The sequence below is a fragment of the Vulpes vulpes genome, chromosome 10, assembly GCF_048418805.1.
Source record: "Vulpes vulpes isolate BD-2025 chromosome 10, VulVul3, whole genome shotgun sequence".
Taxonomy (NCBI): domain Eukaryota; kingdom Metazoa; phylum Chordata; class Mammalia; order Carnivora; family Canidae; genus Vulpes; species Vulpes vulpes.
Genome location: NC_132789.1, coordinates 56,723,191 through 56,795,279, shown reverse-complemented (window position 1 = coordinate 56,795,279; position 72,089 = coordinate 56,723,191).

Here is a 72,089-nt window from a genome sequence, read left to right as displayed (position 1 = left end):
AGAACCCTGACTCAAAAAATCTGAATGTCTTTCATTTACTTACATAACAACCGCTTATGGATATTTGTTATCTACTAGGGACCAGGCATTCTTTTTTAAATATCAAGGACTCAGAGATAAATAAGGCAGTTACAGTCTCTGTTCTCAGGAAGCCAACAGTAATAAACAAGCAAAGATAAATGAGATAATTTAAAATATCAAATGCTCTCAGGGAAGTAAAACACAGTGGATCTGGGACTGGCTGATCATTGTGGGGCTTACAAGGTGATAGGTGGAGGGAAGAGCAGGTGCAAAGCACTGAGGCTTTGCTTAAAGCTTCGTGACTTTTCAAGGTCACCCAACTGGTGAGTGGCTCTGGGCTTGAACCGTTTCAGGCATAGTGAGCGGCAGCGGCATGCGTGGCAAGTTGTGCTTATTCAAGGTGAAGCCACGGGAGTTATCAGAGCATGTTATTTGCAGATATTTGCCGAGCTGGAAGGGGGCCAGGACACCTGGGCTGCGAGGTCCACCCCCTACCCTTGGAACCCTAGGGACCGCAGAGGAAGTATTTGTTTTAATCATTTCTGGAAATGGGATTGTTCTTTGATGTTTTCTCATTCTGTTTGCCTGATGACCACACCGGAATCTGACTTTTTTTAAAGGCCTCTCTTGCCTAATGATGCTTTGGAAAACTCGATGCTTTGGGAAAAATCTGCCAAATAATAGAAATATTTCTTTTTCAGCTTAACTGCTGACCCAGACTCGTCAGAGAAATGGCCTTTCAAAGGATAAATCTATGAAATTCCATTTCTGGGGGCAAGTGGCTTGATTTGCATTGAGCATTGTTATAAATGTCAACTGTCGGGCTCCCCCTGGCCGTCTGAATGGCCCCCAGTGTTTCTCCTCCCAAGAAAATGGCAGTGACTTGTTCAGTGCGTGGTGGGGGCTGTGAGGCCGCACTGTTTCTTGTTAACCTCAACCATACCCCCTCTTATCTGCCCTCCTTCCTTCTTCTTCTGTGAGTCACTGCCAAGTATTCCAAAGTCATGATGAAATGCTGACTTCTCCACTTTGCTGGGCTCTTGGTTTTCCTGGGCTGCTCTGCTGAGCTGGCATTCCCATGACTGATCCCATGGAAGTTGCTGGGAGGTCAGGAAAACGTGAGCTGGTAGGGGAATGGGAGCCGGTTGAAGAGACTGATCAAAGGGATGGCATGTGGCAGCTTCCCTCCCTGCAACTGGAAATGGATGTGAAGAGCCCAGGGCACAAATCATGCTAAATGGAAAACACCAGAATGTGCATGCTCCCTTGTTTACCACCGAATTCCCAAGACCCAGAGAACCCAGTAGGTGTTGGATAAATACTTAGGGAATGACCATCATGGCAAGTTACCTACCAGCTTGACCAGACTCTCCAGGGCCTCCTCCTTTCTCCCAGACACTGCCCGGCTTTTGCTAGTCTGCTCTTGGGCAAGGGGTTGAGACTACAAAGGGAGGGAAGCCTGGTCCTGTTGCTGGGCTGCATTGGCTGCAGCTACCATGACTCTTTTTCCAGCTGCAGAGCAATTTGTGTGTGATAAATGGTACAGAAGCAAGTCCCTGGCAGCCAACTGGCCCCTCACCAGTTCTTTGCAAATACCAGGCAGAGGCAGCTCTGGTCCTGTGCCAGCCTGGGGACAGCAAGAGCAAACCTCGCAGGTTCTTACTCCTCACAGGGGGCTTATCACACCTTGATGGCTGTTGTCTCAACTCCAGACCCCTGGTTGACAAATTCTTTGTAATTTTCCTTCGGAGAATCTATGAAGGAAATGTCATTGTCCCACTTCCCTCTGCCTGTGTGTGTCCACTTTGCTTTCTTTCCTTCTCTACTCTCGTCCCTTTGATTCAGAATGTCCTTTCCCACTGGTTCCTTCTTGTTCCTGAAGGTACAAAATACACGTTTGTTTTGATAGAAACCTCAGGAGGAGAGGATGTGTTCGGTCACATGAGGGGTCTAGGTTAATAAGGGGAGTGTCTTAAAATCTATTTTACCTGTCTTTCCATCAAGCTGCTGAGAGTCCAAGAAAGATAAATTGTATAAATGAAATGTGTAGTCCAATGACTGAGGGGCTGTGCTACCATGATTCATGCCTTTTGAGACTCAGACATCTTCACAATTTCATACCTCAGAATTTGAGAAGTATCTTTCTTATACTATGGGTCACACATGAATTTGCAGTATTAGTTTTCTTTCTTTCTTTCCTTTTTTTTTTTTTTTTTGGTGGTAGATAAAGTAATGGTGTCTCTTACAATAGATGGAGTCCTAGATTTGATTAAATAGGCACTTAATTTTGGCCAGAAATGTCTCAATTTTTTATAAGACTTTTTAAAAGAGAAGTTTTAGGTTTATAACAAATTGAGAGGGAGGTACAGAGATTTCCCATATACCTTCTGCCTCCACACATGCACAACTTTCTACACTATCTACATCACTCACCAGAATGGTACTTTTTTTTAACCAAGGATAAACCTACATTGACACGTCATAATCACTCAAAGTCCAGAGTTTACCTTAGGGTTCACTCTTGGTGTAGCACATTCTTTGGGTTTGGACAAATGGATAATGACTCTATCCATTATTATAATAATATACAGAGCATTTCCTTTATTACCTTATTCATCACCCCCCCCCTCTTACTGGTGCAACCAATGATCTCTTTATTGTCTCCATAGTTTTACCTTTTCCAGAAAGTCATATAGTTGGACTCATACAGTATGTAGCCTTTGGAATTGGCTTCTTTCACTTAGTAGTATGGATTTAAGTTTCCTCTGTGTCTTTTCACGGCTTGATAGCTCATTTCTTTACAGCACTGAATAAAATTCTATCGTCTGGATGTAGTACTGTTCATCCAATCACCTACTGAAGGACTTCTTGGTTGCTTTCAAGTTTTGGCAGTTATGAATAAAACTGCTATAAACATCCACAGGCAGGTTTTTGCATGGACATAAGTTTTCAACTCCTTTGGGTAAATACTAGCAGGCATGATTGCTGTATCCAATGGTAAGAGTATGTTTAGTTTTATAAGAAGCCACCAAACTGTCTTCCAAAGTAGTGTTACCATTTTGCATGCCCATCAGCAATGAATGAGAGTTCCTGTTGTTCCACAGACTCGCCAGTATTTGATGTTGTCAGTGTTCCAGATTTTGGCCATTCTAATAGGTGGGTACTGGTATCTCATTGTTGTTTTCATTTGCATTTCCCTGATGACAAATGATGTGGAGCATCTTTTCATATGCTTATTTGCCATCTGTTTATCTTCTTTGATGAGGTGTCTGTTAAGGTCTTTGGCCCATTTTTAAATTGGGTTTGTATTTTTATTGTTGAGTTTTTTTTTAATTTTTTAATTTTATTTTTATTGTTGAGTTTTAAGAGTTCTTTGTATATTTTGGATAACACCTCTTTATCAGATACCTCTTTTGCAGACATTTTCTCCCTGTCTGTGGCTTGTCTTTTAATTCTCTTGATAATGTCTTTCATGGAACAGAAGTTTTCATTTTAATGAAGTCCAGCTTATCAATGATTTCTTCTACGGTTTGTGTCTTTGGGGCTGTATCTAAAAAGGCATCATCACACCCAAGGTCATCTAGGTTTGCATCTATGTTTTCTCACGGTTTTATAGCTTTGCATTTTACATTTAGAAATAGAATGCATTTCCAGTGAATTTTTGTGAAGTGTGTAAGGTCTGTGTGTTTGTTAATTTTTTTTTTTTTTTTTGCATTTTTTCCATGCAGTTGTCCTAGCACTATTTGTTGAAGAGACTATCTTTGCTTCATTGTATTTCCTTTGCTCCTTTGCCAAAGATCAGTTGACTATATTTATGGATCAATTTGTTTTTCTGGTCAATTTTTTTTTTCTATCTGGTGTTAATCATTCAGACTAATCTAGAAGCAAAATATTCTACAATCAACCTATTTTTTAAAAATGTGTTTATTATCATAATTATTATTTTGAAAATATGTGGATAGATTTGTATGAAAAAGGAAAGGAGCCAGGAATGAGAAATTTGGGGTCCTGTTTTGGCTTTGGCTAACTGTAGGACCTCACATAAGTTTGTGCCTTTTGCCTCTCTTTTCTTGGCTATAAAATACCTTGTATGCAGTGATAGCAAAGGCATGGATTTTATAGCTGTCTTTCCTCCCCATGGGTCATTATTCAGAGTCAAAAGTATGAGGGGGCTTTAAGTCTGGTTAATATTTCCTCAGAGTGTAGTTATGGCACGGTGACTTCTGGAACCTCTCATGCTAGACCAGATTAGTCTTCTCTGTAAGATAATGATCCCATAACATGAACTTATAAGAAGAATTCATAGCTGTTGAGTGCCAGTAAAGTATTGGATATTGCGCTATTTATTCGGAGTCTCTCCAAAAACTATTGAAGTCCTAACCCCCAGTACTTATGGATGTAACCTTATTTAGAAATAGGATTTTTGCAGATGATCAAGTTAAGATGAGGTCATTGGAGTGGGCCCTAATCCAATATAATTGTATTCTTAAAAAGTGGGGAAATTTGGACACAGAATTTGACACACACAGAAGGAGAAGGCCATGTGACAAAAAAGGCTGAGACTGGGGTGATGTGTCTACAAGCCAAGGAACCCAAGGGATTGCCAGAGAACCCCTAGAACCTAGGAGAGAGGCATGCAATAGCCCTCGGGAGGAGCCAGTCCTGGCAATACCTTGGGCTTCTGGGCTCTAGAATTGTGAGACAGTGTCTGTTGTTTATGCCACCTGGTTTGTGGCACTTTGTTACAGCAGCCCTAGGAAACTAATACATTGCTATAGACACTGAATAATCTGACCCTTACCGTGACTCTATCTTCTATCTTCCAAGGCTCTAACTAACACAGAGAACAGAAGGAAAAAGTCCTGCTCTTATGGAGGTTGCATTCTAGTGAGAGAGGCCAGATGAAAAACAACTAAATATGTCGTGTATCAGATGATGAGATACCTGACTGACAAAAGTTAGATATGAAAGGGGAGGCAGAGTGTATGGAAGAGGACAGCACGAGATTACTGTTATAGAGAGGGGGATCTGCAACTTCCCCACAACCAACAAGATGGCGTAGTTCTGATGCTGTGTACTCACCAAGCCAGGGCCTTTACACATCTGCGAAGAGTGTGGTGAGGTTCAGACACATGGACACACTTGCCCAAGGTCATACAGACAGCAAGCAGGGGAGTTGGGATTTAAGCCCAGGATCCCTAACTGCAAGAGCTCACCCTCTTCATCTCTACAGGAGCCTTTAGGTCATTCTTATCTCTAGGACTTCAGTGTGATTTTGTGTTCTGGTCAGCCAGAGTCTAGTTCCAGAGTTACTACAATTAGACAGGTAGAAAATTTACTTGAGGATTGTCCCAGAAGCAGTTTCCAGTGAGCTGGTGTCAATGTAGGGGATGTGTGTCAAGGTATTTTATCACCCTGGAGTCATGGTATCTTGATGAAAGGTGATGCTGTGTCAAGCAGACCAATGTGATATTATTGAATAGGAAGCACAATCCTAGACAAGCAGACAACCACATAAGAGTGGGAGGAAACCAAAACCAGAAAAATCATTACAAGATTGGCTAGCTACAGTCAGGATTTTAAAAGACAGGTGGGCCAGAGCCAATCAGCGTATGAATCAGCAACATCATGTCGCTGTGGGAACAGAGCTAAGACCAGCCAGGATGGATGTAGCCCTTCCTCTATGCTCTGAACACCTCAAACACTTACTGGCGTATTACAAATAATATTGTCCCCTGAACTTAAAATGATTCAAACATTAGTATGTTAGTCTAGTCTAGCAAATACAATTGGAAAAGTTAAAAAAAAAAAAAATAAGATTCAATGTTATTGCTTGTTTGAAAAAGGGACATTTTCACATTTCCTGAAGGGATTTTGAAAGATACTACATTTCTAAAATACAATTTGACAGCATGTATTAAAAGTTTTCAACAGTGAATGTTCTTGGAGCAATTCTAATTTCAGAATTTCCTCCATCCTACAGAAATTGTTGTATCTGGATGAAAAGATGTGGTTACACAAGTGTTTATTGCAGTATAATCTAGAACAACATTGGTTTATGTGGTAGAGTGTGGCCTTTAAAAATCCTATTGCTAAAGGGGAATCTTTAACTGTTTTTGGGTCATGCACCCTTTTGGGAATATGTTGAAAACAATCAAGTACCTTCTTGGGAAGAAGACAAAAAATTTTGTTTATAATTTCACAGAATTCATGGACTATGTGAAGTCCATGCACAGACTTGAGTTGAAGACTACCACTCTGTAGTAAAAAGTAATAATTAGTGACAATGGAAAATAGTTGCCTGAGGCCTGGGTGGCTCAGGGGTTGAGTGTCTGCCTTTGACTCAGGGCGTGATCCTGGGGTCCTGGATCGAGTCCCGCCTTGGGCTCCCTGCATGGAGCCTGCTTCTCCCTCTACCTGCGTCTCTCTCTCTCTGTCTGTCTTTCATGAATAAATAAAGTCTTTAAAAAAGAAAAGAAAATAGTCGCAAAATCACGTTATGTGTATTGGCACATGAGACTCTCATCACATGAGATAAGATGATGGATTTCAAAAAATTTCTTCTTTGGGACTTCTCAATATTTCTTGAATTGTCTACCAGTAGAATGTATTGTCTCAATCTCATTTTTAAAATTCTTAATACGGGGATCCCTGGGTGGCGCAGTGGTTTGGTGCCTGCCTTTGGCCCAGGGCACGATCCTGAAGACCCAGGATCAAATCCCACGTTGGGCTCCCGGTGCATGAAGCCTGCTTCTCCCTCTGCCTGTGTCTCTGCCCCTCTCTCTCTCTCTCTCTTTCTCTCTCTCTCTCTGTGTGACTATCATAAATAAAAATAAAACATAAAAAATATTAAAAAAAATTCTTAATACAGAGTAAAAAATGCACAGGAGATTTAGAGAAGTCCCCAAGAAACTCAGCAAAAATGAAAACTGATGAAAAGTACAAAAGAATAATATTATGTTGCCTACAATAATAGGAATTCCTACGAAGAGGCACAAACAGTTCTCTGTGCTCATGGAACATTCAAAGGAATGGATTTAATTAATTTTTTTTTAAAAAAATTGTTTTAAAAAAGATTTTATGTATTTATTTGAGAGAGAGGGAGAGCACAGAGGGAGAAGCAGACTCCTCGCTGAGCACAGAGCCCAGTGCGGGGCTGCATCCCAGGACCCTGAGATCATGACCTGAGCTGAAGGCAAGTACTTAACTGACTGAGCCACCCAGGTGCCCTGGAAATGGATTTAATTTAAACTAAAGGTTATGCTTGGGCAGAAAATAGAATTTCTTGTATGCCAGTGCTGTGAAATATATCAGAGGACAGGTGGAAACTCTGCCCATGAAAATGTAAAAGATACAGCAAGAAATTATTGATCTTGTTGGTTTAAGCATCCTTCTCCCTGAAGGCATGAAACAGAATTGGTGATTTGTCTAGAACCCTTTTGCCCCGTTTTTCTGTGTTTTTGAAGCAGGGTACACTAGTACACAAGAGGGAGGAGCAGCGCCAATACTCAGCAATTGGCTCCAGGCCCACATATTTCATTGAGGCCCCTTCTCACACATCCATCAGTTGGAACTCTTCTTAGTAAATATTGACTACCAGGGAAATTGGTGATCTCATTTCAACAGAGCTGATATTCATTTTTATGCCTTACTTTAATCCACAGCCCTAAGTGAAATATGTAGTGGGAAGAGTCTGGTCAAGTCAAATTATCCTTCATGCTCCTGGCTATTAACATTAATGACTTCTCTAGAGGAAAGCATTCTGTTTTTTGGCCAGAATCTTGTGGAGGCCTGCTGAATCTGTGGGGGAGTTTCTCTAATCCACTCTAAAGGCTTGGCAATCCTTCGACCTTGTTATTTATTTCCTATCATGCTTACGATTCTTTTTATGACCCCAAAGTACTTCTGCCGAAAGCAGATATCTTAGAACAGTTTAGTATCTACAATGGAATGCACAAGGGTATCATTGTACCATACACACAGACGCACGTGCACGCATACAAACACATACACACATTTATACTACGTGTATAGATACAGAAATATGCAATATAGTGTTATGGATAAGACCATGGGATCTGTGGACAGGCTTTTTGAGTTGGGTTTCTGGTTCTACTGCAGCTCTATGAAATGGGCAATTGATTTAAAATTGGTAAACTTTATCAAAACGGATATAATCATGGTTATCTTCCTAACAGGGTAGTGATGATGATTAAAAATGTAAATATATTATAATAGTGCCTGTGCTACAGTGCATGTTTGCTAGCAGTATCAACACTTGCTAAGTGTCAGAAGGTTTGTAAGAAGTTCTCTGCTTTATTGTCCCTCCCAGCTCCAGGTCACAAAACTCTTGCTTGTTCCTAAGGCCACAGAAACCAAGATTTCCTTTGGGTATTAGACTCTTTCTAGCTCTAGCTTCTCCAGGGCAGATATGCTCCCAATTGCCTCTACTGGTGCTTGGTTATTATGTTGATGGGATGCCCCAAAGGAGATTCATGATGTAGCTAGAGTTCTCCTAACCCCGGGCACCCATGGAAATGGAGCCCTTCCACGTCTAAATTAGCTTACCTACCAAAGATGCCTGAAAAGGAGGTTGCATCTTGGTTCCAGTGTGAGTACCACAGATTGTCTTGGACGTAGAGAGCATCTTTTCTGGTCTATAACTTCACAGTCTAGTGAATCTAGTCTTGGTTATCTCTTTATGTACCCTTTGCCTTCCAATAGGCAACCTGAATTTCTCTTGGGTTTCTTGTTCCCTGGGATCCCAGACTTTCTTACTTTCCTGGATAAGCCAGAGGAACTGATGATACTGAGACGTTGACAAGGATAGTTCACAGAATCATGGATAGGTGTGTCTCCCTTCACACAAAAGCAAAATTTCTAAAGTTGTACATAAATAAAATTTTTGTAACTCAAATATAAACTTGTTGGAACAGTGTATTTTGTGGGGAGGGGTAAAGAGTCTGGTGTACTCTCAAATAATGCACCTATTATGTAAGGCATTACAAGAAATCTTGGAAGTTATCAAAGACATAGAAATTATGTTTATTTTCATAGGGTCTGCATTTTAATAAGTCAGGGAAAGACATATATTTTTTTCTGCAATATGTATGATCCTGTGTTGAGTACTGTATAGCTGTGGGGAGTAGAAATAGTCTACCAAAATTTACAGTTCGAACTTCAGAAAGGCAAATCTGAAATATTTTTACCATTTTGATTTCCTGAAGACGGTGTATCCTGAACTTACTGGGACAGCATCTACTTCGTGTTATTTCATTCTAGTCAATAAAAGTGATTAAATCCACAACCAGTGCAACTTATTTTGCCTTCTACAACTTTTCATGCAAGTCAAAACCAAAACAAGAGCACCTTTGATAGGCCTCAAATTCTGATATTTGGTTCCGAAAATATAATCTTTTGGACCTAGGGCCCATTTGGTTTCATTGGTTTCTCAAAAGTGTTAGAAAAAGAGGCCAGCATAGTTTAGGAGTCTGACAGTCTGCTCTGAGGTGGTGACAGTACTTTGCTACTCATGCAGGGTATCTTGGATTGAACAGTGCCTTTGGCACGGTCCGTCATGGTGCATTGTGACCTCTGTACCAAGATTGTTGGCTTTTCCATCTGTCAGATGATCACAAGCAAAGTTTGGGGGATCCTGCTGTAGTTTATCCTTTGCTCCTCCTTCCTTCTCTGCTTCCCACAGCTGCTCTACTGTCCTCCACTGGTTAGCTTATCACCTGGGGACACTAAGTCCTTAGTTAAAAAAAAAAAAAAACCTGGAGAAAAACCTCTGCTCTTTTTTTCTTCTAAAGCAGATTGGAGAAGTCATCGCTGTGTACTGTGTTACAGTGTAGGTTTGGCCTGTAGGGTTCCAACCGTCTAATCTGAGAAGTGGAGAGTTCATCATTCATGTTCTTTGTAACTTTGGGCTGACAGTTCTTTAGCTGGCTTTGTCCCTAGGCTAGAAAAGTAAATGTTACAAAGGATTTAATAGTGCAAATAATAACTTTAATGACGTACAGAAAGGACACCCTGATGGCTGAATGAAAACCTATAGGGCCAACTTGATCCCTGACGTTAGAGGGAGAAAGGAGATGGGGTGGCTCAAGTGTTTTTAATCTTTCTGGATCAGAGTTCTGGTTTCGCGAACCCTCTTATGGTTCATAAGCTGTATCTGCTCTAAAACAATTTAGAAAGTTTAGCACAAAACCTTCTCTAATAGGCTTCACAGTTGTCTCAGAATAATTTTCCTTAATTAGATATAATGGATTGTCTGATGAACTATATGACTCTATTTGGTCTGGCGGAGGTAATTAGCTATGAACAATTGTACTTAGCCTTTTTAAAATTATGCTAATGTAAGAATTATGCTTTTATTTTTTATAGCTGCCATTTGAAGAAACCTAAAGACTTTCCTGAAGTAAATATTGTATTTCCTTTCTTTGAAAACACCTGTTTAAATCAGAACACCTTCATTTGAGGCCTACCACACCCCCAACTTCCACCCCTAGCACTTGCTGGCTGTATGATCCTGACAAATAACTCATGCCAAGTCTGTTTTCTCAGCTATAAAATGGGGGCAAATGATACTCACAGGTTTGAATGAAATAGTATCACAATATTGCATTTAATAAATAATGCTATGTCATGTTCTTTATAAAAAAAAACAATGAGACTTGCCAGACTTGCACAAGTAATATTTTTTAAAAAAGATTTATTTATTCATGAGAGACCCAGAAAGAGAGAGAGAAAGAGATAATGAGAGTCAGAGACCCAGGCAGAGGGAGAAGCAGGCTCCATGCAGGGAGCCCAATGCAGGACTCGATCCCAGGTCTCCAGTGTCACGCCCCGGGGCAAAGGCGGTGCTAAACCGCTGAGCCACCCGGGCTGCCCTACAAGTAATATTTTTTAAACAGTGGGTTGCAAGTCATTACTGGGTCCAGAAATCTATTTACTAGGTTGAGATGACCAGTTAAAAAAAGGAGCAAAATAGAATGGGACAGAAAACATAAGTATGCTCACAGGTAGTAAGGGCAAGTGTTTCACTGAAGATCGTGAAGTGTGTATCTATGTATAAGGTTGTGATGTTTAGCGTCTTTTTTTTTTTTTTTTTTTTTTTTTTTTTTTTTACTACTGTGCATGAAGGGCACTGATGTTTGAGAACCACTGGAGAAGATGTACCTTATCAAACATCAAATTTTGAGCAATTTTATCCACTAGTTTTCTAGCTGCCTTCCTCTGAATTTGTATTAAAGAAAAAAAAATCAATATTTTGAAGGCTTAGGCCCACAGAATCTTAATCAGATATATTAACTAATAATTTTGAAAGCCCAGTATTTCCCCCATTAGCAGACACTGCTGTCTCCCTACTTGCCAGAGTCCTACATCTCTTCTTCCTCACTGCCATCTTGGGGCCTCTCTCATTAAACTCAGGGAAGACTGGCAAACAGCTTCAGTTCCAGGGATAAATCCTGACAGGTCTAAACCAATCATTAGGTTTTCATTTTCCTTGATGGTGATTAGCTTTGGAATGGACACGTGATATAGGTCCCGCCAGGAGATGGGAGGACTGTTCTGCTGGGTGCTTCTGAGAGTGGTTTCCTTGCAGATAAAAAAAGTCCTAGGAAAAGAGTCCCTCCTTTTCATCTTTACTAGGTGTGTCATCCAGTAGAGCTTGGGTGTGTGACAGACAACGAGGAACCGTTTGAGGACATCCCAGTGGATGGCAGAGCTAAAAGAATGAAATAACGGGTCTTTGATATGGTATCAAGTCCCAAATTCTACCCACTGTAAAGCTGCTCTGCATCTACCTTTTGTTGTGCCCAAGATTGCGAATCCGAGAAACCACCGAGGAGCCGACACGGATGCAAACACACGAGGGTTTATTTACAAGCTCGAGCTTGGGTCCAAGTGTACCCGACACAGCGGAGCAGGGACTTGGACCCCGAGGTGGGTTTCAGCTTAGTTTTTATAGGCTGGTCTAGGGGATCTTCAGAAGGGGTGGAGGAATTTCTCAAGTTCTGTTTACATTTTGATATGGGGCTTTCAAGGGCGTTGAGCTCTGTTCTTACTCTAATAGGGGCTTCCAGCCCTTGGCTTGGGCTCTGTTTTCATTCTAATAGGGGCTTTCTAGGATGTCGAGCTGCAAGCTGTTTTCTTCCTGTAACTGAAGTAAGGTAAAGTTCAGCTCTTATTCACAGGGGCCTGGGATGGCTGCCCTTGTGATAACGCTGAACTCAAAGTGGAATGGCCTTAATTTTTTTCGGCCTCCACACCTTTGACTTCTTTCTAATTGAGATAATACATATTTGTGGTTTAATCCATTTTATGTCCTAGTTTCCTGTTGCTTGCAGCTGGAAATACCATAGTTAATACACTCAGAATAGCATCTTGATTGTGTTTCTAGGAAGTGTAACCCCGTCACTGCATATCCTAGGAATATTTTGAGCTTTATCACATGGCCATTTACAACTTGAAAGCCAGGTGTGAGCCAGGAGGTTCCCTATCAACCTCTCCTAACTCATTATGCCTCAGTCTTTGGAGTCCTCTCTCTGCAGAGGTTATCGTTGTAGGTGTGTGATGGAAAGAGATTCTTAATTCTTCATGTAGGTATTGCGCGCTGTACTTTCTGAAATCATATCTATTTTTATTGAACATTAATTAAAACATCTATTGAACACCTACAAATGCTAGTGTTGGGCATTTGGGCATGCAGTGGTGTGATCAACATATTTTGTCTTCCCTGAGAACTTAAAATCAAGGTATTTTCAGTAACTTTGTAAAGTGGGGTAACTTTCATGAAATGTATTATTCTGTGCATTTATTCATTAATTCACTATGTTTTTGCTGAGATTCTGTGTGCATGGCAGGGTATCAAGGAACGCCGTGATGAGCAAAACGGACATGACTCTTGTCTACTCAGAGCTTAAAATCAAGCTCTTTTTTTTTTTTTAAAGATTTATTTATTTATTTTAGAGAGACAGAGAGACAGTGCTCATGGGATTGGGGGGAGGGGCAGAGGCAGAGGGGGAGAGAAGGAATCCTTAAGCAGACTCCCTGCTGGGTGCAGAGCCTGACACAGGGCTTGATCCCAGGGCTGAGCTCATGACCTGAGAGTGAAATCAAGAGCTGTCTGCCTAACGGAGCCACTGAAAATCTAATCTAATTCTTCACGATCATTTTACAAGGTAATATATATTACTAATTTATCCACTCAATAAATATTTATAAAATGCCTTCTGTGGGCAGAGAAAATTGAAGCCAGAGGTAAAATGACTGAATAAGCATAATACTAGTTACTAGTTACTGAGAAAGCTCAATCTGGAACACAGAAATCTGTGATCGCAGTGACCTTCTCACTTGATTGCATTGTCCTTTAAACAATGCAAAGTACAATGAAAATTACTTCCTAAGAACACCTTGCCCAGTTTGTAAAAGAATTAGCATCAACATTGTCTTCTCAAACAAGGCATAGAAAGTTAAGCTGGAAAGTTCCTCTGAACTTTAAATGTAACATTTACTTTTAAATCCCAGGGAACAAAACTAGCTCAAATGTTTTGAGTTCAAAGGACCCAGGTTCCATCAAACTGCAAGATTTGTAAATGAATAAATAGGAATATTATGGTCCTTAGAGAAGAGTAAAAATTCTAGAATTTCTGGAGGAAATAGCTGTTCACTTCCTGTGGGTATTTATATATATTATATATTCTCCAAGAATCCATGTTTTCTATCTGTCTGTGCTGTGGGAGTTCTGTGATTGTCTTGTTTGTGCCTTCTCTTTCAAATCTTTAGAGTCCTTACTTTTGCTAAAGGTATTCTTGACCTGGCTCTGTCTAAAATCTTTGACGCAGGTTCTGATTCAGAAGGACTGAAAGGATTCCTTATGGCCATCAAATATAGAGCATTTAATGCTCAAGGAGTGATAATTTTCTACATAACATGAATTGTCATACTTTGGAAACAAGGTTAGAAAACACCACTTTCTGAAATGGTAGCTAACAAGCATCAGTATACCATGCCATTGGTTACCAAGTGGAAATATTCCTAGGAAATAGTGTATGTTAAGAAGGACAATGATGGAAAAAAGAACTAAAAAGGTTGAATAAATCAAGGAAAAGAAGAAGCAAAGGAAAATGGGAGGGGATCATGGAATTAAGAAGGTCACTTTTAAACTCTGAGGTGAGTTGGTCATAGGAAGTAAAGGTGGTTCCCAGGAGGAGGTCTTGACTTTCTGATGTGCCTATGGACTCGAGGTGGCTCTGGGAGGGCTAGGAAGCCCTTCGGAGGGAGTTGACATGGAGGCTTCCTATCAGTTGACTGGTTCTCTTGGAATCATCTCTCCTTGCTCAGAATATGTGAAGAATTTTGTCCTCCAATAGTTTTGATAACATTCTACTTTACAGCATAGTTATGATTTGAATGAATGGCCTGCCTAGAATCTTTTTGACGGTATTCTAAAAGTATTGGTGCATTCTGAGTTCTATTTACAAATGTATAGCTCCAAACATAATTCCTGGTACATGGCAGAGAGTCAATGAATGTTCTTGAATGTTCAGTCAATGAAATGGAACAGAGGTGTGAGTGTGAATATAACTCAAGCATAGAGGTGAAAAGTTGAAATGCATCATTCTATTTTTATTTTGTTTAACTTCCTGAGTAGTAGTTGTCTGTTGTGCTTATTGTTACCTTTCAGTTTGGTAAATAATCAAATAGTGCAATATTGGAAAGCTAGTTTCCTAATGGAGGCAGAGAAATGTGAAAGATAGTGTCAAAATGATCATCAGAAGAAAAGCCATTATTGGAAACTCTTTCTGGTCCCTGTGACCTCCTTGGGCAGGAGCATATTGGGCAGCCAGGCAGTATTAAGTGTTTTTATTATTTCTTTTTGTATTTGAATTACTTTTTTTGAGTAAAATAGTTACCATAGATTTCTTGGATATGTCCCTGATCGAATATAAGCCAGAACATACACATTTCAGTTTTTTTGTTTTTGTTTTTTTTACACATTTCAGTTTGTATCCAGTGAGAAATATGCCCGTAAGCAGTAGCACCAGTGTGTTTTTGCATAGCTGAGTCCTGAACTGATTGTGAAAATGAAGTGCTTAGACCACAATGCCTGAGCTTGAGTATCTTCTCTGCCTCTTACTAGCTCTGTGACAAGATACTTTGCCTCTCTGTGCCTCAGTTTCCTAATATATACATCAGAAATAATAGTAGCTCTGCCTCACAGGGTTATTGTGAAGATTTAATGAGTTAATATATGTTGTTAGAACAGTGCCTGATGTACAAGTGTCACCACTACATTTTATAGTATTAGCAAATATTGACCAAGAAAATGCACAATAATAAAAGCTTTTATAAATTAAGTTATGATTTTAAATAAGCTCATATTTTATTAATAAATTGCATTTATATATTTGAAACATAATAATACTGGATATATATGTATATATATATATACATACATACATATATATGGCATTGTTTATTAAGTTTTCACATGAAACATAGTGAGTATATGAATTTGTGGCCCTTCAGATGTCCATGATATATGTATCCCTCAGTTTGGGAGCCACTGGCTTCCAAAACCTAAATGCTCACTGTATGTATCAGTCATCTAAATTAGTATTGTTCCTTTTCCTAAAGGAAACCAAGCTGAAGTTGGTTAGGAATCGAGTACACTTAAATGTAGTTAAAAATAACCGACAGAGGGGCACCTGGGTGGCTCAGTCAATTAAACGTTTGCCTTTGGCTCAGGTCATGGTCTCTGGGTCCTGAGATCAAGCCCCACATCGGGCTCCCAGCTCGGGAGAGAGTCTGCTTGTCTCTCTGTCTCTGCCTCTCCCTCCTGCTCATGCTCTCTCTCTGTGTCTCAAATGAATAAATAAAATCTTAAAAAAAAATAGCCAACAGAATTGGAACAGTGTCTCCCTTTGGCTAGTGGAGTTCAATCCATGATACCAGGGATTTCATGGATCTAACGGAGATTAGTGAAGGAAGAACCAAGGGCAATTTTGTGATTGGAGGTAATGTAGACAGCAGAGTGATTAAAAGCCTACAGCAACTCTGTGAGGAAGGTGGTATTATTGTTTCCTTTTGTAGGTAAGAAAACTGAGACTCAGAAGTTCAGTAACTTGCTGAAAGTCTTACAATAGAGCTGAGATTCAAATCTAAGACTGGCTGTCACCAGGGCACTATATTTTTATGCTATAGTCCTCCCAATAGTGGCTCTCATTTTAAGATAGCCTCAGGAATGTGCGGGGTTTTGTTATATTTTTAATTTGCCTGACCCCCAGAACATACCACATCAATGACAGAGACAACAAAAGAATAAACCTAGCCATTCATCATGGCAGCCAGCAGCAGGGAAATGTCTGGGATCTTCCATGAAATTCCTTATAGTTCAGAGGTGAAAATGTAGGCTATTTGAATAGGTTACTTGGGCATTGCTAGTCGGTAAAGATTAGGTCTAAAGATTGGGCCTACTTAAATACCTGAGGGCAGGGAGGTAAAACATGCAGCATGAATCGAAGTCTCCACTGCAGAGGTGGGGGTGGTAGGGCTGATGAAGGGAGTGGTAAGAAAGAGGCCATTCCAAATGGTTTATCTTTCCTTTGAAAGTGAGTGGAGGTAAAGAGAGGAAAACCCTATCAAGATCAAGTAGTGCATGTCCAAAGGTTTATAAGGGCAGGGCAGGGAAGCACACTCACTCAGACACAAGGAAAATGGAGCCCATAGCTGATATGTTCAATCCTAGTGGCAGGGGGGCTTTGATGGCAGATGGGAATATGGGAAGGGCAGGTGACCCCTAATGATCAAATCTCTTTTTACCTTTTTTAGCTGCTCCATGTTCTAGGATGACTTTTGGGTGTCTAGTCTTGTCTTAGACCAGTTTTTGTTTTGTTTTTTAAAGATACTTACTCCTGATTGCTGGCACCTGGCTCTCTGCTTCTCTTCTACTATACCTCCTACTCCCCAGCTTGTTTCTGGATTTTCTTTGATGATTCCAGAGGACACTCTCCTGTGAGTGAGGTTTATTAAGCTTTTTCCCTTTGTTTCAAGTCCTCTTGCTGAGTTCCTGATGATTCTGTAACAATAAGTGAAAATAAACCACTATTTATTGAACACCTACTATGTGTAAGGCACTGGGAAAACCATGCTCAGTGGAACAGAGTCCTTCCCTTAAAGAGGTGATATCTTCTTTCGGAGATGACTTTGTAAGAGGGGAAAACACAACCTCATATAATGTAGTATAAGAATATAATATTAAGAATATGTGCAACACTGAGTGTGAATGAACCAGTCTTTCTCAAGGGCTCCCCCATGCAGGTGGAGTCTGTTCTATCTTCGGGAAATTCCACCTGCCTGAGAGGTCAGTGTAGGTCATTGCCTACACTATTTGCGGCAGCACAAATAGAAATGGATGAGTCAGGGGCTGAGAACTGACACCACCTTCTCAGTGAACCGCGGGCTGTGTTGGCTCAGAGTTGGCCTCTGGGTCTCCCTGACCAGCCCTTTTAGCTTCATGGATGTGCAGAAGAATCAAAGGGGACAACATGTGAGATAATTATGCTTTCCCATCATAAAGAGTAAATTTCTTAATACTATCTCCACTTCTTCCTTTCCTTATTTAGATCAAAATTGAGTGGGTTAGTCTCAACAATTTTCTGGAAGAGGATTTAAGAGGAAAATGGATGAAAATATGTCTGGAAGCTAGTTAGGAGACCATCTTGAAGAAAGTTCCTGGAGCCCAGCTCCCGATTGCTCAGGGAAGCACCTGAGAATAGTGAACCATAATGTGGGGACAGAAGGGACACTCGCCACAGGGTACATCAACACAGAAATGTTGTTCTGAGCACCTGGGTCCTCCCTGCTAGCAACAGTTGACCCAAGAGAGGTTTTGCAAACAGGAGGAACCTAACTTGGCACCAACTTTGCCAACAGATTAACTGATGCCAAGAGACTCAAAATGAGAATGCTTCACAATAAAAATTTGCTAAATACTAGGAAGACTCAACCTATCTTTGGGAAGCCATCTGTCTAAATGGTATCTATTAAAGTATCTCTATGGATTGCAAAGGTAAGGAATTACACAGAGGAGGGATATTAAAATATTGTGTAACTATCCCCCTGTTAGAGTAGGATGTCAATGAAAAGTAATCAAAAGATTGACAGAAATAGTTCTTGAAAAGACTGAGGGTCTTCTTTTCCTTTAGGTATTTTCCTTCCTCCCTCCCCTTGTCCCTCCCTTTGTCCCTCTCTCCCTCTCTCTTTTTTCCTTCCTTCCTTCCATCCATCTGTTCATCCACCCATCTTTCCTTCCCTTCAAATGGAAATTGGATTTCCTGAGACTGGAACTTGCAAAATTTCTGAACTCCTCAAGTAGCAGGATGGTCAAGATCCAGAAATATTAGGAAAGGGAAACTGGCCTCAGAAAGCCCTTGGCCTACTTGTGTATGGATGGGAGAGTCACTTCTGGGCTGTCTTAATAAGAAGAAGTATATAAAATATGAATCAGCAAAGATAAAACTACCTGTGGGCCAAGAATTGTTTCTATGCTTGTTATTCATGTTGAGCTAGGAGAAACTGTGATTTAAAATTTTGAGGTGGTTGAGTTCTCAGAGTTGTGAATGGTGTCATGTCAACTCAATAAATATTTATTGAATATCTGTGTCTATCAGCAGCGTGGAGATACACCAAAAACTCTAAGATAAGATTCTTGTATTCTTTGGCTAGATCTGGGCTGTGATTCATGAATTGGGTGAAAATGTGATAGGATGTTTAGATAAATAATAAAATACACCCTTCAAGACACTGTGATCATAAAATTATTCACAGATAATTGAGAATTGATCTGATGTTTGAGAATCCAGAGCTTGCTTGGTAGTTCAGTTAAACACAGAGCACGTCTAAGGCCCCCAAACCCATCTCTGAAAAGTTGTGTACTTTTCTTCACACTATTTCTCAGAAAGCAACTGGAATTTGGGGGGCGAGTAGGGAAGGAGGTTAGCTTGAAGTCACATATCAGGGAGAAAGGCCATTTGAAAATCGAGATCTTTGTTTACTGAATATCTGGCTTTCACGAAACAGTATTTAATCCAAAGTGAAATTGGTGGATTTCGCAGATGCATTTGCCCCTCTATAATTAAAAGATCAGTCCCGTACAGTTCTTTTCTTTAAAGATTATTCTATAATGTGAATAAACCATTCTCAGAAATGACAGCTTCTCTCTTCTGAAAGCTTTCATCTCTTCCACAGCTGATTAAAAGGGCTGCTCATGGTCTTTTTTAGCTGCTTATAAGGAATATAAAGCAAACCAGTGCAGTAGAGAGAGATGAATAAAGATCCCTTTGTTCCTGATCACGTGCCTGAAGAGAGAACACCACTGCCCTTGAGGCGCTCTCTTGAGTGGGTTCAGGATCTTCCCCCTTCCTGTGGCAGTCTGCGTGATTCTCTCACAGGCCTGCATGAAAAAGCAGCTCTGTTCCCTCTGGGCTGTGCCCCCGCCGGCCACCTCCAGTCCTCTTTACCCAGACAACAAACAGAAACTGCTCCCAGCACAGTGTGTTCAGGGATTCTCCTGCCTAGTGGGAACTTGTTTCAAAGAAAGTTGACAAGGATTGCCTAGTGTTAGAAGGTTCAAAAAATCAAAATACATTTCGTAAAATAATTTGCCTACAGTATCTGAATGTACATAGCGCCTGGGGGAGTTGTGAAAGAATGGAAGGGTATATTTGTCAGGGAGGGCAGGGGGCAGAGGAAAAGAAATCCCTATATCCGCTCTCTCTGGGAGGCATCACATGACTTTAATTTAGACATCACATCTGAATATCTGCACAAGAAATGTGATATCTTTGTTTTGATTTTCTAAACTTAACAAATTTCCTGGAAAAATAAGACTTCTGGTCTTTGGGATGTTTTTCTTCCATAGTCTTAAAATTCTTATTTCTAGAATTTCTTGTTCCTTTTCTTGAATATGATCTAGCTTCCCGGTGGATTCCTTATGGGTTTTTGATATGCTGGTGATTTATTATCATTTGTGGCCCTGGTCCCTGTGCAGAAACATGCACACACTAGGTGCTCAGTAAATAGTTCTTGAAAAAGTGAATGAATGGAAAAAGGAAAAGGTCAATATTAAACTGTTTAGTAGAAAATCTGATGAGTAAGCCCCTTCCTTTAGAAATATTGTGGTCTCATAACAGGCGCAAATATTAGGTTTCTCTGAAAGGAGGGCAGATTTCCCTTGGGCTATTACTGAGCTAGGTCCCCTGGAACATAAACTTTGGGAAAACATGCCATACAATGGCCACTGAGGGTAGGATAAGTGGAAAAACGGTCAGAATAGATTTGGTTCCATTTCTCTTCAGGAAAATCTTTGGCTCTTTAGCTGCCTACCTTGGACTTATGAGGCTGTTGATTTTTTTACTATAAAGAAGGAAATAAAGGAAAATATTTGAAGATCTAGAAAATATTTGAAGATCTAGTTTAATTCACTGAAGACTGTGCTCATGGAAGTCCTAAGTCTGGCCTTTATCAATAGGACCAGGCATGAAGGTGAAGATGGTAGGATACCGTGTTAGTCACCAATATTATTCGTGTGCTGGAAAGAGCCATTTCCCAGTTACTCTTCTTTCCAGCAGCAATGAGTATAGAGGGCAGAGTAACAATATCATTCTTTTTCTAAGGTCACAGCTAGGAGAGAGAGGCCTGTATTAATTCTCAAGGGCTGCTATAACAAAATAATACAGACCATGTAGTTTAAACAATAGAAATTTGTTTTTTCATAGTCTGGAGGCTAGGAGTCCAAGGCCAAGGTGTTAGCAGGGTTGGTTCCTTCTGGGGCCTTTCTCCTTGGCATATGGATGACTGTCTTTTCCCTATATCTTCATATGATTTTTCCATCTGTACATGTCTGTGTTCAAATTTCCTCCGTTATAAGGACACCAATTATTTGGATAGGGCCCACCCTAATGACCTCACTTGATATAAATTATCTTGTTAAAGTTCCTATTTCCAAATATAGTCATGTGGTACTGGGTATTAGGGCTTCAACCTATGAATTTCAACAGGACGCAGTTCACGACAGGGCAACTGCAGCTAGATCCTTGTTTCATCATTGAATATAAGTTATTTTACTTCTGGAGGAAAATTAAGTACAAAAATAGAGAATAGATAACTGCTAATTGTAGAGAAGAGTAACCAGAGAGTTAGAAATGTTGAAATAAGCTGGCTAAGGGGCAATAATATAGCTGAGTGTGATTAAATAAAACAAAACAACCAAATTTCCCTATGTTGGATGAAAAAGAAATTCCTAGCAGGCAGGAAGAACAAGGAAATTTTTCACTCCAACAGTATAATTCAGACTTTCATATTATTGTTTTACTTGAGGCTTTTAAGAAATGAACAATTTGAAGGGTAAAGGAAATATAAAAGTGTAGGAAAACAAACTGGGAGAAAAGACAGAATCAAAATTGTTTAGTTCAGTGAAATCTGAAAGGTGAAAGAAGGCTCCATGATATGAGAGTGAGTGGTAGGTGTCTTAGTTAGGGTTCCTACAGCAAATTGTCATGGACTGGGTGGCTTCAACAACAGACCTTTATTTCTCCCAGTTCTGGAGGCTAAGAAGATTAAGATCAAGGTGCTGGCAGATCTGGTGTCTTCCTGGATCTCAGAAGCCCTTCTTGTTGTGTGTTCATATGGCAACAACAGCAAGCAAACTCTGTGTCTTCTCTTCCAAGGGCACTAATCCTATTCATGAGGGCTCTACCCTTATGATCTAATTACCATAAAGGCCCCATCTCCCCATACCATCACACTGGGGGGGGGGTAAGATTTCAACATATGAATTGTGTTTGGGGTTGGGGGAGCACAAACATTAAATCCGTAACAGTAGGGTTATACTGTAGGTTATTGGATAGTGTGGGCAGAGAAGGTGTCTGTTTTCACTAATGTCAAAAGTGAGATAACTAATGATGTTGAATTTTGAGAGTCTTAAACTGAAAACACAGTAGAGAGAGAAAAAATTCACGCTGACAATCAACAAGAGGGAATCATTGCCTGTTAGGACTAGAAGAGATGCTGCAAATGTTCTGGACCAACTTTCTTCTTTTATAGGGAGAGGATGGTGAGTGAAATCTGGATTCCAAGGTCACTGAGCTAGTATGCAGAATTGCCGATATAGGTCTCATGTTTGCTCTTTTACTAGGCTTCTTAAATGGGCTTAGGCAAGTTACTTACACACATTGTATTAAATATAGTAGGGTAGTGTAGGAACTGCAGGTGGGTATAATGAGAATTTAATGATTTAAAATATTGAGTCCTGTGTGATTGAAAATGTACATGAGTCCCATGTGGCTCAAAAATCCTCACATTTTAAAAAGGTAATTAAAATGAAAATGTGAGCATGTGGCACTTTATTTAATGTCCTTCTTGTGGAGTCAGGACTCAAGGGGAAAATCTGTGCTTTGACGGCTGGGAGCTCCCCATGTAATTGTGCTCTCACTGCAGCTATCTGGTTTTCTAACATGGAAGCAGAAAGCATAGGGTTATTTATTGCAAAAGGACCTCCTGTTTGTTCCTACTTCTTTTTCTTCCTACGTAGGATTGTTTTCCCATTTTGAGAAAGTTTTATGATAAGAAAAAAAAAATCATGTTCTTTTTTTCATGTCGAAGGACCAGTATTTAAGCTATAAAAGAGAAATTTGTCCCATAGAACTTTGTCCATTTTGATAGTTCATCCTTTTATCATCATTCTCTTCTTCCTCAAATCTTGCTGTTGTTGAACATCAGGGTTGTGCTCTGTGATCTACTGGATGTGTCTTTAAAATATACAGAACAATTTTATTGGTACAGATTTGAAAGTATATAGGGACATACCTATTAAGTTTTTGAATCATGATTTTAAAAGTCAGCCTATATAACTTAGAGGTAGGAGACATGAAAGTCATATACTGAATTCATTCATATTTGCTGAGGTGTGATAATGGTTCAGACATTTCTACCTAAGAAATGATGGAATAAATCAAGTTAAATCTTTAAAAATGGTGCTCTGATTCTGACAAAGCATAGACTATTTAACACACATATTCACAGACGTTAAGAAAAAAAAAAGTCCCTCTTAACATTGGGAGAGTTTCCTTTTCATTTGTACTATTTTTAAGTAGCTGAATTCTGAAGATTTTACCCCTTTCTATTTTTTTCCATCCATTTCATCATGCTTTCTTAGCATCTTTAATTACTTAATGAGGAAGATGGTGCTTCATTTTCTCTAGTGAGGAAGCTGAGTATCTGAAATTGTGAGTTTAGTGTTAATCAAGGTTGTTGCGTCCTGCATTTGTTGATAGGTAAGTTGAAGGAAAGAGGTTACTTCTTTTCATTCTCTGTTCTCATTTGTGGGATGAGGTTCCCAGGGGAGGCCTGAGGCAGGAGATTTGGGCTGTTTAGGAGCTTTATCACCACAAAGACACGATGATTGGCCAAGGAGAGAAAGGAAGAGGATGGTGAGCGAAATCTGGGCATCCGAGCAGTGGGGTGAAGACTCAAACGATGAACTCCTTCAGCTTCTTGGGCAGCATCCTTCAAAGGCCAGGAATTCAAAGTTGAGGAACTCTGACTCCATCCTAGCATGTTGGTTTATTGTCTTTGAGAGGAACTTTCCAAGGCGTGGCAATCTGGGAGACAGTCAACTCTTTTGCAAGGCAGGGAGAACTGAGAAAGCAAGGAGACCCTTTTGAAAGCTTTATAAGAATTGTAATTCTAATGGAGAGAAGAGCTTCTCCCACCCTTGGAATGCTCATCTGTTCATTCATTCATTCATTCATTCATTCGTTCACACATGAAGCTATGTGGCAGACACTGTTTGGAATGCTAGGAAGCCTAACAGAACAAACCTCCAGCCCTCACAGGGCTTATATTCTAGTAAAGGAATCAGAAAATAAATGTATGTCATATAGAAGAAGGGTTATAGGCAAAAAGGACACGGTATAAGGGGCTCAGAAGCATGGTAGTGGGCAGTCGGCCGGAGTTGCTGTACTACCTCAGAGTTTAGGGCGGGCTCCTCTGATACAAGTCACCCCAAGGAAGTGTGGGAATGAGCTACACCAACAGGCAGGGAACAGCATCCCAGCGAGTGAGAACATGCATGCACCTGGTGTGTGTAGGGAGCAACAAGGAAGCCAGTTTGCGGAATCATAGTGACTAGGGGTGGCGTTGGTGCGGGACATAATCAAAGAAAGATGGAGTTGTGGGGCAGATAAGGAGGGATCTTGTCGATTCTTGAAAATAATTCTGTTTTGACTCTGAGTGAGATAGGAAGCCATTTGAGGGTTTTGATCAAAAGAGTGACATAACTTGACTTTTAAAAGGACCACTCTGATGACAGACTGGGAGAATAATTCTAGAAGGGTTTGGGTGGAAGCAGGAAGCCTAGTAGGGAAATAATCGCAATAATCCAGCAAAAATGCTGGATTGGACCAGATTGGTAAGGGCCGGTGTGTGAGAAGTGGTAGGCGTCTGGATCTATCTGAAGGTAGAGTCAAAAAGCTGAGCAGGTGGGCTGGATGCCTGCATGTGAGAGGAAGAGAGGAAGCAAGGAGGACTATCAAGTTTAGGGCTGCCCATCACTGAGAAAGGGACATGGTATGAAGAGCAGGTTTGGGTTGGTTTTAGGAAACAGTGTGGCGTGGCTCTTAGATACCTAAGTGGAGGTGCTGACAAGGCAGGCAGATAGATGAGTGTGGGGTTCAGTGGAGAGGTTGGTGCTGAAAACCTTAATTTGGGAGCTGTTAGCATATAGATGGCATTTAAAGGCAAGAGGCAGTAATGAGAGGAACGACAGGGCATTTGGCAGCCGCCAGGAAGTAGCAGCTTGGCGCAGGATCAAAAAACAGCTGTGGATTAAGTCTGGCAGCATGTGAGGGAAATAAAGTCAATAACCGATGAAGAAAAGCTTTGACCAACAAGGAGAGTGGATGACCTTGCCAAGGAAAGGCGAGTTGGCCAACCTGCGGGGGCGGGGGCCAGAGACAGTTTGGTGAAGGCTCAGATCAAGGATAATTTTTGTTGCAATTGTAATTTTTACCAAAAACACTTGTCTGCTTTGTCAGGCAGGTGCGACCTGGTAAGGTAACAGATACACTTTCACAGTCCTTGAATGGCAGGCCTACTGGTGTTTTAGATAATGAGCTGCAAGTCTTCTATCTCCTGATTGGTTGTAGGTCCCTTTAGAGAAGATACCATGTTCTAACTCATTTTTATATTCTGCATGGAGCCTAGAATAGAAGACTTTGTTTATGATAGATGCTCAACAAATACTTAATGAATTAATTAGAAAGTTATCCATACTTTCAGAAGTCTCCCGAAGGTGCTTGGAGAGCCATCATCATGAGAACTAGCTTGGTGGGCTCTCCCAAACGGTGTCCTTTGCTTGGCAATGGTCCTGAGCATGTTGAAGTAGGAGACTCTTCTGAAGTCAGTTACTGTGTGTGCCTTCTTAGGAATGATCTTTATAAAACTAAAAATTATAAGGTGTTTGGCTGCTTGTTCAACAGGATTTGTCCTGAGTAAAAGTTTTGCTGTGTTTTATGGCAGAATTATTCAAAAACTAAATGCTTAAGTTGAGGTTTCTAAGTAGGCTCTTGTAAAAACAGGCAATTACTTGCTCTAGGCAGTTAATTGCATGCACAGATGGGTACTTGTGTTACCAATTACTCATTTGCACTTGTGATTACCATTTGCATTAATTCATGAAATCTAGGGGAATTCTTAGGTTCTGAGAAAGGTTTTAGGCATTGAAAAAAACATATTACTGCCATAAGAGGAGACCAGAGGGGAAATAACTAAACATAAAACTCTATTCCATTGGCTACATTTAAAGACCATTTTTTGAAGTTCATGGTTGCTGAGGGGAAGAGGTTTACCTGACGCCCTTGTTTAAATGATTTCCATTTACTCTGTCAGCTTAAAAAAAAAAAAAAAAAGAGGAAAGGCTAAAGAAAACAGCATTTTAGCACTCCTCATTTTATTTTTCTTGTAGTAATGGTTGTCTCTACCCAATGGTTTCTGCTTTGATGGGTTTTGTTTTGATAGAAGATTTTTTTTTTTTTTCCTGAAAGGCACTCAACTTAAAACTCTTTGAAATAACTTGAAATCACAGATCTGGGGAAAGAGTGGGTAAAAATCCCAAATCCCCAAAGTTGTCATGAGGGATCAAGGAGAACTGCCATTTGAGGAGGTTATCGTGACAACCCGCTGCTACGAACCAGTGAACGCTGAATGTAAACAGAAGATGAAAGCAATTTCTCTCCCCCATCAAAATATGTGCACTAGCTTTAAGACCAATGTTTTCAAAAATAACCGTTAAATATTCTGCTTTGAACAGCCTGAAATAAATGCTTTACGAGAAAAAATATCCTGCGCTAATGTGTTCTCATGTGATATGCCAGTTTTTAGTACTGAAAAGGGAATTAACCTGCCAAACTTTCTATCCTATGGAAGCTAGAAAGAACTTTTACATTAATGTCTCTCAAGGCACTTTGCAGGATTTGTTGTTATATTCTTTAATTGTCCAAAACATTTTGGAGAAAGAAAACTGGGAATAAACCCATCCCATAACGGCAGTTTAGTTGATGGAACAATGGATTGAAAGACTAGAGACCCTTGCGTGTCCCTTTGAACTTGAGAGTGCTTCTTAGGAATATGGGGTTTAGGAGTGAAGGTAGTCAGCCCAAGACCCTTGAAAGATTTAGCATAATCCTGATTTGGAAGATTCCTAGTGATCATTGATTTCTTGTAGTAGTTCATCCTTGTGCATGCTCCTGAATCAAGGGGACCCAGACCTGTGCAGCATCGTATCAGTTAGAATAGGCTAAATAATGAGGCTGTAACAAACAGTTCCTAAATCTTAGCAGCCTAAAACAACAAAGATTTACTTCTCCCTTGTGCCATATGTTCTTTGTGTTTCCATACCTGGGACAGGAGGCTCTGTTCATCAGAGTCACTCTAGGATCTAAACACATGGAACAGTCTCTATCACAAGCACTTCTGGTCATTGTGCAGACAGACAAGGGAGGTCTTACATTGTCAGCTAAATGCTCCTTTTTGAAGGTGACTTATTTCCCTCTGCTCACAAGTCATTGACCATAACTAGTTACATGGCTCCACACACCATAAGGGGACCAGAAAAGGTAACCTACCCTGTGTCTGGCAACAGGGTAAACCAGAAATATTTGGCAAACAGCACTAACAACTACTCCAACTGACTTTAAATTTAAGTGATTTGGTTCCAGGAGCCAGAGAATTGTAGTCAGACTGGTACCCAAGTACTGCCTGCTTTTTAGGTGACTTTTCTTTCATTACATATTCTCTTAATAGGCTGACTATACTATGGTACTGAATGCTATATGGTGCACATTTTTTAAGCCACCATGATGGAAGATAGATTTTAAATAACTGTAGGACCACTTCTTAAGAATTTCAGAGACATTTGAGAAGAACTCCAACTTTATCATCTGTGGTCCTATATATGATTTTCAGCATTCTAAAGCCCTCCATTAAAGCATTTAAAATGGTCTGAACTCTGGAGTACCTGAGCTGTTTCACATTGGCAGGGGTCGGTCATCTTTTCGCATTCTATTCTAGTTGTGAGGCAGTTGGGCTCTTTGTTTTGGGAAATGTCAGCAGACCAAGAATTGTGCTGATCTGAAGACTCAGAGGAAAACTGAATTGCTCAATTTGTTAGCCTAACCAGCTCAAAAATAGAAAAATTTAGGAGAAAATAGATGAGAGAAAAGGGAGGGATAGACTAACATTTATTTATTCTTTGTAGTTTCTTGATTTTTTTAAGAAATGCATTCTAGGGGCACCTGGGTGGCTCAGTCAGTTAAGCATCTGCCTTCAGCTGAGGTCATGATCTCAGGGTCCTGGGATGGAGCGCTGTGTCAGGTTCCCGTCAGCGGGAAGTCTGCTTTTCCCTCTCCCTCTGCCCCTCCCCACTGCTTTCTCTCTCTCTCTCTCTCTCTCTCTCTCTCTCTCTCTCTCTGTCAAATAAATAAACAAAAGCTTAAAAAAAAAAAAAGATTGGATTCTAGCTTTGGCAGCAATGCTTATTTAACAAGGTAGATGGATAATGGAATAAAAAGATTAGAGCTGATTCCAGTGTTGATCTCTGTTTTCTCCTCACAGAGGAACTAATGATTATGCCAACCAGTATGGCTATGGTAATATGACCCACTTCCTTTCATTCTGTTAGTTAGATCTCAGAGATTGTCTCTTAGCTTTATTGTCTTTAGACTAAGTCTTAATCTTTGCTTAAGTAGTTCTGAAAGTGCATTTTCATTACTGGGCTTCCATAATTAATTCCTATGAAAGCCTTTACTCCCTTCCAATGAATTGCAAATTCTGACTGTAGATATGCAGTGCTTCATCTCTGCTTTTCTACTCTGAACTTGATTTCCTCTTCTACCCCAGCTGCTGCTTGCTCTTTGGAATTCGTTTTGTATATTCTGGGGGGATCAGCATTCTTTCTTATGCCTGTGGTAATGGTAGGCATGTAGACCCCTTTTCCTGGGAAGAATCACTTCTCACTTGAAATGGGGCTGAAATCTGGTTACTTAGTTTCATACAGCTGCGATACTCCCCTTTTTGGTTCTATAGGAATTGCTTAAACATTCCCTGGTAACAGTGGTTCCAGATGAAACCATTTGTTTTATTGATCATTATAATTTGTGTTACAGTAGGATTTTCAAATTAATTATCCATTTTAATTTCTGCTATGCTACTTATTAGCTATATCACATTAACAGAATTGTCAAGATTTCTCCTTTCTTAAAAAAAGGACCCCTCATACATTGTTAGTGGGAATGCAAATTGGTGTAGCCACTGTGGAAAACAGTATGGAGGTGCCTCAAAAATTGAAAATAGAATTACCATATGGCCTAGTAATTCCACTACAGGTATTTTGCCCAATGAAAACAAAAACACTAATTTGCAAAGATATGTGCATCCCTATGTTTACTGCAGCATTATTTACAATAGCCAAAATATGGAAGCAACCCAAGTGTCCATCAGTAGATGAATGGATAGAGAAGGTGTGGTATAAATATATAATGGAATATTACTCAGCCATAAGAAAGAATGTTATCTTGCTATTTGCAACAACACAGATGGACCTAGAGGCTGTAATGCTAAGTGAAATAAGTCAGTCACAGAAAGACAAATATCATATGACTTCATTCATATGGAATTTAAGAAGCTGAACAAATGAGCAAAGAAAAAAAGAGATAAAAAACAAATGCAAAAATCCCATACTCTTAAATACAGAGAACAAACTGTTAGTTGCCAGAGGGGAGAGGTGGGTGGGGGAATGGGCAAAATAGATAAAGGAGATTAAGAGTACACTTACCTTGATGAGCACTGAGTAATGTATAGAATGTGAGAATTATTGAATCATTGTATTGTACACTTGGAACTAATATAACACTGTATGTTAATTAAATAAATAAAAAATAAAAATATGTACATAAAATATTAATTTTGAATAAAAAATGAAATATTTCTCCTTTCCAAAATCTATCAAATCAATCTCTTGGATTTCAAACAAAACTTACCAACTTCACTAGTACTAATAAGTAACCTACATGGCACTATGTGTGTGAATGAATGCCTAAAAAATTCCTGTTTTTGATGGTAGAGGGAATTATATTGAAGAAAACCACCACACATAAACCAGTTCCCCATTTTACATGGTGGTCTGCTTTAATGAACACTTGCACTGCAGAAAATTGAGGCTATCTCCTGTCAGAGAAAGAAGTCACAGAATTATGGAAGGTGAGAATTGGAAAAGACAGATTTTTAAAAAAACATCCCTCTATGAAATCCTTTCTCTAAGGGGAAATTTAACCTGGCAATCTAATATATAAACAGATACAGACTAGCCTGCTGTAGCTAAAGTGTGGGAATGGGAATGGGATCCTAAGTCCCATGTATTCTTTTCCGATCTCTACACCCCAGACTTCCATGGTGCATAATTTGAAAATCACCGACGCCCAGTCCCATTTTTCTAGATAGAAATCCAGAGCCCAGAGAAGGTGTGTGACTTCCTCAGCATTGGGTCTTCTCATCTGCCTACTTTGCCCTTTTCCATTAAAATGTGGTCTCTTAAAAAAAAAAAAAATGTGGTCTCTTAGTAGAGAGCGTTTTGTGTAGAAGAGAGAATGAACACTTTGTGTTATTACTATTGCTACAGAAAGAAAAACCTGAAGAAAGTATCTTTTGAGATTACCGACTTTGTACTGGGAAGTTGTCTCGTGAGAGAAAAGAAAAGTCAGCTTCAGCAAAGTCCCTGTAACAGAAACACAAGAGAGAGGGGGGAGCTTTCTTGCAGGGAGCCTCAACATCCCTGCTCTCCCCAGGTCCTGGGTCCATCTCTCCTCTGATTGTGTGTGACCCAGTGTGAGATTGGATGAGGATTTGTTGGAACAAGTCGGTGGAGCTTTCCTGCTCAGAAAGGGCTTATCTCTGTTCTTGGAGGGAAAAGGAAAATAAAAAATACAAAGCAAAACCAGCACCACCCCCACCATTGCCATATCTGAAACATGAACCCCTGGTCTGTTAATGCATTTTAACAAGTCCCAGACTAGAGAAAATTATGTGTATTTTGATTTACACACAAATCAATAGTTGTCTGCCGTGATTGAACTCTGCACTAGAGATCTGTACTGTAATTATATTCATGCCAGACATCAAGGACAGATCCCCTGGGTTTTGAGTAGGTGTGAGACAGGAAGAAATTACTACTCCAGCCACAGAAGATTAAAAAAAAAAAAAAACAGTACTCACAAAGCTTTTCTTTCAGAATGGTGGATTTAATTACATATTCTTCAGCTAACAAGTAACAGTTCTCCAACCCTTGCTAAAATCATTACATTGAAAAAATATGTGTCTGGGGGAAACAATGCTGTAAAACAGTTTTATCCATACCTTTGGATTCTCCGTTGTTTTTACCTGTTCCTATTGGGGTTGGATCTTTCTCTGTTTCTTAAAATAGGTCAAATATAGGCACTAGATTTTAAAGTTTCATTATTCCCCTTCCTCCTATTATGGCAATCTAGAGAACAATACAATCTATAATTCTGAAATTGCAAATCACACCACTATCCTGAATGTTCAATTCCACATTGCAGCTTCCTGGAAAAGTTTTGAGGCCACTCATTTATGACTGGACTGAAAATCGTTCCTTTATACTGTCGTATGATAGGAAACGAATGACTTTGATCCAGCAGCTGAGGGAGTGCCTACTGTGTGTCAGGCACCGCAGTCAACTCTAAGAACACAAGGGTGGATTAGATGTCATCCCAGCTTTGGAGGCTCGTGATCTACTGAAGGCTTTGGGTAGTGATGGACTCCTCAGTTCTTGGCTCAGACTGTGTTCCTTACACCCATATATCTGCCTCCCTCCCTCTTGCTCTGGCACCTGCAGAGTTCCTTTTCTCCTTTGTGTTGGTGAGAATTTCTCTACCATTCTCAGCGTTTTGCATGGCACCTCCACCACAGATGCCAAGGACACCCAGGACCCTGCTAAGGGACCGGGAACCACGCCTGGGGCAGGGTAGGTTGCCTCGCTTGCTCTCCACTGCAAGTTGAGAGCCGGAACATGCCCACATAGATGGAGAGTTTTAAGACCAGAGACTCAAGTTCCTAAGGGCCTAGCATTCGGGCCTGTGCATGGACATCATGAAGACTACTTTCTGTGAGAAAGGAACTTAAGATTAAGGAAGGCAGATATTTGGTTATTTTGATTTGCTTTTCTCAGAATTAGGTTTAGTTTTCATCAGCCTGGAAGACAGAGGTTGAATCAAGCTGAGTGTGGTTAGAAGCTGTTTTGTTTGGCTCACGGTATATGGTGGTTGTTGTTTTAAATTTGAGTTAGAGGGGGTGTCTGAGTGGCTCGGTCAGTTAAGTGTCTGCCTTCAGCTCAGGTCGTGATCCCGGGATCCTGGAGTTGAGCCCCACGTTGGGCTTTTTGCTCAGTGGGGAGCCTGCTCCCCCACCTCCCTCTGCCTGTTGCTCTGCCTACTTGTGCTCATACTCGCTCTCTCTCTCTGTCAAATAAATAAATATAAATTAAAAACAAATAAATAGATGAATACATTCCTTAAAAAAAATTGAGTTAGAGGCCAACTTTTTACATTTGAGGAGTTTTACATGAAAGCTAGAGTATGACTTTTCTTAAAAATCAGAAGATCTGGTAATGCGGCATGGCAAATTTAGCTGGTAGCTGCTGCCTGGACTAAGGACTGTGGTCTTTCCATGTTGCCACCAGGGCTTCGTTGATTTGCATAGCCTTCATGATACCTGAAGACTTTTCAGATTCATCTTTTGAGGGCTGGGGATGGGTTCCTTGGTAGTTAATAATCGTCAGGAAATTAGTTGGTCCTGGAACCAATCTCCTTTGAAGTTTTTATTGGCCAATCACATTCATGGTTCTGATTGGGTGCTCATACTTCTTTATAAAGCTGCTGTGGTTTGTTCAAGCTAGCAGACTCATAGCCATCGAGGGGAATCATGTGCAAGCCTGAGCGCCACCCACCTTGCCATCCAAGTCCCCTTGGCCACAGTTGCTCCTCTATTCTAATAGTCTGAAGTGTCCACTAGGAAAAGAATGCTATGCTGGCAAGATGGGAGCTTAGAAGCAAAATTCTCCCTGGTGTTATGGTAAATATACCTGGAAGTTCTTTTCATGTTTTTTTAGACAACTAATATTTATTCAGCCCCTACTCTGTGCCAGACCTTGAAAATAGAGACTCAAGTAAAAGGAGTTAAAAATCTCTCCACCTTCTCCCCTCAACTCCCATGTTTGACATGTTGGAAAGGGGAACTGATGGGTAAACAACCTGTTAGATTACCTTGGGTATAGCGGGGGATTATGTATATTGTTAAAGGGGATAGGAGAATAAAGCAGGAGGGGCAAAGATGTATTGGGATGGGGGGTTACAATTTTAGATAAAGTTATCAGAGAAGGCCGCATTCAGAAAGTGACATTTGAGTAAGACCTGCAGATAGCAAAGGAACATGCCTTGCAGATAACTGGGGGAAGAGAATACAGAGACCATTCAAAGTACAAAGTCCCAAAGAAGAAGCAGCAGGTCTGGAGTTGGAGTAGAAAGTTCATAAAGGTCCTTGTCTGGATTTTGGTTTTTGCTCCGAGTGGTTAGGAGAGAGAAGTGGTTGAGTAGAGGAGGACATCTAATTTATGTTGTTTGACGGGATCGTTCTGACTGCCGCATGGAAAATAGACCAAAGAGGCAAGGATGGGAGAAGGAAAACCAGTTAGGAGGCTGTTGCAATGATTCAGGAACGAGAGAACAGCAAGTAGGACCGTGTTGGGGGCATATTTAGGGATGCATTTTGAGGGTAGAGCTGGCAAGATGTATTGGTGGACTGAAGGTGAAGTATGAGAGGAAGAAGGAACTCAAGGATGACCTCAAAGTTTTGATCCAAGCAATTAAAAGAATGGAGTTGCCATTAACTGAGGTGGGGGAGCCTAGAGGAAGAGCATTTGGGAAGGGCTGAATATTAATAGTATTTTGGGGATGTTACATTTGAGGTGCATGATAGACATCTAATTCATGTTGAGAAGACAGCAAATCATGGCTACTTCAACTAAGGTAGGACTTCAAGGCTTTGCCTTTACAAATGTGCTGTACAAATTCTAAATAATAATTAAGTGTAATCTTATTCTTATGCAATTAAGGAAAGATACAGTTAAAAAAAAAGATCTAACATTCAGACAACCTGAAAGGAGGCCAATTTTAATAACCTTCAATTTAACATTAGATTCTTCTATTATTAATGTAAATTTAAAAAATCATCATAAAAACTAAATAGTTATTAGAAGTCACCTTGGGCTGAGAGCTTGGAGAATAATTTTTTACTTTAATAGACCTAAAACATATATTTAATGCTGACAATAGAGACACATAAAAAGTCAGTGGGAAATATGCATGACTCACAAAGGAGGCATCGAGGGCTTTTTAATCAAATTGAAACCTTTTATATAAAAGTTCTTTGAATTTTTCTGGCTTTTTTGAAGTCAAAAGGTTTCCTAGAAATAATCTCATTAAGCTGTAGTGAGACTAGCCAGGACACATAATATTATTTCTAATTTATAGATCTGGCTGTGGAGGAAGAGAGGATGCACAATAGAGTCGCTATATTCTTGGCGACTCATGGCCAAACAAGGTTTAGAGCGTGCGTTTTTTTTTCATTTCAGATAAGCTATTTTCCAGCTTAAACTAAATTGTGTTCTCTTTTTTTCTATAATAAACAAAAAAATCCTTGTTTTACTTTCTTTAATGACTTCTACCATTTTAAAAGGGTCACATGCAAAAAGATTTTTTTGCATTAGAGGAAAGATTTGAGCTCTGGCCAAGTATAACTTAGTTTTCAGTCCCTAGGTTTCAAGCTATGGAAAGACCCTATATTCTCCCCTCAAGATGCATGTGAAGGATGGTTCTTTCCTCCGAAGGTTTAAATAACCAAAGTGAACCCATTCCTGTTGTCAAATTATAGCAAGATGTGACAAAATAGCAAGTGTGACCAGAAATAGGATTTATTTGTATCCAATTTTCAGTATTCCCTTTACAGGTCATGTACACCCAAACATGAGAGAGTTCATGTAACAAACATTTGTTGAGTACGTGTTAAACAGACAACGCTAATCAGTGATGCAATAGACTTTGATAGAGATAATCCAAGTGTAAGAATTTATCAGGATTACTTAGTTAGAAGCTAGTGGAAAATGTGATCATAAATAACCATTGTGTCACAATCTTCTACTCCCATGATCTTAGATGCAAGAAACATCTACTGTTAGCCCAAGTTAGAAAAATGCAAGGCAAGGACTCCTATCAGCTAAGTTTGTGTCACATTCCTTACTCCTTGAACCAGCTGTGGTCAGCATAGCCATAGGTTATGACAATTTGTTGGGTTTAAGTAATATGACTGGAGGATAGCAGACCATAATTGCAGGTATTGCAGACTTATAGAGAATGGGTAGTGGGAGAGGAGCCATTTCCCAAAAGAAGAGGAGTAAGGTCTGGCTATTATTAATGGGAGGGGTGGGTGGAAGACTGTAGCAATAGATGTTAGCTAACAAGTGACAAGTGTCAGTGTCCTGACAGAGACAGGGCACCAAAGGGGGAATCAGGTGTCAGGGATGGTTTCCTACCAGAGGTATTATCTGACCTGTGTAGTTTTTAAAAACTGAGCTAAAAATTGAAGAAAGCAGGCATTCTCTAGGCACTTATGTATGTACTTGTATTCAGACACAGGAGATATTAGGGTGGTCAAGTAGAGGGAGCATGGTATGTAAAGGCACAGCGGTGGGAAAACAAGAAAATGACCTATTCAGGAAAATAAGGAGCTGAGTTTGGCTGGAGCATAAGGTAAGATGATCACATGGTTAAAAAAATGGAAGAATTCTGCATACCATGGTATGGGAAACCACCTACTGAATTTAAATCAGCTAGTATTTATTGAGCACTCATCCATGCCAGTGCCATTCTGCACATTTCACATACGTTAGCTCATCTTAAAAGGAATTCATTCATGTGATTACGGAGATAGGCAAGTCCCCAAATCTTCAGGGTGAGTCAGCAAGCAAGCTGGGGACCTGGGAGAGCCAGTGGTTTAGTTCCAATCTCAAGGCCGAAAACCAGGAGAATTGATAGTGTATTTCTGGTCTTAAGGCGAGCTTGATTTTTCCGTTCGAGTATGAAGGCAGGAGAATTCTCTCTTACTAGGAGGAGGGTTAAACTTTTGTTTGATTCAGGTCTTCAACTGATTGGACGAGGCCCACCCACATTAGGGAGGCCAATCTGCTCTACTCGGTCTATTAATTTAAATGTTAATCTCATCTAAAAATATCCTCACAGAAACACCCAGAATAATATATGTCCAAATATCTGGGCAACCCTCGGCCCAGTCAAGTTGACACATAACATTAACCATCATAGGATATGATCTGTTTATTCCGTATACTGTCTTTGCTCTGGTCTTTTTGGTCTTGACCTTCTGGCTCTAAATTCAACTTCAGCTTCTGCCTTTGGCCATCGACTATAGGATGAATTATGAGGAAAAGACCTGCTTTTTTAGTGATTCTTATTACCCCAGAATGTGATAATTAGTAAGTGAGCCATCTCTTTTCAGGGGTTAATAGGATATTCAAAATGCTACCTCTTCTGGGCCTCCAAGGTCTGGTTTTTTAGAAGTGACCCTTGACAGAAAGTCTGAAAAATCAGACAACTTCTCTGGGAACAGGCTTTGGGAGAGACAGATACTATCATTCTGGACTCTTCCTTTCGTACCTCATTTTGCTTCAGATTGGCTGTATTCCCACCCATACCTGCCACTGTGGGACAGTCTCCTCCTCTGAACTGCATAGAATGAGTGTCCTATGCATATTCTCTACTCCATTATTCCCAAAAGAACCTCCAAAGGTGTTCACGTATTTCTCCGCCTCTTAACTCAGCTGTGATTGGCTTGGATTTTTACCTTATTGTTTATCTGGTATTGACTCTTGGCTCCATCCTTTACATAATGTATAACCTTGGGAAAGTTATTTAACTTTTACGGATGCCAGTTTCCTTACCTATAAAATACTGATAAGAATAGAATCTATCTCTGGGTGACCATGAAGATTCAATAAGATATTTTATACGGTCACTGAAATGTTTGGTGAACAGCAAGTCCCCAGTAGATGTTAGCTCTAATTTTTTATTTTGTTTTTCTGCCTCTCAAATTTTTTCGGGTTGTCTTTGTAGGTATATAGCTGATCTGTGTTTATTGACTCACAAAGCATAGAATGTTTACCTAACTGTGAATCATATTTTATTTTCTGCAGGTGACTATTATATATCTGAAAGTAGAAACAAGAAAATCTTGCTTTTCATAGTGTGCCTGGGTAGCCAAACTTCATTGGATTGGGTACATTTAAGGGGAGTGAGGCAAAGACAGGGATATTTGGTTGGTAAATTTCCATTCCCAAATCCGACCACTCATCTTTCCGTTGTGCAGGAAATCAGTGATTACGTTTCTGATACTGATGACCTTTTTTGCTCCTGACTCATTTCAGATGATGCCATATGAAAACCATGGCTCTGGTAAATGGACATGAAATTTGTTTCTTGGATTTACCAGTGTATGAGTCGGGATTCTCTGAATCACTAATCTCCCTAAAAAGGACAATTCCTGATTGCAAATTATTTAGTCTATACACAATTTAGAAACTTGGGAACGTTTAGAAATTCAACTGTTTCACAAGCCAGACTATTCATGTTCAGAGAATGTCTGCTGAATCCTCTGATTTGGTTCAGATAAAATACAGCTTATGCAACTCTTGTAGAATGTATTGAACAACAAAGCAGTGAATCACATGGCTTGGTCAACTCTGCCTTAGGTTATTCAGTCATTCTTCAAACATTTATACAGAGGATGCACAAATGAATGTGATACCATCTGTGTTCTCTAGGGCTCAAGAGCTGGTGGTGCCTTTGTAAAAAAAAAATGTGGCAATTACAATAGGAAACAACCATAAACCCATATCAACTCAGTAAATAATAATGAAGCATTTATATGGGCCAGGTACCAAGCTAGGTATAAGTGATTCAACAATGGACCATACAGATTCTCCATGTCCTCTTAGATCTGTTAAAACTCTTGGCAGAGATAAATAATTAGGCACAAATTTATAGTACATTGTAATAAATGCAAGATACGGGAACCACTTACAACATATTTGTGATACATGCAAAGTAAGGAAAGGAAGTAGACAGCTGAAGGTAAAATGATCAATTAAGAAGCGATTTCTGTTTTTCCCTTTCTTCTTTTTTTCCCCCCACGAGACCACAAAGATTGGAAGCCCTGAACCGAACAGTTTCATTCAAAAGAGGTCATGTGAGAGGGTTGTGACTTTAGAAGTTTCTTTGTATGAATTTGTAGAAAAGCAATCAGGACTACGAATAGAAATAGCAATACTCGATATAGTTGATGTCTTAAGGGAAAGAAAATCTGTGTATTTGGCATGGGATACTGAGTAATTGCAGACGCAAAAAGCTAAGAGTTCTTTATGATGAAGGCATGAAATTAGCACTGACAATAGGAAACAGCTAAAAGGACCTACCTGGATGCAGACAACCTGATGAAAGAAGATGCGGATTTGCACTCAGATGAAGACAGGGCTTCTATTCTAAGTGTTCTAGAGAGGAGGGCACTTCCACTGGCAATTATTTATGTGTTAGTCTATATGTTAACTGCTTAAGATAACTGTTGGTAAGTTACATGCATTTAATTCATTTCATTATAGGGGAGTGGATTTCCTTAAGCATCATCTCATTTTTCTCATCAGGTCCTCAGTTAAAAACATTTTTTTTCTCCTATTGCTGATAAGTATCTGAATCAGAAAGAATCCACCAGCACTGCTGTGCTCGTACCCTGAGAAGGTGGCTGAGTAAAAAACCCTCTCTCATTTTTAGTAAAGACCCTGAAAAGGGGGTATTTGAAAAGTCAGAGGTGCCCAAGTATACTTGTATATCAGCAACATCCAAAGAGTTTTTTTAAAAAATAGAATCTATCTTATCCTGGGGGATTCTGACTTCGTAGTTCTGAGGGAAATAGCTGGGAGACTGATTGATGAGTGAGCTGGAAGGGGAGGGTTAGAGGGAGAAGGAGAGAGAGAACCTTAAGCAGGCTCCATGCCCAGCGTGGAGCCTGACTTGGGGCTTGGTCTCACAACCCCGAGATCATGACCTGAGCCAAAATCAAGAGTTGGTCGCTTAAAGCACTAGGTAGCCAGGAGTCCTGGGGAATATAACGTTAAAAAGCCTTCTCCGGTGACGTGGACGTGCCCAGTCTGTCCTGGCCTGCTGTTTCAGAACCATTGTACCAGGTTAAGTGTATGATTTCTCCTTTATATTCACTTCCAGGTGGGTAACTCATTTTAAATCTTGAAAATAGATTCACATCAATGGCCATTTAATATTCCCTTCCTTTGCCCCACCTTCTTTTCTTTCTTCTCTTCCACACTTTTCGTAGAATCCCCCAAAATTTGTAGATTCATTCTGATTGTCTGGTCCAAACCCTGCTTTGAGATGAGAGGATAGATAACTAAACCCTTTAGAAAGCCTCCTTACTTACTTAGCCCACTCACTTTTCCTAGAAGAGCCTCAGGGTCAGGTAACAATTCACAAGTAGGAATGTGTTGTGATGAACACAATGTGGCCGAAAGAGACGTAGGGCAAAGCATTTGACAATCTGCTGAAGTGAACCCACTAGCCAGCTGGCTTTTTCAGACCCCACCTTGTTGCCTGTGGTGTGCTCTTTCAGTGTGTTGCGCCCTTTCCCATGACTCATGACTCAGCCTCAGTGACACGGCAACCTCCTCAATGTGGTCCTTTTGGTGGGCAGTTTGGTGATGGCTTTCCTTCTAGGGCTGGGGCTCATCTGGGTCATACTCTGCCAATTTGCATGTAGCCAATCAGCCTCGTTGGCCTTCTCTTGGCTTCCTTATACCTTGGCTTATTCCCTAAGCAAATGGCCTTTTGGAGTCACAGTACAAAAAAATCACTTTTTCCTAATATTCGGTCAGCTTGGTAGCCATACAAATCTTTCCTTATGTTCAGCTGAGATCTCTTTGTCCTAATGTAACCATTATCATCTTATGTAGTCCTCTGAGGACCGATCTCCTAATAGGATCCATTTTTCATTCTTTAATCATATCTTCCATTCATCTCGAAACTTGTACTTTTTTCTTAAGTGAATTAGTAAGTATAGAGCACTTTGATTAATGCCAAATACAGAGTAAACATGTTTAGATGTCATTATTTTCTTCACATCCTTTGAATAGCACTGTTAACAGAAGTGGACTTACTCCGTTCATGATTAAGTGCTTTTCTCTAGTAATAAGGATGGGGTGAGGCTGCCGTCCTGTTCCCTTCCCCACCCTGCAACCACACACTGACTTCTGCTTTCCTCCCTCCTGTCGCTGAAACCCTCATCCCCATGCACCTCCGCTAGATTGCTAAATTTGAATTTGTCTTCAATGACGGTGATCTCCATGTTCTTTTCTGGCAAGTACTTTTTCCTCTTGTTAAATTTTATATGGTTTGGCAGTAATTTAATTGTGATAAAAGGCATAAGATGGATTTCCCATTTTAATTTTCTACTATGAATTGTGCCATAATCTGTTTATGGTGGGAAGTTATGATCATTAAACTCATACACATTGACATCACCCAGAAGCATTGTTTGTAGGATAGCAGATGTTTTAGTTTCGTTCTCCCTGGGTTTTTTTCAGTCTTTGGTAGAATCTTACCCCTTAAGGCTTACCACATAAATAAAATGTGATCAGTAAGTTTGCCTTGAAACAACTTCTGGAGTGTGATGTGGAAATCCTACATTGGCAAGAGACCTCTTCCTGTAAGACTTGGCTTAAGTGTGAAGACAGAGGACCTGATATAATTTTGGCAAGAGTCAAGGTAGGGACCAGAGGTTAGTTGGTGTTGATAAAGTCCACTGAAGCTGGGAATTAAGGGGAAAATCACTTTAAACACTCTAGTTTAAAGGTCCAACTTTTCTTTGCTGTGAGTTCATTGCTTGGAGTTCCTTGTCTTTCTTCTTACATAACTGCTTCTCATCATGCATCCTTTACAACATCCGGTTTTAATTTCTTTAAAGTGGAACAAGGTCCTAGAATCGCTTATAAAGTGAACTGAGTGTACTCTCTGTCTAGACTAGTTTTAATATACCCTATTTTTCTTCCGACCTTCTTTTTTTAAATAATAAATTTATTTTTTATTGGTGTTCAATTTGCCAACATACAGAATAACACCCAGTGCTCATCCCGTCAAGTGCCCCCCTCAGTGCCTGCCACCCAGTCACCCCCACCCCCCGCCCTCCTCCCCTTCCACCACCCCTAGTTCGTTTCCCAGAATTAGGAGTCTCTTATGTTCTGTCTCCCTTTCTGATATTTCCTACCCATTTCTTCTCCCTTCCCTTCTATTCCCTTTCACTATTATTTATATTCCCCAAATGAATGAGACCATATAATGTTTGTCCTTCTCCGATTGACTTATTTCACTCAGCATAATACCCTCCAGTTCCATCCACGTTGAAACAAATGGTGGGTATTTGTCATTTCTAATGGCCGAGGAATATTCCATTGTATACATAGACCACAGCTTCTCTATCCATCATCTGTCGATGGACCCCGAGGCTCCTCCCACAGTGTGGCTCTTGTGGACATTGCTGCTATACACATCAGGGTGCAGGTGTCCTGGCGTTTCATTGCATCTGTATCTTTGGGGTAAATCCCCAGCAGTGCAATTGCTGGGTCGTAGGGCAGGTCTATTTTTAACTCTTTGAGGAACCTCCACACAGTTTTCCAGAGTGGCTGCACCAGTTCACATTCCCACCAACAGTGCAAGAGGGTTCCCCTTGCTCCACATCCTCTCCAACATTTGTGGTTTCCTGCCTTGTTAATTTTCCCCATTCTTACTGGTGTGAGGTGGGATCTCATGGTGGTTTTGATTTGTATTGTATTTCCCAGATGGCCAGTGATGCAGAGCATTTTCTCATGTGCGTGTTGGCCATGTCTATGTCTTCCTCTGTGAGATTTCTGTTCATGTCTTTTGCCCATTTCATGATTGGATTGTTTCTTTCCTGTTGAGGTGAGTAAGTTCTTTATAGATCTTGGAAACTAGCCCTTTATCTGATACATCATTTGCAAATATCTTCTCCCATTCTGTAGGTTGTCTGTTAGTTCTTCCGACCTTCTATTGTTGTCTTACCTACACCTGTTTGGACTGCAATGTTTAAAGCAACTCACTTTTGAGTTTTTCAACATTCAATTAAATTTTTACAAATAACCTTTCCTTTTTACATGTATGTTTCATCAGTTTATATGATATTGAATACAGTTACATAACTCTAATAACAAATACAGTGGGCATAAACATGTCTGGGAGTGAAGACAAGTGATGCTTTATAGGTCAACCAGTGGGCACAGAAGGGCAGGGGCTGCTGGAGATCAGTCTCTATTTGGCCATCAATCAGTGGGGTTTTTAAAATTTTTTTAAAGATTTTATTTATTTATTCATGAGAGACACAGAAAGAGAGGGGCAGAGACACAGGCAGAGGGAGAAGCAGGCTCCCCGCAGGGAGCCCAATGTGGGACTCGATCCCAGGACCCCAGGATCACGCCCTGGGCTGAAGGCAGGTGCTCAACTGCTGAGCCACCCAGGTGCCCAATCAGTGGGTTTTAAAGAGGGATAGAGATTATTAGATGTAACCACATGTCCCAGTTTGTGCCAATTGTCCTGGCTTAATTATCAAGTGCACCCCTTTCACTCTTTTTATTTTTATTTTTATTTATGATAGTCACACACAGAGAGAGAGAGAGAGGCAGAGACATAGGCAGAGGGAGAAGCAGGCTCCATGCACCGGGAGCCTGATGTGGGATTCGATCCCGGGTCTCCAGGATCATGCCCCGGGCCAAAGGCAGGCGCCAAACCGCTGCACTACCCCTTTCACCCCTTTCACTCTTTAAGAGGTCCTGAGTAAGAAGTTATATGATCACCCCTAGTGTAGGTTAACTCAATTAGTCTGGTTAAGTGGAGGTAAAAGTTGATTAAGAATTTCTCCTGGGACGCTTGGGTGGCTCAGTGGTTGGGCACCTGCCTTTGACTCAGGTTGTGATCCTGGGATCCGGGATCGAGTCCCACATCGAGCTCCCTACAAGGAGCCTGCTTCTCCCTCTGCTTGTGTCTCTGCCTCTCTGTATGTGTCTCTCATGAATAAATAAATAAATCTTAAAAAAAAAAAAGAATTTCTTCTGAATTTGGCAAAAGTTTCATTATAGCTGACTTGACAATACCCATGAATCCTTGCCAAGTGGTTATTAGAATTGGAGTTGAGAAGAAGCTACAGTTCTTGATTAAGATCAGGAATGATGCCAGAGCAGATGAGTGGCCCGGGTGGCTGCTGAGGGGCTGTGATTGAGGGCTCCCCTGGTCATGCTACCGCAGTGGGGCTCCCAGGCTTCTGGTGGGTGAGATTGCTCATTCAGGCAGGAGGGCATGGGGTACAGCAATGATCTCCAGCACCAACGTTGATGACATGAGAACCACAAGTACATCATCTTCCTGTGTGTGTGTGTGTGTGTGTGTGTGTGTGTGTATGTATTTGTGCATGTTTTAAGCATTGATAAAAGTGGTTAACTGAAAATGATGTTAAAATAAAAGCTTCCCTCTTTACTTTCTAGCAGTGTTTCTGGGGCTCGGTCTCCCCAGTTTTACCCATTTTCTCCACCTCTGCAGCCACTTTCCTACATTCTCCCTTCCTTACTTAGTCCCTCTTTCTCTTGTTTGGACCTAATCCTGCTTCTTCCTCATCTGGCTCAGAATCCCCAAAAGGAGGCCAAACAGCAGCGTGTCCTGTCCTGTGGCGAGCTAACCTTGCTCATCCCAGCCATGCTCATTCCAGAAGAGCTCATTCACTCTCTGCTCCTTTCACACACACTGACCTTTTCTGTGTTGGTTTCTGTGCCTGGAGGACGACTGTAAAGCTGTAGTCCCTGGAGTGGGTTAAGCCTGGAGTTGGCTCTAGACCCTGGCATCTAGAAGATCTGACCCTCAGCTACCTAATCTTCTGTGTAATTGAGCCCTGAGTTTGGGATTGGGAGCCAGAGGCCAATGTAGAGGCATTCATGGGGCTTGAAGGTCGCTATTGAATTAATACCTGTTAAGACTTTCAGTTTCAGCGAGGCAGTGCTAGGCAGTAATTGAGTATTTGCTGTATCCCTGGGTACAGTGCTAGTTACTTTCATAAATATGATGGCATTTGATCCTCCCAACCACCCTTTGAGCTAATATTACACACAACAGCACCCCCCCCACACACACACATATATGCACACACATTTTTTCCAAACAGATGAAGATATTAAAGCTCACAAGGCATACAGAAACTTGCTCCTGGTCCTACAAACAGCAAGTATGGATCTGAACCTCATACCTTTGACTCAGCATTTCCTGCTTTCCAGGAGACCTTAATGTTCCTTCTATGTAAAGAGTTGTTCAGAGAGTATTGCTATTTACACACTACGAGCAAAGAGATTAATGCTATGGTTTTCAGATTTTCAAAAACATCATAAAACCTGTTATTTAAATGAAGTCTTTTGAGGAAGCTCATAATAAAATGGCTAAGTACAAAGCTGGTCTAAACAGGTGGAGGGTGTCTGCAGTCATCTCTACTATTTTTCTGCCTCCCATCCCTCCAGCGCCTTAAAGCCGGCTGAGGAGCACCGTTCGACAGGCCTGGATTAGTGTAATCAAATATATGCATCCATTTAATTCAAGTGGCTCAAAAAAGGCGTGTAGTTAGAGATCACCATCTTCCCCCATCAGCCAGCACTGAGTTCCTTCCCTGAAAGCAACTGATGTGACTCTTCCATGTTCACCTTTTGGTGATTCCTTACCTGTACACCAGCAAGTGGATATCTATTCTTTTCTTCTCTCTTGGGTGAACAAATTGATATAATTTGCATTTGTGATTTTATTCACTTTTCCAGGCATCCTTTGATGTCCCAAAGATCAAAAACAACATTTCCTAAAGTACTTTGACAAGAGGTGGCTGTGCAGTAGAGGGTCAAACCAGCCCAGTGCACCTAGGACTCAGCAATTTTCCTGGGACACAAGATTTGCAGTGCTAAGAGTGCAACAGTCCCAGGCCAACTGGGACAGGGTCCACAAAGCCATGAGAACACAAAATGTGGCTCCTGAGGACCACTCTCCGGGGGACCGCACAACTACTGCTCCCACACCCTGGGCCTGTTGGTTCCTGGTCCCTCTGATTATGTCAACTGCAGGTAGTTTAAGCAATCTGATTAACACTGCTCCTTTATTCCTGGTCCCGAGCTTGATCTGAAAGTCAGTAACAAAGGTGCCCATGTTAAGAACTTGAAGGAGCCATGCTGTTTTGTTTTTAAAGCATAGTTAGAACATGGCATAGTTAGAACATGTTTTTAAAGCATAGTTAGAACATCTCTCTCTTTTTTTTTTATTCTTAAGCTGTTTTCCAGGTAAATTAATGGATAGAGCTGTTTTTCAGGTTACCTGGTAGAGAAGTATTTTTTTCTATGGATTTCATTTATTTTTTTATCACATTATTGGGCATTAAAAAATGAGAATCGCTAAAGAAAAAAACATCATCTTTCATTAGTTGCAAAGCATAGTAAGCTGTAGTACTTGGTGGTGTGATTAAATGGGATAAAAACAGGGCTTTCACGTTGCTCACTGACAGTAAGACATTGGAAAGGTCCCTTAAGTGCCCAGTGCCCAAGCTCCTTCATTGCCTCAATGGAGATAATTACACCTGCCTAATAGGATTAGCATGAGATGCCAAAGTGCTTGGCAAGTTGTATTTGCTTGATAAATGGTAGTTTTCTTTTCTTGCTGGCAGGTCAAGGTTCTGCCTAATAAGATAGCCCATTAGCAGAAAAGTTTCAATATGTAAATAATAAAGAATTTCACCATTAAAAATGCACCAAACAGACATGTAGGCATGAGGGAGCCTTCTGGGTAATGGCAATATTCTGTATTTCGATCTGGATAATAGTAGCCTGGGGTTAACATATATGTCAATGTTCACCAAGCTACATATACATAAGATTTATATATTTTACTGAATGCAAATTAATCTTCAATTTAAAAAAGCACTCCAAACATAAAAGAAAATCATTTGTATTGATTTAGAAGATTCTTTTAAAGCAGGAGAGAGATAATAATCATAGAAATGTATTGTTGCTTTATTCTTAGGGCAGAAATACCATTCATTAGAGTGTTTTAGTAATTAAAGCACCAGCTAAGCCTGGTATTATAATACATGCTATACTCTTTATGTATGTACATATCTATAAGTATATGTGTATTTAATGTTTATAGGACGATGGACACTGCTGTGTTCTGTGTGCATTGGGGAGAAACAGTGATCACTCAAGGTCTAAATCAGTTGTACTTTGCTTTCTTTTTGGAATGTATGCTTAAATATTGCCCTTTTTTCCCTTTTGTTGTTTGGCTTCCCAAGAAGCCTCAGCTAACCAAACTTGCAGTAGTTCAGTTATAATCCAGTGTGAGAATCTGAGAAAGGCAGCCAAAGTCTATCCACTACAGAGCAACAGCCTTATAACTGATTTTGGAAAACGGATTTGGAAAATGCCTTTGGGTACTGGGCCCGCAGGGAACTCACTGATAGACCCTGGGCAACACTTAGCATAAAGCAATTGGCTTAAAAAAAGAGAAAAGCACGGTGTTTTGAAACTAATTTTTACATTGCAACATTTATTATAATCTCTCTCTTGTGTGGCATCCTGTGTTTAAGGAAATAATGTTATCATCTATTTCCAGAAATGGTTTGGATGAGTTCTTGGAAACCCTTCCCACGCATTTGTATTTTGGTATCTCTTTATTATTTCCCACTCGGCCAGACTGACCTCAGAGACACTGGGAAACTCTAGGGCTTTGGAATGCACCAGCCTCCTAGTTTCACATGCTGGGGACACACGTGAGATCATCTAGAAAAGGGAGGGGGAGTCATGACATGGAAGAGAAGCTAAATATAGTATTTGGCTCAACTGAGGGAAAACGTAGCCACCACTACCACCATCATGGCCTTATTTCAGAGAGAGAGGGGAATCTGTGAGGAGCTGCCTGGGAGCGTCTCATAAGTCACAATGTCCAGTTCCCTGTTTGGGGGTGACGAGTGATCTCAGAATGGTAATTGGGCAGCAAGCCTGAAGGGCAACCATTATTTGTTGGAACAGAAGATGGAAGCTCTGGGGATGTGAGGGTGTCTGAAAGAAAATACGCAACCGGGATCCCTGGGTGGCACACCGGTTTAGCGCCTGCCTTTGGCCCAGGGCGCGATCCTGGAGACCCGGGATTGAATCCCACGTCGGGCTCCTGGTGCATGGAGCCTGCTTCTCCCTCTGCCTATGTCTCTGCCTCTCTCTCTCTGAGTATCATAAATAAATAAAAATTTAAAAAAAGAAAAAGAAAATACTCAACCAAAGAATGTGTTTCAACTTATTTGAGATTTTCCTGTTGGTAGAGAGTTTGCAAACAAATTAATGATTTCTGAAAATGCAGTAAGGGAAGAAAAAGATTACTATTCTGAGAAAAACAAAAAAAATGTACAAGAAATATAGAAAAGTACGTGATGCAGCTGTGAATAAATTTCACATCCTCATAATAATGTAATCCTGAGTTTTGATTTAACTTAAAAAATTATGTTGGAAAGACAAGTGGAAAATCAAGAGGGGTGTATGTGTGTGTGTGTGTATACACACATGCATGTTCAATAGCATGAAAGCTAATTCCTCATTTTCAATAACACGGAGTCAATAGATACTATCTAAATTGAAAAGTCAAGAACTAGCAGGATAAGGCCACTCTTGAGAAATATGGAGGGAAGAAAGAGCTGTAAGTATGGAAAGTAATTGCCCTCAGGAAGTAGGCAATAAGAATGTAACTTTGATAATTGAAATTATGTTAAAAATTAACTGAAATTTCTCTTAAGTCATTTTAGTTAATTCAGCCATTAAAATTAAAGCCCTTCCTGAGGAAATTAGGGTAAGAGAAAAGTAGGGCAGGCAATAGGTAAGATTTGCACTTTCACTGAAAGTGGAAAGCAGAGCCCTGAGTTCTTATATGATTAATTAAACTACTGGTGAACAGGCACCTTGGAAGGGACTCTGAGGAGAATACAAAGAGCTAGGAAGTGACTTTTGTAACATGTCACCTTTCTTCCAGGGCTATTCAAAAGTCCAATCTGTAAAAAAAAAAAAAAAAAAAAGTACCTTACCAGACCCTGAAAGCTTGAGAACAGAGTCAGAGGGCAAAATAGTGGCCAACACATTTCTTCTGTGTCTTGGATCCCAGCAGGTGCTGCTTCTCCTGATCTGGAGCTAGTCCACACTCTCCCTGTCCCCACGAGAGAGCTCCCGGGAGTGGGTTAGAACCACGCTCACATATTTCTTTGAACTGCAGATTGTGGCAGTGCCCCCTCCCTGATTGCCAAGGCATTTCTTCACTAGCGCACAATCATTCTTGCTTCCTCCTATGGCCTCCTGGTACCTCGGGGCTGGAAGCCAGTGAACTCCAATTCCAGAACCAATCGCCAATACTACTCCCAGCAAGGAAGCAATGGCAGACTTGGCAGCTAGTGATTGTTTCCACCTAGACCTTAGATTTGCAAAGACCTGGATTTGAATCCTGAGGGCTCCTTGAAAACCATGTAACCTTGAACTAGGTTTTTTATTCTTGACAACTTCCCCCTCTGTACACTAAGGATAGCACCACGTGTCTCCCAGTTCGGAGGAATGCATACAGTACATGCAAAAATGCCCGGCAGAACTGCCACCACTTGTCACCACCACCACCATTGAGCAGTAGGTGCTCGATGATGGGAGCTATTACTACTGTTATGTTGGTCCTGTTTGCCACCTGCCACTGTCGCTATTGATGCTAGAGCTACCGTGCAACCACTAGGCAAGAAACCCATGCGGAGGGTCTGGACTGAGCCCCTGGGGTAGCTTGTCCTCTCCTGCTCCCCCAGACTTCTCCTTTCATAGCTGGAGAATGTCCACATCTCTCCTCCGTCTGCCTCAGCACATAAGCCGGAGCCTCCCAGGTGCCCTGACCGGTCTGTGGATGGGAAAGCAGGACTGACCACATTGGCTGTGACCTTGGTGCATGTATTTTGCCTTTTGTGTTTTGTCTAGTTTGCTGCTTTTAATAACCCCAGGAGTATAGGGGCCCCTCCCTTTTTCTTCTTGTGATGAGTTGACAGTTGATTGAGTCCTTGGCTCTGCTTCTTCTTGAGGGCCAATCACTTCTTCCTCTTCTCCTGAGGCCTCCATCCTTGAGACCGACGGATTCTTGTTACCTTTGAGGGGGCTTTCCCAGCGAACTGTACTGCAAGGAAGACCCCTTTCTAGGCAAAGTAATAGAATTCCTGACTTGGAGAATTTCTGTCTCACCACCCCCCCGCCCTTTTATATGCGAAACACCAGCTGTTCTAGATGGTGATTTTTTTTGGGCCCTAGAAGCGATTTTTTTTCCTCATTGATTTAAAAAATTGTACCCTTTAGCTACACGGCACATGATCAAGGACTTTAAAATATATCATTAATTAAAGTGTTTACTGAAACCGACAAGCAGACAAAATAAATGCAAATGAAGTAGGAAATCTATAGAACTAGCCTGAGAACAGGCATCTCTGTGGGGTCTGGCTCACAGGATACTTACTCTGAAGTCTAAGCAGAGGCCTTAGCACGTCAGCGAGGTCACCACACCCCGCTGGCAGGTTCCACTTCCCTCTTTCTTACACTAAAGATTCCTAGCAGAATCTTCTGGGCCCTCTCTGTCTTCAAAGGAGATGGGTGAACAGGGAGGGAGAGGAAAAAATGAGAACAAATTTATTTATTTATTTATTTATTTATTTATTTATTTATTTATTTTTTAATTTTTATTTATTTATGATAGTCACAGAGAGAGAGAGAGAGAGGCAGAGACACAGGCAGAGGGAGAAGCAGGCTCCATGCACCGGGAGCCTGATGTGGGATTCGATCCCGGGTCTCCAGGATCGCGCCCTGGGCCAAAGGCAGGCGCCAAACTGCTGCGCCACCCAGGGATCCCGAGAACAAATTTATAGAGTTACAGTTATACCATCACTCTATTCCATTTCCCCCACTACTTCTAATTTCTTCTCTCTTTGCTCTGTATTTCCAAAAGACTTGCAGGACCTCAGGGACGGGGAGATGCATAGGAGGGAAGGGCACGGCACGGGTTCCTTTCCTGTCCCTTACCCAAGACCCTGAAACTGAGAGGATTGCTAACCAACCGGGTCTGCTTTCTCTCCTAGTCAAATCAAAACACATTCATTAAGATTTTTTTTGGAATGAAAAATATAAAATATCCTTTAAGAGTCAGGATGTGGGGGCACCTGGGTGGTTCGGTCAGTTAAGTGTCTGCCTTTGGCTCAGATCATGATTCCGGGGTCCTGGGATCCAGCCCCACCTTGGGCTCCCTGCTCAATGGGGAGTCTGCTTCTCTTTCTTCCCCTCCTTGCTTGTGCTCTTTCTCTTTTTCAAATAAATTAATTAATTGAAATCTTTAAAAAAAAAATAAAAGCGGGATTGGGTATAAAAGTTAAAACCAAAAATAAGCATGTATCTCTTTTCCTTATTGTAACAAGAGCCATGGGGCTCTATTAAATAAAAGGGAAAGAAGGGGCAAGGAGAAACTTAAGTGTAGGGTTTCCTATTCAGTGGTCACTGTGTCGGTCAAATTAGTCTCTGTGACAGTTCACTTTAGCTGTTAACTTTGGATGTGGTAGTGGCTCTATAGTACTCAGGCACTGTTCACAGATCGTCTGTGGTGTAGAAGAGCCTTCCATGATTCTTGGGTGGAACATCAGGACAGCAGACTGGGATGAGTTGAATGTCATCTTTTTTAAAAAATTTGTTTATTTTAGTGAGACGGAGAGGATAAGGGAGAGGCAGGAGAAAGAGGGAAAGAGAAAAAAAAAAAGAGGGAGAGAGAGAGAGAATCTTAAGCAGTCTCCATGCCCAGCACAGAGCCCAATAAGGGGCTTGATCTCACAACCCTGAGATCATGACCTGAGCTGAAATCAAGAGTCAGAAGCTTAGCCGACTCAGCCACCCAGTTGCCCCTAAAAAATATTATTTTTAAAAAGCATTTTCATACCAATCTCTCCCCAGTTCTTCCTCTAAGGACAGGGCTTATTGAGAAGTGAATAAGGTAAGTAAAGGATCTGGTGCCAGACACTCCTAGGTTTGAATTTTGGCTCTGCCATTACTAGCTGTGTGGCCTTGGGCAAATTACTTAGCCACACTGTATCTTAGTGCCCTTACTTTTGGAAAAAAAGACTTTATTTATTTGTTTGAAACAGACAAAGAGAGAGTGAGTGAGAGAGCACAAGCAGGGGGAGAGGCAGAAGCAGAGGGAGAAGCAGACTCCCTGCCGAGCAGGGAGCCTGACATGGGGCTCGATCCCAAGACCCTGGGATCATGACCTGAGCCGAAGGCAGATGCTTAACCGACTGAGCCACCCAGGAGCCCCCAGTTCTCCCACTTCTAATGTGGGAAGGATAATACCTCAGAGAGGTTGTTACGGGATTAATTGAGATGAGGCAGGCAAAGACAGTACCATGATGATGGCGAGGTAACTATTGTGTCTGTATTCCTTCCTAGAAAATCCAACCAGCTCTACTAGAATCTTAATTTCCTGTTCTTGCTACTCAAAATCCCCCCTAATTTGCCTGAGATGTCAAGGACACGGGCTATTTGGCTGGGTCATATGAAAATCCTGCTCTGATTAGGGGAAGATGTGATCTCTACGGAAACAGGAGCCCCGGTGGCAAAGAGCACCCTGCAATTATTTGAGCTAGCTACTCATATGCTGGCAGCACCGTCTTTCTGGGGGAGAATCGTGTGAGTCACCGAGGGAATGGGACCATCTCTGTGTTACTGAACCATGACCAATGGCTTGCCAATCACAAGAATGGGTCTCTGTCTTTGTTCAATACAAGTTTTTACCTGCTTTATTGTTCTTCTGACTTGGGCTTGTCTTTAGTTCTTTCATCTGGAAAAATCTCTGACAAGAGGAGTTATTAAACTGCTCCCTTAGTTGGCACAAGGTTAATTCCGTCAGACTTGGGAGATTTTGCTCTAATTGCTCATGTGTGAGGCAGTGCCCACTGGTAATTTTGCATTTGTGCTTTCAGTTGTTTTTCAGATCTTCCTTGGGTTAGTTTTCATCACATCCTTTTACTAAAAGGACAGATATTATAATTCAAAAGAGCTCATCCAGATGTTGGTGAATCAGAACCATTGTTTTTGGAGGAGAAAACTCCCAGGTGGGCTCATGGTTGAGAGTAGATTCGCCGGCCATCCATTCATTCTTCATTCCTTCCTTCTGCTGAGAAATAGCAATGAATGAAATAGGTGAAATAATATTGGATCTGACTTTTGAATCTACCTGAAGTTCCCCTATTAGCTATTTTCGTCTTGTCCTTCAACCTTCTTTTTCTTAGAACGAATGGGAATAATAAATGGTTGTCTAATTATCTTTGTCTCTCTGGACTTGTTTCTTACTACCACCCACCCTTCCCACAGTCCCCTTCACACCAAACACACAGATTTGGATAAGTGGAAGTACGTTGCAGTCCCATGACCATTGCAGGTTTGCTATGAAGTTCATATCAGGTTGCATACGTGAAAACACGTATTACCGTATCTGGTGTTTTTTGGATCTCTGTATCTGAATTCCAAGGTCTGCTATGTGTCACACACACAGAATTGTGCCTTAGAAGACTTGTGGTAACGTCCCAGCTCAGTCACTTAATAGCTGTGACACTTCGAACGCATATATCATTCACTTCCCTAAGCCTCAGTTTTTCATTAATAACGGGATGAAAAACTGTGCCACATTATTAGGGAGATCAAATGAAAATGTAAGAAAAGCGCTTTCTAAACTGTAAAGGACGATCCAAATGTAAAATGCTGTGTAAAGAGTTGTGACAATTGTAGCAGCTTTAAATTGGAAGTGATAACAAAAGGTTAAGTTTAATGATATTTCTTTGCTTTAATTCAGCTTTGCTCAATGGCCCCAGGGCACTCTCTGAATATTAATAAGGCAGGAGAGCTCTTGACCCTGCTTTACATACAGACAAGTCCATGACATCCATCAAATACACTTAATGCTCTTAGATATAAGCTGAAGAGAAGTAGGTGTGGCAGCCACAGTGGGTACAATTGTGGGCCATTTTGCTCCATTAGTGCCCTGAGGCCAAGGTAGTGAAAAGCCAAAAATGAGAGGAGAGGCTGGTTAGCTGCCTGTCCTGGCCAGTCCTTGCATGTTGCCTCCATAGAAAAGGGGCTAATTACTCAAGTTACCCAGATGTTTGCCCAGAGCCACTGATTCACTTTGCAGTGGGAGGGAGAGATGAGTAGGTGGGGGATCTGCTGCAGCGACTTCCTCTTCCTCTTCCTCTTCCTCTTCCTCTTCCTCTTCCTCCTCCAAACCAGGGAAATTGGAGGGAGAGAGTGAAAGGAAATATGAGTCATTTGTAAGACATACTTGATTAACTTGCTTTCCCTGTGGATGGAGGAGACAACTTCAGTGTCATGAACACTGAGGAAGACAAACCTTCAGCAGCATTTATCGCACTAAACTTATTTGGCCTCATCTTCTAGCCTATGGCTTGGAGGCTTGAGGTCAGCCCAGGGCGAGAGGGAAAAAGAGAGGGAGAGAGTGAGAAGAAAGAGACAGAAAATAAATAATAGAGAATGTAGTATGCTAAGAAGAACATATGGTCGGGCAGGTGAGGTGTCTTAGAAGTAAGAAGACTCTATGGAGTGTCGGTACCTGGTGCGTTAGGCAAAGCTGAGCCTTTTGCGGAACCAGGTGGAACAGCTGAGTGTCATGGATTAATACAAGAAATTGGATGAAAAAAATCACTCTGGATATGGTTCAAGATGCAGTCGATGGAGGGGAAAGGCATTTGTTATGTTTTAGACACTGTGGAGAATACTTTACAGATGTAATTTTACTTAATCCCAAAGAAATATGAGAAAAGTTGCAGATGAGGAAACAGAGATTTAGAGAGTCCTAAGGCTATTAGCTTAAACGAAGGAGATCAGTTGGATTCCAAGTTTATGTACTGTTTTTTAGTTTCATATATGGAAAGTCAGGCTGAGGTATGTTAGCTGTAGGTAGAATTCTTGTCCCTCTAAATCCATAGGACTTCTCTATTGCTGCTATTTCAGTTGCGGTAACAATATCGAGAAGCACTATGGCAGCAGATACTGTTCACTGATATCCTGGTTCTTCTCCTGCCATGTAGGTTTGTGCTGCCTCGCTCTTTGTGAAGAGAGCCAGGTGACTTATCTCGAGCAGTGGAGTATGAGTGAGAATGACTCATGTCACTTCTAGGTAGAGGAACATAAAAAGCAATGAGAGATTCACCATGTTTTTCTCCACTTGCCACAGCAACTGTTACCCCTTGGTTAATAAAGTGTCTGAGACTAGTGAGGAAACGTGGAAGAGAAGCCCTGTTCATTTAGTGTAAGAAATACAAGTTAATTAAAAAACCCCTGTGATTTCAGGATTGTTTGTTACTGTAGCATAACCTTGCCTTTCCTGACTGATGCAAGCAGGAAATGATAAATGTCTTATCATTCACGATTTCAAAAGGTATTTTCTTATGGAAGAGAAAGAATGGAGAAATAGGCTGACTGGAGTAAGAAGAAATGTAAAACTCATCAAGTCATCTCTTTGTGTTTAGAACCAATGAACAAAATTTATTGTTTTAAATCATATACGTGTTTTAGGTGGTAGGTGGTTTCTGAGGAGTGGGAGATAATTGCTGTATGGTTATAGTTGCTAGGGCTGCGATAGCAAAGTACCATAGCCTGGGTGGCGTAAACAAAAGAAATTTATTTTCTTATAGTCCTGGAAGCCAGAAGTCCAAGATCAGTGTGTGCACAGAGTTGGTTTCTTCTGAAGGTTTTCTGTTTGGTTTGTAGATGGCCAGCTTCACACCATCATCATCTTCTTTCTGTACATGTCTATGTCCTAATTTCCTTTTCTTATAAGGACACCAATCCTATCAGAATAGAGCCAATCCAAACACCCTCATTTAATCTTAATTACTTCTTTAGAGGCCCTGTCTCCAAAGACAGTCACGTTCTGAGGTACTGGGAGTTAGGACTTCAAGATATAAATTATGGGGGGAAACAATAGTACCTGCTACATAATATAGACTCAAAAAATGATTTTCGAATTTTTTTTTTTGTCTCAGTCAAGAAGTTCCCTATTTATTCTGCTCTGTCCAGAATGAACCCAAGGCTCTGGCCAGCTGCTCTAAGATACTTTGCCATAGCTGTGGGCAGATCTTTATTGATCTCCTAACTTCACACCAAAATGATCCTGGTTGGGAAAGACCTCTGGAGGAATTGCGAGATGGGCACTCCCTAATCCCATTTTAATAGTCAAGCAAACTGGAGCTCAGAGATGTTAGGTGGACCTATCCTAGGTCGCAGAGCCAATGCACGTCAGACTTGAGAATTAGGTCTTTGAATTTTGACTACCTGGCATTGTCCTTTCTTTAGGTCAGAGCTAATGTAGTTTACAGCAATAGAATTTGAGCTTTAAAGGAATGAGGGTATATGAGTTCTCAGAGGTGATTTGCAGAATGGGATGAGAATAGAAAAGGGATGCAGTGACCTGAGCAAAGGTAGAAATGAGAAGAATAAAGGAGGATCTTTATTTTTAGCCTCTATTCATTCACTCTCTGGCCTGTACAATGGCATACACATTACTATTCAAGTTGAGTACTCATGTTGGGGTTGGGTTGACAGTGCCTCTCTCGATAATCCAGGGAATAATGAGGCATCTTGGATGTGTCATCAATTTATTTATTGGCTCATTGGAGAAGCCATAATGGTTATTCATCAGCCACTTTATATTTGCAGAATGGTTTGCCATCATTTTGATTTGCTTTCTCTTCTGGCGGGCTAGCTCAGGGTGGTCACCGCAAGTTACCCAATCCCCTAAGGAAACATTTAAAGATATAAAGACATTAAATAAACTCGCCCAGAGCAGCTGAGAGCAAGAGCTACGATTAAGAATTGGAAACTTCAGAGGCCTCCTCTGTTTTTGCCTCTGGGGCCGGCTTTCACCACAGACGGGATTCTGGGAAACAGAAAGATGAGGGGATTCCATGAAGAGTACGGCATTTTCTATAACCATTTATTTGAAAATGCAAGTCATCAGATTAGAAGAAAGGCATACCAGGGGGCGGGGAGGCCCACACTCCGGGCCAGGGTTTCAGAGCAAGGGTCCTGCACTGGGTTCTGTGCAACACATTCGCATTGACGGCCATGAAAGGATTCAGCGTCTTGAATGAGACAGCTGCTTGTACAGAGGCGTTTTTTATGAGCTGACAAGTTAGCCAGGAACAAAGCATGTTTGTAGGAAGTAAATCGTTGCCAGTTTTAATCTGAGCTTTTCATTCAGCTGTAGCCGGAGACAATTGAGTTTTTAATGTTCCACATGAAGTTCCTCGTTTCGGATTTTAGTCAGAATGAGGCCTGGGATTTGGTTTGGCTTAGGTGCCCCCATTTTCAAAATGTCACTGAAATCAATGAAAACAAAAGCAGCGTCAGTTGTTTTCATTTCCTGCTGATCATAACTTTTCCAGGGGACGGGCTGGACAAACAAAGCTGCCTCCATGAAGGATGTTTATGCTTCTTGCTCCAAGACTGGGCTTAAGAGGGGAGGTGAACAGCTGACAAGTTATGATGCAAAAATTATTTAACCTCCACAAAGCGATGAGAATTGAGCTGAGGGCCCAGGTGAAGCCAGTGGGGTCTTGAGGGGCTGAAGGAAATTTGATAGTCACACTGATGAGAAGTGAAGAACTGCCTCTGAACTAGCCCCTCTGGGAGAGATGTTTCTCTTAAGAAAAATTCCAGATAAATGAAGACCATTTCTTTAAAAAAAAAATACTTTGGAAGAAAGCACTTTTGTTGAAATTATTTTAAAATATATTCTATACCTTCTTACCTTGTCAATGGGACATGTCTTGTTCTTGGGGACTGGAGGGGATCATCTCCGCACGCTATCTGGGGAGGTACCGCTGGGCTCCTGGGCTGCCTGTCTCTGTACCAGTTTGCTGGGGGAACCTCCCGTGTGGCTGGGTGATGGTTGGGGGCCCCTGGGAGTTTGTATTTTTGTTCTAGACTATCAATGGGATCTTTCATTAGAATCTTACAGATAAAGGCAGGATCTGAGAAACTGAAATCCCACTATGGGAAAATGATAACTATATTTACTAAGCCAACTAGGTTAGCATTTCAACAGGTCGACCAGGTTGATCGGATCAGCAATACCTGCTCATTAGAGTCGATCCTGACTTAGAGTTTCCTGTCACCCGATACTTCTCACTGTTTGTCTCTTCATATCCATGTAGCAGGGACCTTAGAACCTACCTCTATGTTTGCATAATGTCCATAATCTAACTCAATTGTAATGTAACTCAATCTAGGACAACGCAAACTCTAAAACCCACAACTTTGCTGCTTTTCAGGCTATACTTACTGAATGATCATTGGTTTATCTTAAAACTGTGTTCAAATTTTATGCATGTCCTTCAGATTTTACCTTCTGAAGGACAAAACGTCCACCTTCTTGAGGATTTACCCTAGCTTCCTGACCATGCAGGTCATAACTGTGGTGATCAAATTCTTCTCTGGTTATGCTGGGATCCAGTCTGCACTAAACAGTCAGCCTTTGGCCTAGCTGACCTTACTGGCCTTACCACTTTAAAAAAGAGAATGGATATTTATTTCCACCTGAGGTTTTGGGTGGAGAAAGAATGGTTTTGTGGCTGAATGCCAGCAGGAAAACTCTTTTCCCCAGACAAAAATTAACCTGAATTCATGGTCTTTCCAGCTATCCCACTTTGTTTGTTTGTTTTTGTTGTTTTTTAAAAATTTTTTCAGCTATCCTACTTTGAAACAATCTTTTGATCCTGAGACACATAAAGCAATACCAATAGTGCTCATTTATTTCAAATGATTGCTTTCCCAATAAATCTTTTGGCAATTTTTAATCTTTTTTTTAAACTTTAATTTTTTTAAATTTATTTATGATAGTCACAGAGAGAGAGAGAGAGAGAGAGAGGCAGAGACATAGGCAGAGGGAGAAGCAGGCTCCATGCACCAGGAGCTCGATGTGGGATTCGATCCCGGGTCTCCAGGATCGCGCCCTGGGCCAAAGGCAGGCGCCAAACCGCTGCGCCACCCAGAAATCCCAATTTTTAATCTTATAAATATCTTTTTTATTGGTAGATTGTAATATCTGTTTTGCATTATTTTCTGATTCTTGTCTATTTGTTGGATATCTTAATTTCTTGGATAAGGAATCTTTGGATGAGAGTGCTAATATTCTTCATTATTTTAATTGATTTTGTTTACTTGCTACAGCTTTATTAAGTCAAAGGACCTAAATGTAAGGGTGTGTATCAAGCCCTCAGCTTTGGAACTTATAAATGTTACTTTACATGGAAAAAGAGTTTGTTTTTTTTTTTTTTTTTTCCCAGATGTGAATAAGTTAAGGGTCTTGAGATGGGGAAATTGTCATGTGGGCTTCAAATGTGATCATAAGGGACGCCCAGGTGGCTCAGCGGTTTAGCGCCTGCCTTCAGCCCAGGGCGTGATCCTGGAGTCCCGGGATCGAGTCCCACATCGGGCTCCCTGCATGGAGCCTGCTTCTCCCTCTGCCTGTGTCTCTGCTTCTCTCTCTCTCTCTCTCTCTCTCTGTGTGTGTCTCTCATGAATAAATAAATAAATAAAATGTTTAAAAAAATAAATGTGATCATAAGTATGTTTATTATAAGAGAGAGGCAGAGGAAGGTAAGACACAGATAGAAGAGGAGAAAATACTGTGATGCTAGTGATTGAGATTGGATGATGTGGCCATAGACCAAGGAACGCTGGTATCCCCCAGAAGCTGGAAGAGTCAAGAAACAAATTCTCCCCTAAAGCCTCCAGAGGGAACATATAGCTCTGTTGACACCTTGATTTTGGCCCTTGATTTTGATACTGATTTTGGACTTCTAGCCTCCACAACTAGGGGGGGATATATTCATTTTGTTCTAAGTCACCAAGTTTGTGTTAATTGGGTACAAAGGCCGTAGGAAATAAATATAAAAGGTAAGTGAACTACTCTTAAATTGGTTTTGGGAAGTAGTCCATCTCTGCAATACGTTCTTAAAATGTATCAAGTTGAAGGATGTGGTTCTTTTCCTCAAGAGCTAGGTGGGGAGATACGGCTGGCATCACAAGAAGCAGGTGATACAGAGCAGTACATCATTACATACTGTGTTACTTTTACAAGTTGACATGAGCTGATGAGTTTCAGAGAAGAGGTTGATCCAGGAACATATAGGGAAGGTTTACTGGAAAAGAAGGAACATGGAGAATTTGCAGAGAGAGAGAACAGGAAGGCGGATGTTCCTATAGAGAGTATGAGTGATGTCAGAAGTAGAACTCGACCTGGTGTGTGCTGTGAGGGTAGGACCATGGTCATGTCACTCACTATCGCTCCCTTAGTAGGTACTCGAGAAATATTTGATAAATAAGCAGATGGTGTATTTTTGGATATCACCATTTTAGGACAGCTGGCCTGTAAGAGCAAAGGACATAGTTTGGGTTTATAGGGTGGGGCCAATCCTTAAGGGACTTGGACCTCAGGAAGATGAAAGTCAATGTACCAGAGTATGGACATATCAGAGAAAAATTATTCCTTTAGATGGTTTAGAAAGGTATTTAAGAAACATGCCTTTTGGGCAGCCCGGGAGGCTCAGCCGTTTAGCGCCGCCTTCAGCCAAGGGCGTGATCCTGGAGACCCGGGACTGAGTCCCACATCGGGCTCCCTGCGTGGAGCCTGCTTCTCTCTCCGCCTGCGTCTCTGCCTCTGTCTCTCTTTCTCTCTGCGTCTTTCATGAGTAAATTTTTTTTAAAAATCTTTAAAAAAAAAAAAAGTGCCTTTCTGGCACGTTTCTTTCCTCTCTTATGTATTACTTATTTTCAGTCACATCTCTAGTCTTTTTGCAACACTGGGTTGGAAAATACATAAAACAAACTTGATAATCTATTCACCTAGTTTGAACTGCCTTAGTTTCACCTGGAAAGTAGAGGTATGGACGGACTTTCCAGAATCCAGTACAAGTGATCAGCCTGAGAATTATGGCCCACACGCCAGGGCTTCTAGAGACTCTCTGTATTCTTTTTTGCTTCCCTGCTTCTTCACTGAGCTGAGCTGGACAACAAAAGTTGGCAGTTTTGCCAGGACAATTGGATAAATGCTAGCGTGTGTGTGTGTGTGTGTGTGTGTGTGTGTGTGTGTGTGTGTGTTGCACTAAAGACATTAATTAGCCTCCACATGATGAGCCACTCAGGAACTAAATACCAAATCAAAGTTTCTTCTCACAGAAAGAGGTTTCCATTGTTTGAAAGGAAAGGTACTAGCTGCTAGTGACTTGTCCATTATCCACAGTGACAGCCCCCAACTGGCATATCACAAACATAGGAACCCTTGTCTTTTCTTCTCATTTTAAAAAAATTATTTGTTAAGTTTTCAATTTTAATTCCAGTGGAATTAACATACGGTGTTACATTAGTTTTAGGTGTAAAGCATTGTAGTGATTCAACAATTCTATATATTACTCCGTGCTCATCACAGGTGACTCCTTAATCCCCATCACCTATTTCCCTCACTCCCTCACCCACCTCCCCTCTGGGAATCATCGGTTTGCTCTCTATAGTTAAGACCCTATGTCTTGGTTTTTCTCTCTCTTTTTTCCTTTTTGTTTTCAATAATGAAATGATTCTGGTTGCTAGTGGGGCCTGTGTTACCTATAAGGCTGCCAATCTCCTATAGGATCTGCCTTTTTACAAAATAACACCAGGATGTATTATCATATGGTTGTCACTTCTTGATCAATTAATTCTGAATTGCGCTTAACAAAGATATTTTTCTCCCTAGTTATTATATATCCAAAAAAATGTGTAGTAAAACCTGACAAAAAAGTGAAACCTTTGTCGTTTTAGTTTGCACACCCTTTCACACAACTTGACACCTCCTCTTGTTGATTGTTAAGCTACCTTTCCATCAACCATCAAAAACGCTCAGTTCTTCGCAGTCATCGAACAAATTCTTCCCCACTTCTACTACCCTCTCAAATGCCTATCTTGCCTTTTTCATTCTTTCATTGCCAGACTGAATGAAAGCACAGTGGTTCAGGAGACCTCAGACCATCAGACGGTCAGCTGGCTCCTGCCTGCAAGCCTGTTGCATTGTCTCATCCCATGTTCATATTTTCTGACATTTACAAATTGGGAGATTTGCACAAAAATCTGTATTTCTCTTTCTCTTAACACACTGGAGAACTGGCAATGCTGGGCCTACACGTGACATCTCTTAGAACGGAACTTCTGTTCTTGCCTTTAGACAGAAGAGCATTCTCCATTCAGCTACAGACCCCACCATTCCCTACTGTCTCCAACACTGAGGTGAAGTGCCAGGTATCATTGCCTTACAGTCTTGTTTTCCTCTGTCGTCTATGGGAAGTGAAAGGTAGATACAGAGGCCTACATGGCCTTGTTGTCCTCGGCCTGTTTTATTCCTGTATGGTGTCTACTTGGCCCCTTTGGCATCTGGGTTGGCCACCCCTGACCCGTATCACACTTTGTTGGTCTCTCTCATTCTTCACCTTTTTGCTAGGTGGCTTTTTCCTCTTTATATACTGTCACCTATCTTAATGGTCCCTTCTCACTTGATAGATCAAATGACCTTCTGTGAGTTCTCTTTCTCAAAGCCCCACCTGCCTGCTCTTTCCCCCACTTTCCCTTCCTCTTAAACTACCTTTCTTCTTGGCTTCATTTATACCATCTGACATTCTCTGACTGCTCTCCTTTCTCCTACCTCCTACACTGTTTCTCCATGTTATGTCTAAGATCCTTTTATCTGCATGGACTTCGTCTTGGCACTTTTCTTCAAGTCATGGTTTTGATGCTTTCCTTTGTGTGGAGGACTCACAATCCCATCCTTCCCTCCGACCCGTCCTAAGTCCACAGCCTGCAGAACAGCTCCACTGACAGTGCTGCCAGCCACTGAACCTTCCTCACACGTCTACAGTTTCCCATTGCTTCTTTCTCTGAGCGTCACGACCATGCTTCTAGCTGCTCACAGGCACGACATTATTACTAAGTGTCTGATCGATCGGTCTCTATGCACCTTCTTTCTTTTCTCTCCCATGACCACTTCCTATTCAAGCCCCTGTCACTCCTTTTTTTTAATTTATTGGTTTCATTATTTAAATATCTCTCTCCTTCAATCTATAATATATACTGATGCTTGACTCGATCTATCCTAAAAAATTAATCCATTGATTCATTTATTAACTCACAATAAATAATTAATGTCTGTAAAATGTGTCATTTTTTTTTTCTCCTCTTAAAAAGAAAGTCATCTGTTGGGGCGCCTGAGTGGCTCAGTCAGTTAAGTGTCTGCCTTGGGCTCAGATTATGATCCCAGGGTCCTGGGAGTGAGGCCCATCTGGCTCTCTGCTCAGCGGGGAGTCTGCATCTTCTTCTCCCTCTCTCTCTGCCTCTTCCTCCTCCCTGCTCATGCTCTCTCAAATAGATATATAAAATCAAATCTTTTTTAGAAAAGTCATCCATTGCTCTCTGTTGCTAACGGAATCAAGGTCACACGACTTATTTGGCTTCAGTCTATCTCTTGGCTCTCATCCCTGACTCCTCAGGTACAAATCTTCGCTCCTTGAGTTAGTGTCTGAAAAGTATAAAGCCCTAGAGCTTGCCTGGACTAAATTCCAGCTTTGTCACTTGCTGGCTGTGTGACCTTGAGCAAGTCGTGTAACTTCTGAATCTCAATTTCTTTATCCACTTAACCCATAAGGTTATTTGAAGAGTTAGGAAAAAAAAGAAGAAAAAGCCATGTGATACAACACTTGGTGCAAAGCAAGAGTGTAAAAAATGTTAGACATTGTCATGTTATCCAGCCAAATCATAGTTTCCTGTACATTTTCGTGTAACTTCTTCCTCCTGGAATGCTTGTCTTGGTCTGTCTTTCTCTAACATCTCAACCCTTTTCATCTGTAAGGCCCAGGGCAAATGGTATGGCTTCTGCGTGGCCTTTCCTGATCCCTACCAGATAGAAATACTCTCTCTCCTGTACCTTTAATATGACATTAACACTTTATAATTTGCAAGATTGTAGTTATATATAGGTCTCCCTAACCTACAATACAGTAAACGGTTTGATTTCTGAGATCTTCACCATGTCTTTGTTGCTCATATCCCCTAGAGCACCTTGTACAAAGTTGATAAGTATTTGTTGAAGGGATAAATATTCATCTGAGTGGGTAGTTATATATTTTCATCCATTTAAGAAAACATGGAGTATCAGTCATTTGATTTGAGCAATGTAGTAATTTTCCAGTAATTTTTAGTAATCTTTCCCCTTACTCCTATGTTATAGGTATAACACAGGTGTCTTTTGAGGAATTTCTGTATCTATTGATTTATTCAGAATTTATGCCCCACCTTCTTTCAAAAGGATTTGAAACAGCATGCAAATTAAACCTAATGTAAAATAGGACAATTATGGCTAAAAAGAGAACAGAGACCATCTCAAAGAAACAGGGAGCAGATGTTACCAGGCACCTGGGATGAGCTAATTACTATACTTGGTAACTGGATTTGGCTCTGAGTTTCTTGGCAGCTAAAGCTGAAAGGAAACACATTGGGTTATTCATTCAGCAAACATTTGTTGAATATCTTTGATAAATGGGGCACTGTGCTAACACTGGAAATTCTAAAATGAACAAGCCTGGGTTCCTGGCTTCAGCACATCACTTAGCCATGAGTTAAGTGACTGGAGGTGGATACAGGGACACGAGGAACTCAGGGAAAGGACATTGAGTATGTTTGTAAGGGAGACAGTCAGGGACAGCTCATGGAAGGGGGGATGCTTTCCGCAGACCATTCAGTGGGGAAGTGACTGCCTGGTAGAAGACATGACACAGAGAGGGACTGGGAGCCCTGGATGAAGCATAGGGTGAGGAGGTGACAGAGAGTGAGATGGGGGAAGTTGATAGAAGCCAGAATTTTGTTTTAAAGACTTTATTTATTCATGAGAGATGCAGGGGGGGGGGGGGGCAGAGACACAGGCAGAGGGAAAAGCAGGCTCCATGCAAGGAGCCTGATGTAGGACTCGATTCTGGGACCCCAGGGTCACACCCTGAACCACAGGCAGACGCTCAACCACTGAGCCACCCAGGTGCCCCTAGAAGCCAGAACATGATGGACTTCATACGTGATGTTAAGGAGTTTGGATGGTATTCTTTTGGCAAATGTTTCTGGCTGCACATAGGAATCACCAGGGAGCTTTGGAAATATATATATATACTTAGAATCTCTGAAGGTTAAGACTGAGAATCTGTATTTTTAATAGTGTAACTTAGCTGATTCTCATGCAGTCAGCTTTGACATTGGTCACTAGACCAGATTTGTGGATCATCACGACATAGGCAAGAGATAACCCCTTAAGGAGTTTGAGCAGGGGAGTATCTGAGAGCTGGGGATTTTTTTTTTTTTAAGCTGGAGATTTTTATAACTACCTGTGTGGTAGGAAAGGCAGGGTCAACAAGGGTGGATATGAGGCAGAAGGGGAAGCCGGGAGATGGGTTTATTATGCCCACTCTTATGGGTCCTTAGCACAATGCCTGGCAGACACTAGGTGCTCAAAAAGTGATTGTGGAACATAAAAGCTGATTCTACTTACAGTGATCATGTGATTTCTGGGATATAAATGGCTGAATCCAGACACTTGATCAGAAGTGAGACATGGTAGAAAAATCTGGGTGTCGAAGATTACCCGGTGTAGATCAGCCTCACCCCTGGGCAAGTTGTGTGAAACCCCTCAGAAGAAAGTGCCTCATGAGGGAGGTGGGAAAAATGACTCCCACCCCACAAGACTTCTCTGAGGGTCATAAGAGATAACACATAGAGAATGGGCAACAGAGGACTAGTCCTCTTGCTCCTTCTCACTACATTTGTTAAAAATAGCCTGGGATGCTTTTGCCGCCTCATTAATTCTGTGCTGATTATTAGTGCTCTATAACAAATCACACTAGGCTTAGAAGTATGAAGCAAGCCATTTTATTATGCCCGTAGATTCTGTGGGGCAGGAATTGAAACAGTGCAGTGTAATAATGGTGGTGTCTCTGCCCTGCAATGAGGCCCCAGCTGGGAAGACTTGGATGCCTGGGAGCGGCTGGAATGGCCGGGAGCTGGGGCTGTCTGTCCAGAGGCTCTTTCTCTCACATGCCTGGTGTCCAGGCAAGGAAACCTGATGGCTGGATTCAGGCCAGGCTCTCAGCCGGAGCACCTCCTTCGGGCCTCCACATGTGGCTTGGACTTCCTCATAGCATGGAGGCTTCGGGACATTTGGGCTTCCTATGTGGTGGGACAGGGCTTTAAGAGTGAGCATCTCTATGAATAAGGTGGCTGCTGCTTGGTCTTTAACAATCAAGCCTCCCAAGTCATATAGTGTCACTTCTGCTCTTACTCTAGTAGTTGGAGCCTGACCATAATCAAGGTGACAATACATAGACTTTACGTTTCAACAGGAGAAATAGCAGAGAATATAAAGCCGTATTTTACCAGCACTTTCCTTTGTCCAAGCTTTTGAAAACAAGCAAACACTTGATCACCTTTGTAGTGTTTAGATAATTGTTCTCATTTGCAGAAACCAAATAAGAAGGGTCTGATTTTTTCTTGAGCGTGTTCTGTTGTTGCAATACCGTCTGCCTCATAGGGTTGGCCTAGCTTATCCTTGTTTTCTACTTTTCTCATGTATCAGACACTAGTTATGCCTTCACCCCTTCTGGCATTCTTTATGATGAGAAAGTAAAACATGTTTTAAAAAGAACTGAAACTCTCCAGAGGGAAAGTAAATGAATGGAATTCTTTCTGGGATTTTCCAGGGGCCATGGCAGGAAGACTTCTGACTTATTGGGCCCCAGTTGGGAAGACTTCTGACTTATTCAGCCCCAGTTACTCCAAGTACTGGAGAGAGAAGAATTGAGATAAAATGGGAGGATCATTGTGCCTGCTTAGAGCTCATCACGGAAAAGTGATGCATAGCTAATGACCTTTTGTAACAATCTTATTCTTAACAATCTAGTGGGGCCATATGTGCCCTGCAGTGACAGATGGTCCCAATCTGCTGTTGCCAGATAATGGCTTGTTTAGAGGCTCGGCGTGACTGTGTGACAAGTCCAGGCTAGACCAGCTGTTTCCCCTGCAACGAAAGTGTGGACAGGCTGAATGAACACAGCAACAGACTTTAAAAGATGTGCTTCTACTATACATGGGAGCACCCACAATTCCTCTGGCAGGAGAACTGATCAATATATTTCTTCAAGAACACTTACACCTTTCCTTTTTCCCCCACCAAAAGTATGGATCTAGGAGGTCAAGGGACCTGGATTTTAATCTCGTTGCTGCTGCTAATTAGCTGTGTAAATATGGATGCATCACACAAATTCTCCAAGCTCCTATTTCCTTGAATGGTCTGAATTAGACCATCTTTGAATTCTTCTAGATGTTAGCTTTCTTCAAGTTTTGAATCCAAAATGTGGACCATATTCATGAACTTACCAAGCATTAGGTTCTCTGCTAAGCCCATACTAATAGTATTTTATTTAACCACCACAGTGGCCCTAAGTGGCCATTATAATTATTATTCATTGTTTTAAAGGTGGAGAAACTAAGTAACACAGAATCAAGTAACTTGCCTAAAGTCAAATGGCTAATACGAGGCAAAACTGGAATTGGACCTGACCCATGCTCTTTACCCCCATGCTGTGCTGTATACTGTATACACTGTGTGAGTTGGAAAAGTAAGCGAGGCAAGAAGGAATCAAGATGTAAACAAATAAAAAGACTGATGATGTGTGACATTGGTGTTTCCTCTCCTTGTGTGTTATTTGTATATTTGTGATAACTTGGAGTATATGCTGTTGGGAGGAAGAACTTCCTCTGCCCTTCAAGGTCTTCCCAGTTGGACTGAGAATAAAATTGACATGAGACAGAATAACAGGAGAAAAGTCAAACTTAATTTCATATGTATGGGGAGTCCATACAGATGTGGAAATTCCAAAGACAATTAGGCAGAATGAGGTATATATGTCATTCTGACCTAAGGAGACGGGGATAAGAGGCTTGGGGCTTCAAAGGGAAGGAACGCAATTCACAGGAAGATGAAAAAGAGTAAATGTTTGGTAATCAAATGTTTGCTGGGCCTTTTAGAAACAGTGAGACATAGAGAACTTTGATCGAACAGGCCTTGCTATGTTCCTCCCTGACTACCGCAACTAGTTCAGAGTACGATGTAGTTATCTTTGGTGATAGCGGTCTTGCTCTATCTAAGTAAGTTCTTTTCAGGCACTTGTGGGGGAGGTGAAGAGGTTTTCCTGAATCTTCTGGGTTTTTATTACTTTTTAACTCAAAATAATCCTCATGCCAAAGTGGCCCATCTTGGGGGCAGCCTGCCCTTGGCTGCTACAACATCCCAATCCATTTCCGGACACCACTATCCAGATACTGGCCCTCCCTCCTCACTGAGTGAGCCCTAAACAACCAGGCTGCTGGGGTGCCCATGTTGTTTGTTTGGAAGAGCCCCACTGATGTGTCACGTTAGGGGCACCTTTTTAATGGGGTAGGGCCAGTTTTGGTAGAAGGCTCTTTTCTAGAAAAAAGCCAAGAATCCATCGCACACTTGTTACTATATCTCTGTGTGCTTAAGTCACATGTACAGATTTGTCATCTCTTAACCCTACTTCATTTTAGTTCACGTTTCTGAAACCCTTCATTATATTGGTCTTGTGTTTCCTGGTCATATGAATTTTGAGACAGGGAACCCTTTCTGTGAAGAATGACCTCATTCTCCTCATAGAAAAATTACTTTGGCATTTGAGCAAATAAGAATTATATTGAAACCCAAGCTGTTCCTCTGATTGTGGTAAGCTTCTCCACTCAGCAGCTCTTCAGTGTTTGGCTATGGACACTGAGTTAGTTGTTTTTTTTTTTTTTTTTCTCTAGGCTCAGGTTTATTTTAAGAATATAATATAAATATTGTTTAAATAAGCCCTTCCCCACCAAGTACAGGATAAAAGATGTGCTGTGAAGAAAATACTAGATGTTTAGTTGACCTTGAGGTTAGAAGATAGGCTCTTGGCTAAATTTAGGCCAGCTCCATTTTCAACTGGGATTTGAATCTCAAGAGGCATTTTTTGGAAGAAAACTTATGGATATTGCCAAATACTGCCACTATTGGGTCCCGGAATGGAGGAGGTATTACGGCTCCCATAAGAGGCTCCCAGCCCTTTTCTATATTTGTGGATCATTTTACTTTGGTCACATGTTTTCCCATATGGTGTTATTAGATTTAGTCACTCGTGAGCCTGGCATTGGGGAACACAGAAGACTCTTTAGAGACCTGCAGAGAGGAATGATGGTATTTAATTGGTGACAATTTTTTTAGTGTTGTGGTCAGTGTTATATAAAGCCAAGCTCCAGGGCATGTGGGTGATACTAGAAGACCATGTGAATTAGGGAAAAGAAAATTGAGACCATGAGGCAAGGCTGGAACCTCTGGCCTAGAGGAAACTAGAACTGGGAATGATAGATACTAAGTTGACATTTTAAATTAAGAAAATAAAAAAAATAAATAAATTTAGAAAGTGATTTTCTGTGGACGTCAGTTGGCACAGGCAGCTGTGTAAATTAGTGAAGTATATCATTGCTGGTGTCACACCTACAGTTCATAGCAGTGCAGTGATTACATTATAGATCAGTTATATTGATAGATCTGGCGAGGTCAATAAAGTTGCAGTACATATGCTTTGTCTGTGGAATATTCAGTTTAGGTTGGTACTCTCTGCCCCTGCATTGTGATGTCAGTGTTTCTCAACCTCCACACTCTTGACATTTTGGGTCAGAAAATTCTTTGTCACTGGGGAGGCAGCCCTATGTATTATAGGATGTTTAGCAGCATCCCTGGCCTCTACCCACAACATCCCAGGAGGATTCTCCAATATGATAACCAAGAATGTCTCCAAATGTTGCCAAATATCCCTTGGGGGGAATATTAGCCCCTTCCCCAACTGAGAACCGCTGTATCAGATCCATACTGACTCATAGAATTAAAAGTGTATATAAGATGATGCACACATAAAAACATATCCTTCTTTCTTTATCTATGACGTGAAACTAAGAGCAATCCCTTACATATAATGAGCTTTGCATAAATAGAACGTTAACAGTAATTCTTATTTAATAAAATTATGCTACCTCCCTTCCACTTAAAACGCTGATTCATCCCAAAGAATGATGTGACACCAGGAATGATTTATGGCAGATTATAACTGGAGTCAAAGGGAGGTTGTTAAACCAGACCTGCAAGGCTTTCTTCTGTTGAGTGTGGTAATTTATGGAATGAAATCTGAGAAAACAATGTAAACACCTTTTGGTTCTACCAAGGAAGCCCTATGACATGTAGAAAACTTGTTGCTGAATTAAAAAAAAAAAAAAAACCTATGGATAGGTTCAGTGGATTGCACTATTTCATTTTCTTTAACTTTCCTTCAGAGAGGGCGCCCAGGTGGCTCAATGGTTGAGCATCTTCCTTTGGCCCAGGTCATGATCCCGGGGTCCTGGGATCAAGTCCCATATCAGGCTTCCCGCAGGAACCTGCTTCTCCCTCTGCCTGTGTCTCTGCCCCTCTCTGTGTGTCTCTCATGAATAAATAAACAAAATCTTAAAAAAAAAAAACTTTCCTTCAGATAAAATCCCTATTTGTTTTGAAACTTTCCTTCAGATAAATCCCTATTTGTTTTGAATTAGTGGATGAAGTGAGGACATCAAAAAGAGCTCCTAAGGGAAGGTTTCTGGGATGAGTGAGGGAGGAGATATTTATAGTTTGGAGCAGGTCATCAAAATTATAGAACCATATAATCATAAGATGGGAAAAGACTTTAGAAGCCCAATCACCTGTGTCCCTCAACTCTACTGCAACAGATCATGTAAGGATCACAGGGATTAGTATTAATAAATAAGTGACCGATTACCTGCCCTCTTATACTGAAGCACTTCACATTGTTGACAATTCCCTCCTCAAAGCACAATCCTGTCTAGGATTCCCATGGAGGATCCTTAAAAAATCAAAAACAGAGGGTGCCTGGGTGGCTCAGTTGGCTAAGCATCTGCCTTCAGCTCAGATCATGATCCCAAGGTCCTGGGATTGAGCCCTACTTTAAGCTTCCTGTTCAGTGGGGAACCTGCTTCTCCCTCTCCCTCTGCCTGCTGCTCCCCCTGCTTGTGTTTTCTCTCTGTGTGTCAAATAAATAAATAAAATCTTTTTTAAAAAATTAAAAATAGATATGCTATATGATCCAATAATTCCACTATTAGCTATTTACCCAGGGAAAACAAAAGCACTAATTCAAAAATATATATGCACCGCTATGTTTATTGAAGCATTATTTACAATAGCCAAGACATGGAAGCAAACTAAGTGTCCATCAGTAGACAAATGCATAAAGAAAATGGGGTAAATATACAATGAAATATTACACAGCTATAAAAAAAGGATGAGATTGTGCCATTTGAGCCAACATGGATGGACCTAGAGGGTATTATGCTAATTTAACTAAGTCAAACTGAGAAAGACAAATACCTTATGATTCCACTCATAAATGGAAATCTTAAAAATTGAATAAACAAACAAAAAATAGAATCAAACCTATAAATATAGAGAATGAATTGATGGTTGCCAGAGGGGAGGGTGGATGGTTGGGCAAATGGGGAAGGGGATAGGGAGCTACAGGTCTCCAGTTATGGAATGAGTAGGTCATGGGAATAAAAAGCAGACCATAAGGAATGCAGTCTGTGATATTATAGAGTAGTAACGTAATGGGCCAGGTAGTAGCAACACTGGTGGTGGAGAAAGCATGATGTGGAAACTTGTCAAATCACTGAGTTGGACATCTGAAGGCAACGTAACACCATGTGCCAACTCTATTCAGATTAAAAAGGAGAGAGAGAGACCTTTTTGTTTGTCTTTTATGCAGGTTCTTCTCTACAGGCCTGTAAACATTAGAGTTTCCCGGAGCCCTGTTTCTTTTCTTTATTCCCTCCCTAATTGATTTTACCAGTTCCCAGCGACTTTAGAGTATAGACTTCCAGCCCAGAACCCTTCCTGAAGCCTGACTCAAATATTCATTTGTTTTTTAACATCTCTTCTTGGATGTCTGACAGATGCAGTTCTTGGATGAAATGTAATTTGGCTGAAGTGAGGTAACTCCACCTGTCCCTCATCTATACCCCTCAAAGTCTTCCCCATGACAGGGCTAATCACCCTGCTGATTACTTAGGCCCCACATCTAGAATTCATCCTTCATTTCCCTTCTTCCTTTCACAAAATCTGTCAGAATCTCCCATCAGGAGTACTTCTTAGATATAACCTGACTTCTATCATTTTCCTCCATTTCTAGGCTCGGAGCTCTAGACCAAGCCACCAGTGTCTTGCAGTTGATCTTGTTTCTATTCTGCTCACCTGCAGTCGGTGCTTCTCACAACATCAAGAGTGATCACATGGACGTCGTACCAAGCCATCTCCTGGCTGAACTCGTCAGCGGCTTTCCATTACGTGGGGAATACAATCTAAATCCATTCACATTGCCCACAAGTCTTACCGGAACCAAGATTGGCTCCTTCTCTGGCCTTATCTCCTTATCATTCCTTTCTCTCTAGCCAACCCTGGACTTCTGTTTCTTTAATAGACATCAAGCGCATGTCCGTCTCATGTCCTCTGTGCTATTTCCTTCTCCCTGGACTGCTCTTGCCCAGATCTTCACATTGCTGCCGACTTCTTATCATAAGGATCTCAACTACGGGCTCCTCTTTATCACAATATCCTATTTCTCTTCCTCACCAAGTGCTTATTAGTATTATAAAATATCTTGCTACTTACATATTTACTGTCCGTCTCCCTCACAGGAAGGGAAGTTCCTGGAGAGGCTCTATTTTCTCAGTATCTGGCAAATAGCTGTTTAATGAATGCATACGTACTGCCTGGCCAACATTCCACAACATGGCCACATACAGCCACATTCTGACCTCAGGCTCAGCTGGCCAAAGGGAAGGGGCAAAACGGAAGTTGGCTGATTCAGAAACAGTTTATTTATATATCCCATGGGTGTAGACAGGGAAACAGCTGGTTTGGATCTTAGTTGCCCTTTAAAAAAACTTTGCCTTTGACATGTGATGGCAAGAGACATAC